We start from the raw sequence: 72,089 nt of genomic DNA, 5'->3' as shown, positions 1-72,089 counted from the left end.
GTGTCACTTCAACTACCATCGGGATTAGTGATGAACTTAAATCATTGTTATTTAGTGCCTGCGTTGAGCATGAACATTATATCTGGATCTTGTTTATTGCGAGACGGTTACTCTTTTAAGTCTGAGAATAATGGTTGTTCTATTTCTATGAGTAACATCTTTTATGGTCATGCACCGAATGTGAGAGGATTGTTCATATTGAATCTTCATAGCGATACGCATATACATAACATTGAGACCAAAAGAGTTAGAGTAAACAATGATAGCGCCATATTTTTGTGGCACTGCCGCTTGGGTCATATTGGTGTAAAGCGCATGAAGAAACTCCATGCTGATGGACTTTTGGAGTCACTTGACTTTGATTCACTTGACACGTGCGAACCATGCCTCATGGGCAAGATGACTAAGACTCCGTTCACCGGAACAATGGAGCGTGCAAGTGACTTGTTGGAAATCATACATACCGATGTGTGTGGTCCAATGAGCGTGGAGGCACGCGGCGGATATCGTTATTTTCTCACCTTCACTGACGATTTAAGTAGATATGGTTATGTCTACTTGATGAAGCACAAGTCTGAAACATTTGAAAAGTTCAAGCAATTTCAGAGTGAAGTGGAAAATCATCGTAACAAGAAGATCAAGTTCCTACGGTCTGATCGTGGGGGTGAATATCTGAGTTTAGAGTTTGGTACTCACTTAAGACAATGTGGAATTGTTTCGCAGTTAACACCGCCTGGAACACCACATCGTAATGGTGTGTCCGAACGTCGTAATCGTACTTTGTTAGAGATGGTGCGATCTATGATGTCTCTTACTAATTTGCCGTTATCATTTTGGGGTTATGCATTAGAAACAGCTGCATTCACTTTAAATAGGGCACCATCGAAATCCGTTGAGACGACACCATACGAACTATGGTATGGCAAAAGGCCAAAGTTGTCGTTTCTTAAAGTTTGGGGATGTGATGCTTATGTCAAAAAGCTTCAGCCTGAAAAGCTGGAACCCAAAGCGGAAAAGTGTGTCTTTATAGGTTACCCAAAAGAGACAGTTGGGTACACCTTCTATCTCAAATCCGAGGGCAAAGTGTTTGTTGCTAAGAACGGAACTTTTCTCGAGAAGGAGTTTCTCTCGAGAGAATTGAGTGGGAGGAAGATAGAACTTGACGAGGTTGTCGAACCTCTCATCCCTCTGGATGGTGGCGCAGGGCAAGGAGAAACCTCTGTCATTGCAACGCCGGTTGAGGAGGAAGTTAATGATGATGATCATGAAACTCCAGTTCAAGTTTCTGTTGAACCACGCAGGTCGACGAGATCACGCGCTGCTCCAGAGTGGTACGGTAATTCCGTCTTATCAATCATGTTGTTAGACAACAATGAACCTGCAAATTATGAAGAAGCAATGGTGGGCCCAGATTCCAACAAATGGCTAGAAGCCATGAAATCCGAGATAGGATCCATGTATGAGAACAAAGTGTGGACTTTGGAGATACTACCTGAGGGCCACAAGGCTATTCAGAACAAATGGATCTTTAAGAAGAAGACGGACGCTGACGGTAATGTGACCGTTTATAAAGCTCGACTTGTGGCAAAGGGTTTTTCACAAGTTCCAGGAATTGACTACGATGAGACTTTCTCTCCCGTAGCGATGCTTAAGTCCGTCAGAATCATGTTAGCAATAGCTGCATTTTTCGATTATGAAATCTGGCAGATGGATGTCAAAACGGCGTTCCTTAACGGTTTCCTTAAGGAAGAGTTGTATATGATGCAACCCGAAGGTTTTGTCGATCCTAAAAATGCTGACAAAGTGTGCAAGCTCTAGCGATCCATTTATGGACTGGTGCAAGCATCTCGGAGTTGGAACAAACGCTTTGATGAGGTGATCAAAGCATTTGGGTTTATACAAGTGGTTGGAGAATCTTGTATTTACAAGAAAGTGAGTGAGAGCTCTGTGGCGTTTCTAATATTATATGTGGATGACATATTACTGATTGGAAACAACGTAGAGCTTTTGGAGAGCATAAAAGGTTACTTGAATAAAAGTTTCTCTATGAAGGACCTAGGAGAAGCTGCTTACATTCTAGGCATTAAGATCTATAGGGATAGATCAAAACGCCTGATAGGACTTTCACAAAGCACATACCTTGATAAAGTTTTGAAGAGGTTCAAAATGGAACAGTCCAAGAAAGGGTTCTTGCCAGTGTTACAAGGTACGAGATTGAGTAAGACTCAGTGCCCAGCAACTGATGAAGATAGAGAGCATATGTGCTCCGTCCCCTATGCTTCAGCCATAGGTTCTATCATGTATGCGATGCTGTGCACTAGACCGGATGTTAGCCTGACCATAAGTATGGCAGGCAGGTTCCAGAGTAATCCAGGAGTGGATCACTGGACAGCGGTCAAGAATATCCTGAAGTACCTGAAAAGGACTAAGGAGATGTTTCTCGTGTATGGAGGTGACGAAGAGCTCGCCGTAAAGGGTTTCGTTGATGCAAGCTTTGACACAGATCCGGACGACTCTAAGTCGCAAACCGGATACGTATTTATTCTTAATGGGGATGCAGTAAGCTGGTGCAGTTCCAAGCAAAGCGTCGTAGCAGATTCTACATGTGAAGCGGAGTACATGGCTGCCTCGGAGGCGGCTAAGGAGGGTGTCTGGATGAAGCAGTTCATGACGGATCTTGGAGTGGTGCCAAGTGCACTGGATCCAATAACCTTGTTCTGTGACAACACTGGTGCCATTGCCCTGGCAAAGGAACCAAGGTTTCACAAGAAGGCCAGACACATCAAACGACGCTTCAACCTCATCCGCGACTACGTCGAGGAGGAGGACTTAAATATATGCAAGGTGCACACGGATCTGAATGTAGCAGACCCGCTGACTAAACCTCTTCCACGGCCAAAACATGATCGACACCAGAACTGTATGGGTGTTAGATTTATTACAATGTAATTCACATGGTGATGTGAGGGCTAGATTATTGACTCTAGTGCAAGTGGGAGACTGTTGGAATTATGCCCTAGAGGCAATAATAAATGTATAGTTATTATTATAATTCCTGTATCAAGATAATAGTTTATTATCCATGCTATAATTGTATTGAATGAAGACTCATTTACATGTGTGGATACATAGACAAAACACCGTCCCTAGCATGCCTCTAGTTGGCTAGCCAGTTGATCAATGATAGTCAGTGTCTTCTGATTATGAACAAGGTGTTGTTGCTTGATAACTGGATCACGTCATTGGGAGAATCACGTGATGGACTAGACCCAAACTAATAGACGTAGCATGTTGATCGTGTCATTTTGTTGCTACTGTTTTCTGCGTGTCAAGTATTTATTCCTATGACCATGAGATCATATAACTCACTGACACCGGAGGAATGCTTTGTGTGTATCAAACGTCGCAACGTAACTGGGTGACTATAAAGATGCTCTACAGGTATCTCCGAAGGTGTTAGTTGAGTTAGTATGGATCAAGACTGGGATTTGTCACTCCGTGTGACGGAGAGGTATCTCGGGGCCCACTCGGTAATACAACATCACACACAAGCCTTGCAAGCAATGTAACTTAGTGTAAGTTGCGGGATCTTGTATTACGGAACGAGTAAAGAGACTTGCCGGTAAACGAGATTGAAATAGGTATACGGACACTGACGATCGAATCTCGGGCAAGTAACATACTGAAGGACAAAGGGAATGACATACGGGATTATACGAATCCTTGGCACTGAGGTTCAAACGATAAGATCTTCGTAGAATATGTAGGATCCAATATGGGCATCCAGGTCCCGCTATTGGATATTGACCGAGGAGTCTCTCGGGTCATGTCTACATAGTTCTCGAACCCGCAGGGTCTGCACACTTAAGGTTCGACGTTGTTTTATGCGTATTTGAGTTATATGGTTGGTTACCGAATATTGTTCGGAGTCCCGGATGAGATCACGGACGTCACGAGGGTTTCCGGAATGGTCCGGAAACAAAGATTGATATATAGGATGACCTCATTTGATTACCGGAAGGTTTTTCGGAGTTACCGGGAATGTACCGGGAATGACGAATGGGTTCCGGGAGTTCACCGGGGGGGCAACCCACCCCGGGGAAGCCCATAGGCTTTGGGGAGACACACCAGCCCTTAGTGGGCTGGTGGGACAGCCCCAAGGGGGCCTATGCGCCAAGAGAAGGAAATCAAAGGAAAAGAAAAGAAAAGAGGGAGGAAGTGGGAAGGGAGGGGGACTCCTCCCACCAAACCAAGTCCAACTTGGTTTGGGGGGGGAGTCCTCCCCCCCTTGGCTCGGCCGACCCCTTGAGGGTCCCTTGGACCCCAAGGCAAGGTCCCCCTCCCTCCTCCTATATATATGGGGCTTTTAGGGTAGATTTGAGACGACTTTCTCACGGCTGCCCGACCACATACCTCCATAGTTTTTCCTCTAGATCGCGTTTCTGCGGAGCTCGGGCGGAGCCCTGCTGAGACGAGATCATCACCAACCTCCGGAGCGCCGTCACGCTGCCGGAGAACTCTTCTACCTCTCCGTCTCTCTTGCTGGATCAAGAAGGCTGAGATCATCGTCGAGCTGTACGTGTGCTGAACGCGGAGGTGCCGTCCGTTCGGTACTAGATCGTGGGACTGATCGCGGGATTGTTCGCGGGGCGGATCGAGGGACGTGAGGACGTTCCACTACATCAACCGCGTTCTCTAACGCTTCTGCTGTACGATCTACAAGGGTACGTAGATCACTCATCCCCTCTCGTAGATGGACATCACCATGATAGGTCTTCGTGCGCGTAGGAAAATTTTTGTTTCCCATGCGACGTTCCCCAACAGGCAGCTTCTAGAAAGTGTGGTATATGTTTTAGGTTTGTTGCACCGTTTGTTGTTTCGATACGTTATAGGGATGGATAGATGATGACAACGGTTTTTAATATGTAGAGTGAGAGCACTCAACATTATCATGTTTGTAGGTGTGAGTGATGGCTTCGGATGATTTAATGTATGATCTTGTCAGACCTTCATGAAATAATTAATAAAATAATTGTATGCATCCATTGATGCAGGGACCGAGGGTTGAACCTCCTTTTCTAAAAAAATGTATTATGCATGGTATAGGCACTACAAAATGCCAGCATGGCGACACTCTCCAGATTTGAAAGAGAAGCTACATAACCTAATCTTGAACTAACACTCGTATATATGGTTTGCATACAAAATACTCTACGGTAAGACTTTCTACGGATATTCTTGTGTGCTAGACTTTCTGTGGGGTAGACATGTGGCTCTGCATGGCATGGGTAGCGATCTTGGGCGGCGAGTTGCCCGCATTGGTGGCATTCCGGTGCTTCGTGGGTGGCGTGGTTTGCCATTGCTGTTGGCTTTTTGCATGATTATCCCTTTATCAATCATGTGGTTGGAGTTTTTGCACGATTGTCCCTTAATCAATCGTGTGGTCGGGATCTTTGTATGATTGTCTCTTAATCAATCATGCGGTAGGAGTGTGTGTGTCTGTATCGGGTTTTTGCCCGGTTATCTCTGGTTAACCAGACAATTCTCTTCTTCTTAATGAAATGCAGGAACCCCTGCCCTTCTTGAGGTGTTGTCAAAATATAAATGCCAAAAACTGGGATATGTATACTGCGCGATCAAAACACTAGCAGATGCTCTCCAAATTTAGCGACGGCATAGTAGAAGTAAGCCAATGTTCAACCAGCACTCACATCTATAGTTTGGCCTCGCATACCATACAACAAGAATTCCTACACATTCTTTGAAAGAAAACTGTATGGGAAACCCTTGCAGTATAAATAGGAACTCTGATCCACAAATCTTCAAATGTTGGTGGTTTTTGCAGTGCCTTATGCTTGGTACATGTTTCCTGATGTTATCGTAATATTATCAACCATAATGCACAAACAAGTTGATAGCTGATCACAACTGATCACAAACCAAAAGTATATGATCTGAATATTCCTGTCATATTGTAGAACACGTCGATCCGACTATAAACAAGTAATTAACATTATTGTAGAACATGTTGTTCCTACAAACCAAACAATCTCTAAAGAAATATTATAAAATTTCTATGAAATTCTTTTTAACCAAAAGGCCTACATATAACAAGACAAACATGTTATGCCGTTAACCACGAAAAGGTTGTTCCTCTAGCGCAAGGCTAGGGTTTTCTTTCCTCTCTGGCGGCGCCGTCGCCTCTGAGTATACCATCCCGATCGATCTCCCTCCCCGTGAGCGATCTCTCGATCGGCTAGTCCTCGCCCCGCCCTTCTCCTCGGGAGCGATGGATCCCCCCGCGGACGCCCTGTCGGGCACCAGCGCTGGCGGCGGCTCCTTCGGAACGCCGGATCTTGGAGACTTCATGGAACAACTCAACCTGGATGATGAAGAGTTTGATGATCTGGTGATAGACGAAGCTAATCCAGAGATCAATGAAAGTGTGAGATGGCTTGCTTTGGCGAGGGTCCATACTGATAAAACCTTCAGCCAAACGGCTTTTTACAAGGATATGCGGGCTGCTTGGAATCCCGCACAGCCGGTAAGGTTTCGCCCGGTTGGGCCGAAGCTCTTTGTGGTACAAGCATCTTGTTTGGGAGACTGGGAACGCATGATGTATCAAGGGCCTTGGATCTTCAGGAATTTACTTGTGTTGATGGTTCCATATGATGGTTTCACAAAGGCAGAGGAAGTGCCCATGGTGTTTATGCCAATTTGGCTACAGATTCACAAGATCCCAGAGGGTTTTTGCAGGAAGAATATTGTGGAAAATCTGCTGAAAAACTCGGGTGAGATTTTGGAGATGAGACTCAACGGAAATACTCCTGGTGACTACATTAGGGTTAGGGTTCGGCATGATGTTCGCCGGCCTCTCACCAAGTATGTCAGTATTGTAAGGGGGAAAGAACGTCAAGTCTATTTGGTGCGCTATGAGAAATTGGCGCGCTTCTGCAGTGTATGTGGGATCATTGGTCATGATTGCAAAGAGTGCGGATCTGGTGTGCATGAGGAGAAGGACAAGAAGTATGGCCCTTGGCTCTATGCTGATGGACTGAATAAACCGCCGCCTAATGATAGCTATGGCAGGGGGAGGACTCAGAAGCAACATACGCCTCAATCTCAACAACAGAAATCGCCGGGGAAGACAGTTGTCGACCCGGACATCCTAGATATGGCTACAAGCCCTACCAAGGAAGGACAAATTTCCAAGCAAGGTGATCCAACAGTGCGCAAGAGACTCTCCATGGATAATGTTGCACCGGAGGCCACTGCATTGGTAGGGCCGGGGGGTTTGCTCGCACTCACCCAGGGGCATGGTGAGGACGGGGCACATGCCTCGCCTACCAGCAGTGCAAGCAGTAAAAGGGCTCGTGTTGATTCAAGTGGTGTGTCAGGTGATCGATCGGCGGCCTCCCTCGAGGAGGACTGCCGGATGCAATGAATATCCTAGCTTGGAACTGCCGGGGGGGGGGGGGGGGGGGACCGCCGGACAGTTCATGAGGTGTTGGCCCTCTCTAAAGCCAATTCCCCGGGGCTTGTTTTTTCTTTCGGAAACAAGACAGGCCTCTTCGAAGATGGAGAAACTCAAGTGGCGGTTGCAGATGAAGGGTTTTGCTGGCGTGTCGAGTGACGGCCTCAGTGGAGGCCTCGCACTCTTTTGGGATGAGAAACTGCAAGTGACGGTGCTGGATTCTTGTGCACGGTACATTGACGTGCGGATTGTTGATGTGGCAAGTGATAAAAGCTGGAGAACGACGTTTGTCTATGGTGAACCTAGGGTTGAAAACCGTCATCTCATGTGGAGTTCGTTGTCCCAGCTTCGTGCGGTTTCGTCGGAGCCGTGGTTAGTGTGTGGGGACTTTAATGAGGCAATGTGGCAGCATGAGCACATGTCAAGAGTCCAGCGCTCCGAAAATCAGATGGGGTTATTCCGGGATTGTTTGTTGGCATGTGAGTTATGGGATCTTGGTTTCTCGGGGTTTCCCTTTACATATGATAATGGGAAGATTGGAGAAAGGAACGTGCGTGTGCGCCTTGACCGAGCATGTGCGGATGAGGGGTGGAGGGAGCTCTTCCCTGCCGCGCAAGTGGATCACTTGGCATCCTCATGTTCGGATCATAGTCCGATCGTGATTCGACTGGCTCTTATGGATCCGAGGAGAACTAGAGATTCTCCTCGGTATGAGATTATGTGGGAACGCCATCCGGCGTTGTCAGAGGTGGTGGCGAGTAGATGGCGGAAAAGCAAGCCGGCTGGTACCCTAGCGGCCGTGAGGGATGCCCTACATGAAATGATGAATGGCTTACGGGCGTGGAGTAAGGAAAATTTCGGCCATGTTGTTACTGAACTGGAGAAGCTACGGGCCGAACTGGCTGATTTACAGCTTAACGATGCGGACCGTTCGTTGATCCGCCATAAGATGTCTCAACTTGATGAGCTGCTTTACAGAGAAGAGATGATGTGGCTACAGAGATCACGCATTACGTGGCTGAAGGAAGGGGAGCGGAATACGGCATACTTGCATAGTCGTGCCGTATGGCGGGCGAGGAGGAACTACATTCAGAGACTCCGGCGGACTGATGGCTCATGGTGCTCCTCTCCGTCGGACATGGAACTCATGGCTACTTCCTACTTCAAGGAAGTCTATACCAAGGATCCGACTCTTACTCCGGAGGTCGTTCTCGAGGCTATAGATTCTAAGGTATCTGAACAGATGAACGCCATGTTATGCGCACCGTTTACAGAGGAGGAAGTGTCGAATGCCCTATTTCAAATAGGCCCACTTAAAGCTCCGGGCACGGATGGCTTTCCAGCAAGATTTTATCAACGGAATTGGGCAGCTCTAAAAACTGAGATCACAGCTGCTGTGATGGAGTTCTTTGCCTCTGGCTCCATGCCAGAAGGGGTTAATGATACGGCGATCGTCCTTATTCCGAAAGTCCCTCATCCCAAGGAGCTTAAGGAGTTCAGGCCGATCAGCCTATGCAACGTAATTTACAAGCTGGTTTCAAAGTGCTTGGTTAATCGACTCCGTCGTTGTCTATCGGAGCTGATTTCTGAGAACCAGAGTGCCTTTAGCCCGGGCCGGCTCATCTCGGACAACTCTATCATTGCCTTCGAGTGCATCCATCACATGCAATCTTTGAAGAGCAACAATCGGGTGGCCTGTGCGTACAAACTCGATCTCTCAAAGGCGTACGATCGGGTCGACTGGGATTTTCTGGAGAAGGCGCTGAGCCGATGGGGTTTTTCGGAGCAATGGATCGCTTGGATAATGACGTGTGTCAGATCTGTTCGGTATTCGGTTAAACTCAATGGGAAGCTTCTGGAGGCTTTTACACCATCGTGAGGCCTTCGCCAAGGTGACCCACTGTCTCCGTTTTTGTTTCTCTTTGTCGCTGATGCATTATCTGCTCTTCTATCTAAATCAGTGAACGATGGTAGATTGAACGGGGTGAGCATTTGTCGAGGTGCACCGGAGATATCTCACCTTTTCTTTGCCGATGATACCTTGCTATTTTTTGAAGCTTCAGGCCAACAGGCGAATGTTGTTAAAGGTTTGTTGAACACTTATTCCTCGGCGACGGGTCAACTTATAAACCCCGAGAAGTGTTCCATCCTTTTTTCTGACAATTGTGGTGGGTCAGTTGCGGATGATATCAAGAATACATTGGAGGTAACACAGCAGGTGTTTGAGCCAAAATACCTTGGACTGCCGGTCCCTGACGGACGAGTTCATAAAGGGCAATTCGAGACGTTGCAAGACAGATTGAGGAAAATTCTTATTGATTGGAGTGAACAATATGTCTCGGTTGGAAATAAAGAGATTCTTATCAAGGCCGTGGCTCAGGCGATACCCACCTATGTGATGAGTGTGTTCAAACTACCGGCCTCAGTGTGCGATGACCTAACCAAGATGATGAGGCAATATTGGTGGGGGGTGGAAAACGGCAAAAGGAAGATGGCCTGGCTGAGTTGGGAGAGGATGATGTTGCCCAAAGCAATGGGGGGCATGGGATTCCGAGACATGAGGGCTTTCAATCAAGCTCTGCTTGCCAAGCAAGCCTGGCGCCTATTGGATAGCCCAGATAGCCTTTGTGCGAGATTACTGAAGGCCAAATACTATCCAAGGGGAAATTTGCTAGACACGGTATTCTCGTCTAACAGTTCGGCGGTCTGGAAGGGTATTGTTCATGGTCTTGAGCTGGTGAAAAAGGGCATTATATGGCGAGTCCGCAACGGTCTTATGATTAAAACCTGGAGAGATGCTTGGATTCCTTGTGGCCACAATTTCAGGCCGATCACCCCTAAAGGGAACTGTCGGTACAATCGGGTGGCTGATTTTCTGAATGAGCATGGTGCATGGGATTTGGAACGGCTTAGGGAGCATGTTTGGGACATGGATGTTAGGGCGATCTTGATGATCCGCACATCTCCAAGGAACGGGCAGTATTTCATCGCTTGGGCTCCGGAGCGGTCTGGACAGTTCTCCGTTCGTAGCGCCTATCATCTAGCTACAGAAGCTCAATTCTCAATGCAGCTAAGCTCGTCAAGTAATAATGCTTCAGGTCGAAGGCCCATCTGGCAGCGAATTTGGAGCTCTCGAGTGCCTCTTAAGATGAGAATCATGGCGTGGAAGGTTGTCTCTGGGGCTCTCGCCACAAATGAGTGCAAGAAGTATAGACACATCTCGACTAGAGATAGCTATCGGGTGTGCGGACGAGAAAAGGAGACTAGCTTCCATGCTCTAGTGTCATGTGAGCATGCGCAGAGGATATGGAATCAGATGATAATAGTATGGCGTCTTCCGAGCCAAGAGCTTCTCCAGGATTCAGGGAAGGAGTGGCTATTAAATGTCCTGGCTAACTGCGATGATCACATGCGGGATTGCACGATCATGTTAATATGGAGGATCTGGTCGTTACGATCGGACCTTACGCATGGAAAGGATGATCCTCCCGTAACGGCAACGTCGGACTTCCTTCAGAGCTATATGAACTCCTTGAACCTGTGTGGTCGATTCTCTACAGATGATATCCTCAAAGGGAAAATGCCTGTCGTTCGGGATGCAATCGTCGAGGTTCCCGCTCCTCCAATGGGTCTGCACTGGCCACGACCGCCCTTGGGCTGGGCGGCGCTATCGGTGGACGGGGCATTCATGCAAGAGGACGGGTCGGCGGCAGCAGGTATGATACTTCGGGATCATGAAGGAAGTGTGATCTTCGCGGCGTATAGATGCATCTTTAACTGCAACGATGCGCTGGAAGCGGAGCTACATGCGATAATGCAGGGCATGGCCTTGGCCCTGCAGCACTCGGCCCTGCCAATTGTGGTTCAGTCAGACTCATCTACGGCACTAGGCGCAATGACCGGGGATAGCTTATCCAGGTCAGCTTATGGCCACTTGGTATTAGAGATCAAGCGTCATCTTCAGGATCGAGAGTTTGTTCCATCAAAACTAAAGCGTGAGCAAAATAGGGTAGCACATCGGTTGGCATTGTACAGTCGTACGGAGTCTACTACTGCCGTATGGCTGGGGAGGAGCCCACCTTGTATTGAGGAGTTGGTGCCTCTTGATTGTAACCCTATAATTATGGAATAAAACTCTCTTTCTGTCGCAAAAAAAAAAACAAGACAAACATGTTATTTTAGCTAGATATGTACCACTGATAACAAGACACACAGTTGTGCCACTGATAGATCCAGATAACCTCAACGCTACAATCTTATTGAACTTTGAACAAGACTGCATACTAACGAGAAAATTGGATATTTGCCACTTTGAACATCTGGCTTCGCAGAAATGCCACTCTGAAGATGGGCTTCACAAAAATGCCACCTGGCTCGCGGACACCTTGTTTACCTTGCCATTTTCCCTCTTTTATTGATTTTCCTTTTGCTTTTCCATTTACGTGCACCTGGAAGGACTAGACTGCCCCTGTTCGTGCCGAAGCCCCTTCTTGCCTGCTCGTCACTCTCACCTTCTCACCGCCGCAACTCGCCCTTGCATGCTCGCCGTCACAACACACCTCTGCTCCGCTCGCCCACACTTGCGCTCGCTGCTGCAGCTCGTCAGGTGACGTGCTGAAGTAGTGGCGGGGGCAGGCACGAACACAAGTGTCAGTGATGCAACAGCGGCAATAGCTGGACCCTGTTGTACGTTCTCGGAGGAAGGAGAACAATGTACGTACAGGTAGTGAAGATAGATTTTGACAGCGTCGAGGCGGTCGACGGCGACGACACCCGAGGAATCGGCAGCGCAACGGAGTTCAGGAATTTAACAGTGGCCACGTACAGGAGATCAGCGTCGGCGATGTCTAGGCGATCGGCGTTGGCGGCAATGTGTAGGCAATTAGCGACTGGATGGTGTTCTTTGTTGTTGTTGTGTTGTCTAGCTACGCGTGCGTCTGTACAGTTAGATCAGGTACGTGTACACATTCGGGGGCAGTGTGGTCTATTCAGGTGCATCTAAATGCAAAAGCATAAGGAAAATCAATAAAAAAGGGGAAATGGCATGGAAATCAAGGTGTCCACGAGCTGGGTGGCATTTTTGCAAAACCCATATTAAGAGTGGCATTTCTGCGAAGCCAGATGTTTAAAGTGGTAAATATCCAATTTTCTCGCGTACTAACTGAGTTGGTCAACGATGATTTTATTTAGATATGTAGAAGTATCAGGTCGCCAGGAAACACTGAGCGGCACCACTGATAGATCCAGATAACCTCCTAGAAAAATGAAGTAGCAATACGAGGGAAACAAGTTTACCCCTTCAGACCCAGAGAGCTTCACTGGATTGAACAAACCAGACTATAACTGCAGCTGCATTGATCGCATAAAAACAATTAAAAAACAGTATCGGTGCATCAGATTTTTCAATGCCCACTGCACAGAAGAAACACACACAAAAAGATACAGAGATCAGCCAAATTTGGAACTGAATATTCCTAGAAAAATGGTCAGGCAGCGGGCTTTTGTTTTTCTGGCATAGAAATGACGGACAAAACAAAATTTCGTAGAAATTAACCAAAATCACTCATATGAAGCTACTGTGAACACATTACCTCAGTTCCTTTCTCGTTAGCTGCTAGGTTCTGTTGGCAGAGCGAGATCCACGAGCCGGTGCCATAGTCGCCTTGCCAGGGCAACTCCAGCTTCGGGTGGTCTGGAAGCCGAGCTAAACGCCGAAGGGCACACTGCATGCAGATCCACGTTAGGCTTTGTTCGGTTGGTGGGCATCTAATCCGCTAGAGGAGTCAATCCACCCAGGGGTTGGGAGATCCCCACTCCCTCACCCATTCAATTAAATCTCTAGATTCCCCTCAATCCCTCTCCAAGTTTTATTCAGTTAACCCATCCCTCAGTTCATTTTCTAACTGGAAATTTCTGAATTAAAGACAAACTACTGAGCTACCAAGGCTCATGTCAAGAAATCATTTGTAACTACCTCTAATCAAAATCTAGCACTTGGCATTCAAATGTAAGTTTTTCATACAAGTGAAACAGATTATCTTGAAAGCAACAGCTAAGAACCCAAAGTTTTCTCATTCTTCGCATAAATAAAAAATTAAAGCGGATAAAAAATGACAACTACAATGGATTCATATATACATATATCTATATCGGACGGCCCAACAATAAAATGGAGACATACAAATTATAGAACCATCTCATTTCCTCCAAAAGATCTCTAAATAATTTTTGCACATGCGGAGAAACCGTGCCAACACAAAAACATTTCCCATTTGCATCAAATTACTGAACCATAATGAGGCATACACCGTTAACTTAGAGTAGTATACTTATTCGTGTCGGATCATGTGCTCTGTTGTGGGCTATATGGAATAGCATGAATGACTTAGTATTTAACAGATTACGTGATATTCATTTTCTGGAGGTTATCTTCAGGGCTACCGCACTGATCCGCACGTGGTCGTTACTCACTCCTGTGGCAGCCAGGGAGCCTATGGTTACTCGGTGTGTCCGTTGGGAGATGGTAGCACAGGGTATCTTCAACCGGTTTGGATGGCGGCATATTAATAGGATAGGTGTTTAGGCATCTAGATCTTTTGATCATCTCCGGTTTGGGCGCAAAGTTCGCCTTGTATCTTTTTCAGCGCTTTGTTGCTTTACTTTCCTTGTACTCTGCCATGATTTGTTTATACTTAATATATGGCTGCATGCATCACTCGATGCAGAGGCCGGGGCTGAGCCTCCTTTTCTAAAAAAAACACCCTACCTCCGAAAAACAATTGACACATGCAACCATGATTTGCCTCAGAAAGCTGCATCACTGACATTAGCATCTTGCACTGTCAGTTTCAAGGGAAAGCAAGTTGCTGTTTTAATCTGATTCACTCAATATATCCAATTCAGAAATAGATTTGCTGATCATTTCTCTTCCCATAATACCCTCTATGATAAAAAGAAAATCATGAACAGGAAGCAATTGCATATAAGAAGTTTCCTGTATAGATTTCACATACAGTGCCTTCAAAGTGGAACATAAATTTGACTGTCAATTCCATCATTGTTGGGTCAGCTAACCATGTCATGAAACCATTTGTAACTGTCTCTTAACTAAAATCTAGCAGTTGGCATTCAAATGTAAGTTTTTCATACATGTACAACAGATCATCACAAAAGTGCTGGCAAAAAACTAGCTGTCTCCTCAGTTTGATTTTGATGAAATGAAATTGGGAGGTCCGCCCCTTAATTTGAAGAAAAACTCAAAGTTTTATAATTCTTCACATAAGCCAGACATTAAAGTTAGAGGGGCCAACCAATAATTGGAGACATACATTTTATATAACCAATTCATTTCCTCCAAAAGATCTCTGAATAATAAAAGACACGGCACCCGCATCTCAGGAAAGTAACTAGATAGTACCAAACCCCGGCAGACATGCGAAATTTAGCAAGACTTAATTGCCTTGTCCAACCCAACATAAGACATTCGCCTCAAAAGATCTATCAGAACTAAAGGATAAGCAGCAGCTCATACCAGGTTGGCGTACTAAATTTTGCGGGACTTAACTGTCCTCTCAAACAACTCTACAAAGAGACCAGGAAAAGATCTCTTGAGGTGTGCATACCCTTGGCTTGCGATCACATCATCCATTCTATTCGAAGAGAGCATAAATTCAATGCAAGCATCTTTGAGGTTGCTGCAATGATGCTGGTCAGCTAGAGCCAATATGGTTGCCACGGTCTCAATGCCAAGACACTTACATAGCATCCCTTCACAAATCATCTTCATCCTTCCCATCGCATACTTGTCTGCAGCCACGAGCAAGTGCTTAACCATTTCTCTTCTGTCATCACCATCAAGATCGTCCATGGAAGGCATTGAATCCGTGTAGATGAAGTGAAGAAATGCCTTGAAAACAGCAGGCTCCATGTCATCAATAGTTATGTCGTGCGCCCCTTTGTCCGCCATCGGCCCGTAGAACTCCGCATCGAAGACCGCCGATCGCACCGCAAGCAAATTCTTATGAGCTGGAAAAACCTCCCCTTGCACCTTAAAAGTCACGTCGGCTCCTTTCTTCCCCTCTAGCAACGTTGCAAGATTATCCAAAAGGTCGGAGGGCGGCACATGGACCTCGATTGCTCCCTTGATGACACTGACTTCGCACTCGATCACCAGGCAATCGTTCTGCAGGTACAAGTACTCAGCAATCGTTCTGCAGGTCCTGCATCCTTCACCCCATCAGTCCATGTAGCCACGATTCAGGATGGCTTTCCTCACATCTATCTCATCTCCCTCGCCGCAGGCGCGCCCGCGGCGGCGCTCCCCATCGCCGGCGGCTCGGGCCGGCACGCAGGAGAGCGTGACCGTGGGAAGCATCCACGTACACCTGCGCGACCGTGTGCCGCAAGCCACGCACGAGTCGGGCATTCTCGGGCCTAGGCCCGTGTCGAGCGTTGGGCAAGGAGAGGCCCCGGCCCCGCTAGGAGAAGGCCCGCGTGCTACAGGAAGCGGTGGTAGGGTTTCGACGATATCCCCACCCGCCCCCGCAGCGTCGCCCATTCCAGATCTCTCCTCCCTCCTCGGCCACTTATGGGGAAAAGCTAGGGTTTCTCCACCTAGGGTTCCACCTTCATTCGGCTAGTGGGAGGGGAAGGTGGGAGGGGATAGCAGATCATTTGCTGAGGTGACAGCGTCGCCACCGCGGAATCCACCCATGGCAGGGCGAGAGATGGGTGGCCGTGGGTTCCGTGGAGATGGAGGAGGCGAAGGTCGATTCGGGCGCGGTGGAGGTGGTGGTCGGATCGGACCTGGAGGAGGTCGCGGCCGTGGCGGAGGCGGAGGCGGACGCAACATGGTGTGGATGCGCGAAGCCGAAGACGGCGGACAAAACTCCTCCAACATAGATCCACGACACGGCGGTTCTGACAAGGCCAGATGGGAGGCGGCGGCCATGGAGGTGCAAGGAGGAGCCCGCGGGGAGAAGTGGGGCGACAACAGCACCCAGGTCGCCGCGGGTCGATCTGCGGGAGGACGACTTCAGGAGACACGTCCGCAACAACTTCATCAACCTCCTGATCGTCGACATCCTACTCCCGGCAAGAGGAACGCCTCTCCACTAGTGGGAGGCGCTCAGGTTTGCGTCACTTGCAAGGATCCTGGGCACTTGCCTGTTTGCTGTCGGCGTGCTATTTGTGGTAGATGTGGGATTCATGGACATCTGGCCCCGATATGCAATATTGTTCTTCCATGGGAGTGTGTAGCACCCATGTGTGGGTTCCACGCAGAGGGAAAAGGCTTTTTCTATATCCATGATCATAGTACTCCTAGCCAGACTACTGATAGGAACAGGTTTATTGTGATTTCTGTGGTGGAGGGCCATGCATCTGGTAGACAGTTGGAGGAATTTTTAAATTCATACATCAATACTAGCTGGAGGTGCTCGGCCAGATCTATTGGCCCTAATACCTTTGTTATGAGATTTCCATCTCCTAGAGATGTGGATAAAGTTTGCTTTGCTGAGAGTATGAATGTTAAGAGTTGTGGTGCTGTTATTAATCTGAGAAAATGGTCTGAATCTGTGGGGGCTAAAGGGGTGCCGAATGTTGCTTGGGTTAATTTGAGTAACATTCCTCCAGATAAGAGACATGAGAAGAATATTGCTTATGTGGGATCCCTTGTGAGAGTAACCTTGGAGATTGATAAAGCAACTATAAATAAGCCTGAATCTGTTAGAATTAAGCTGGGTTGTAGAGATGCTGAGGATATCCCTGCTTCAGCAGAAGGGGTGTTGGGAGGACACTTTTATGATTTCTTCTTTTCTGTTGATAAAATCCTGATTAAAAATCCTCCAAGAGAGAGAATTGGAGTGCAGCAAGAAAATGAGGAAGGTAATGCTGCTAAAAAAGCTAGATTCACTACTGATATTCGTGGTGAGAGAAACATTGCATCCTCATCGAATATGGGGGAGTCTTCGGCTCCTCTAGGAACAGCTGGAGGTGGTTATGGGAAAAATGTGGTGATGAATCCTATGGAAGAAAATATGGAGGAGGAAAAGAAACAAAATTAGAGTGAGGACATATCGTCTGAGGAAGAAAGTGAGGAAGTGGGAAATGAACTGCTTATAGATACTATGGTGGAAGAGGCTGAAAAAAATCAAAACAATGAGGAAGGGGGGAATGTGGATTCTGGGATGGTATCCTATGATGAAATTATAGTGAATTCTATGCAGATTGTGCCAAGATCTATATCTATTTCTGGTAAAAAAAATTATTATCATATCTTGATGCTTGTATGGGTGAACCTGTGGTGACTGAGATGGACCCTAGTGACATCTCTGGTAACCAAAAAATACAGTCCTAACTGGTGCAGTCCCCTGATAATTCTGGTGAGAAAGTGGAAGTGATTCCTACTCCCCCTGTGAGGGAAAAATGCAAGTCAGATGTAGCAAGAGGAATGTGGGGGGCAATGTGGAACATATGGGTGTCAGAGCTAAGAGGCTGGCTCAAAAGAGAGACCTACAAGGTAATAGCATATCTCCTGGTAATTCTTTTGAAGTTTTATCAAATCTTGAGATCATTGTTGGAATTATGCCCTAGAGGCAATAATAAATATAGTTATTATTATAATTCCTGTATCAAGATAATCGTTTATTATTCATGCTATAATTGTATTGAATGAAGACTCATTTACATGTGTGGATACATAGACAATACACTGTCCCTAGCAAGCCTCTAGTTGGCTAGCCAGTTGATCAAAGATAGTCAGTGTCTTCTGATTATGAACAAGGTGTTGTTGCTTGATAACTGGATCACGTCATTAGGAGAATCACGTGATGGACTAGACCCAAACTAATAGATGTAGCATGTTGATCGTGTCATTTTGTTGCTACTGTTTTCTGTGTGTCAAGTATTTGTTCCTATGACCATGAGATCATATAACTCACTAACACCGGAGGAATACTTTGTGTGTATCAAACGTCGCAACGTAACTGGGTGATGCTCTACAGGTATCTCCGAAGGTGTTCGTTAAGTTAGTATGGATCAAGACTGGGATTTGTCATTCCGTGTGACGGAGAGGTATCTCGGGGCCCACTCGGTAATACAACATCACACATAAGCCTTGCAAGCAATGTGACTTAGTGTAAGTTGCGGGATCTTGTATTACGGAACGAGTAAAGAGACTTGCCGGTAAACGAGATTGAAATAGGTATGCGAATACTGACGATCGAATCTCGGGCAAGTAACATACCGAAGGACAAAGGGAATGACATACGGGATTATATGAATCCTTGGCACTGAGGTTCAAACGATAAGATCTTCGTAAAATATGTAGGATCCAATATGGGCATCCAGGTCCCGCTATTGGATATTGACCGAGGAGTCTCTCGGGTCATGTCTACATAGTTCTCGAACCCGCAGGGTCTGCACACTTAAGGTTCGACGTTGTTTTATGCGTATTTGAGTTATATGGTTGGTTACCGAATGTTGTTCGGAGTCCCGGATGAGATCACGGACATCAGGAGGGTTTCCGGAATGGTCCGGAAACGAAGATTGATATATAGGATGACCTCATTTGATTACCGGAAGGTTTTCGGAGTTACCGGGAATGTACCGGGAATGACGAATGGGTTCCGGGAGTTCACCGGGGGGGCAACCCACCCCGGGGAAGCCCATAGGCCTTGAGGGTGGCGCACGAGCCCTTAGTGGGCTAGTGGGACAGCCCAAAAGGGCCCTATGCGCATTGGAAGAAAAATCAAAGAGAAAAGAAAAAAAAGGAGGAGGTGGGAAAGGAAAGAGGGACTCCACCCACCAAACCAAGTAGGACTCGGTTTGGGGGGAGTCCTTCCCCCCTTTGGCTCGGCCGACCCCCTTGGGGCTCCTTGAGCCCCAAGGCAAGGTCCCCTCTCTCCCACCTATATATATGGAGGTTTTAGGGCTGATTTGAGACGACTTTTCCACGGCAACCCGACCACATACCTCCACGGTTTTTCCTCTAGATCGCGTTTCTGCGGAGCTCGGGCAGAGCCCTGCTGAGACGAGATCATCACCAACCTCCGGAGCGCCGTCACGCTGCCGGAGAACTCTTCTACCTCTCCGTCTCTCTTGTTGGATCAATAAGGCCGAGATGATTGTCGAGCTGTACGTGTGCTGAACGCGGAGGTGCCGTCCGTTCGGTACTAGATCGTGGGACTAATCGCGGGATTGTTCGCGGGGCGGATCGAGGGACGTGAGGACGTTCCACTACATCAACCGCGTTCACTAACGCTTCTGCTGTACGGTCTACAAGGGTATGTAGATCACTCATCCCCTCTCGGAGATGGACATCACCATGATAGGTCTTCATGCGCGTAGGAAAATTTTTGTTTCCCATGCGACGTTCCACAACAGTGGCATCATTAGCTAGGTTCATGCGTAGATGTCTTCTCGAGTAGAACACAAAAGTTTTTGTGGGCGGTGATGTGCGTTTTGCTGCCCTCCTTAGTCTTATAATTATATGAAAACTAATTCCCGAACACCAAACGAGGCATCACGTTAATCTCCCGAACACCTAAACCTTAAAACCCTAAAACCTAAAAATAAACAAAATCTGCAGAAACTCTTTAGTCCCGGTCCATGTTAAGACCCGGGACTAAAGGGCCTGCCCCTGAGGGCGCTCCGAGGCGCCCACATGGACTAAAGCCCCTTACGGGCCGGGGCGATAAGCCATGTCCCCATTAGTTAGAGGCATTTTCCGTTTTAAACCATTAACCCGTAATGAGCGTTCTTTTCTCGCAAAATGATAATTTGAGGCGTCATGAAGGATAGCTTAGCATACCATATAAAAAAACACTTTAGCATGGAAAGTATTCCGCAGTGTATTCCCAAATTGCCTTAATATAGGTATATTTTTAGGAAAACGTTACACATCACCCGATGGATAATCTCATTCACATCCGCTCCCTCTGTTGCTTGCCACGCTGTCTCCTATGAACCCACCCAGCACATTATTTGCAACAACCACGGCTCATCTTCATACCTTATCCTCATCTTCCAGATCTCCTTCTTCCGGAATCAGCACCACCCAGTGAGATAGTCGCCTTCTCTATGAGCATGCGCCTACTCGCCACTGGCCTGTGCTGGCAGCCGTCGTCACTAGCTACCGGTTGTCACTGCGGAGCGCCGTAGCAGTGAGCCTTGCACGGTCGTCGCCATTGTCGTCCGTCTCCACCATGACGATCGAGCGCTGGGCCGGTGGCTTCGCTCCTCGACGGTGAGGCGAGCTAGTCGGAGGTCTAGCGCTCGCCGGTGGCATCGCTCCTCTCTCATCCCTAATTTTCTGCAACGTGGTCGTTGTTTCTGCAACGCAGTCGTTATTTCAGGAATTCCGGTTGAATTTTTGGATCCCGTCTCCTACCTCTCCCTCTTCATCTATCCCTCTTTAGTTTTCTACGACGCGGTCGTTGTTTCTGCAACACAGCCGTTGTTTCAGGAGTTCCAGTTGGATTTTTGGATCCGGTCTCCTACCTCTCCCTCTTCATTTATTTCTTTTCGGTTTTTTGCAACGCGGTCGTTGTTTCTGCAACGCAGCCGTTGTTTCAGAGTTGCGTAATTTTTTTTGCAAAGTAATTGTTGTTTTAGGAATTATTTTTACAACATGGTCGTTGTTTGTGCAACGCGGCTGTTGTTTCTACAACTCGATCTTTGCTTCATGAATTATTGGGTGCAACTCTATCTTTGCTTCATGAATTATTGGGTGCAGGGAGGCGACCGAGCCACATAGATCGAACGGCTGCGCACGTACATCGGAAGGTCCTTGAGGTGACGGATGTTTACTAAACATCCGTCGGTGGACGCGTAGAAACCCCCATATTTTTATGAAAAAAACACAAAAATAATTATTTAAAGCAAATTCTCTAAAACGTTTCAAACATAATTTTAAGAAAATGGGGGCTGCTACGCATCCGTCGGGTGATGTTTAGAAAATATCATCCACCTTGATAGCCGTCCGATCCGCGCGCGACGCTTCGGATGGACACCCTGTAATTCCTGAAACAATGCCCCAGTTTCTGAAACAATCGCTTTGTTGCAGGTTTTTTTTCTTCGCGCGCGCTTCGTGGGCACCGAGTAATTCCTGGGACAACGCTCGAGTTTCTGAAACAATCGCTTTGTTGCAGAAACTCCATCTTCTTCCTTCAGACGAAAAACACAGGGATGTATGGAGTTGTGGAGGAAGCACAACCATGGCGACCATGCTTGATTCCCAAGCTCCATGGCTGGCGGAGGGATCGATCCAGATCCGGTCTGGCGCGGGGAGGCAGGGCCAACGCGGGTCGGCCGGTGGCAGGAACGCGACGGCGATGGCTGGGGGCTCCGGCGCCGGTGGCTGGGGCTCCGGTGGCGCCAGGATCGGCCGGCGGCGGCGCACCACGGCGGGGCATGCGGGACCGTGCTCGGGCAGCGCTCGAGAGGAGGAGGGAGCCGACGGCTCGCTCGGGCAGAGGCTCGGGAGGCTCCAGGCGGCGGGGAGGTGCAAGCGCGGTGGCCCTACTCCAGCGAGGCCAGCCGGTGCAGGCGATGGCAAGCGGCGGCGCGGTCTCAGTCAGGGACGTTCGGGAGGAGATGCACGAAACTGTTCCTGAAACAACAACATTGTTTCAGAAAAATGGTCACAGCTTACGCAGATCGGACGGTCGCCGAGCCGGCGGACGAGACAGCGCGATCGACCGGTTGAACACAATCTTTTCCCTAAGAAAATTTAAGAAATGCACTAAGAAAATGTATTCGATCATGGATGACATTTCGGTCATATGTTGCAGTGCGTTTCTTGGACGGAAGCTCTTCTAATGGTAGGCCCATTTCTAAAGCTTGGCACAGGCCACGTTCGTATCCTGTCGCGCAGCCTTGGCGAGAGCCGAGAAGTATGATGGATACGATTCTTGCCATGTACGGGCCTGCTTCAATGTCTATCCTCGATGATGAGCTTGAAGACGACGCCTCGCTGCCTCGCGATCGATCTGGAAACGGCCTACAGATGATGAACATACGATGGATGTTTGCTTGTCTTGCGTGTGGTTTTAACTGAGTAGATTTACCTCTACTAGGACTGTACCAGCTATCATGAATTCGATGCGGTTTACATGTGCGCGCGTACCTCCATTCTACCCAAAAAGGATTTCCCCGACTTTGTATACAAAGTAATCAATCGATACAGCCAACGATAGATACTGAGGCAAACAACACAATCATACCCAAAAGAAAGAAAGAAAAAATACAAGCAACACCGGATCAACGAAAGTTGTCGTGTCCCGCAACTGCTGCGTCCACCGAATAATTTCACCATACTTCAGTGCCATCGGGTTGCCGCGTGTCAATCAACACCTTCAAGAAGGACTGCGACGATGACGGTGCTGCTGCCCGGACAAGTTCTAAGATTTCTCCCGGCACACGAAGGGGAACGGGGGAGCGGTACATCCAACGCCCTTCAGGAAGGGAGGGGCACCTGCAGGCGTCACCACATCGGTGTCGGCCAAATCCGACATAGATTTTTCCCGACCCCTCGCATCCACCGTCCGGAACCAATTCTTAGCTCCACCATGCCAACCACCCACCAACATGCGCCACCAGGTCACGCGGACACCACCATCGTCTCACTACAACAAACACAGCGAGCCCAACTGGACTGAGAGACACAGTCACCATAGAGTGGGGCCGACAGTACCACAACGGCGTGGGAGGGGACAATCTCCATCGACACACGCGGTAGCAGACCGAACGCACGCGCAGGGGCATGCTGGACCCCCTGCCCAGCCGTGCCCAAATCAGGCACGTTAAGCCCCCGCCGCCGCGCTGCAGCACAGGAGCCACCGCCTGTATCGCGTCAGACCAGCCGAAGACAACCCGCCAGAGACCAAACCGGCCCATCAGTCCATGTAGCCACGATTCAGGATGGCTTTCCTCACATCTATCTCATCTCCCTCGCCGCAGGCGCGCCCGCGGCGGCGCTCCCCATCGCCGGCGGCTCGGGCCGGCACGCAGGAGAGCGTGACCGTGGGAAGCATCCACGTACACCTGCGCGACCGTGTGCCGCAAGCCATGCACGAGTCGGGCATTCTCGGGCCTAGGCCCGTGTCGAGCGTTGGGCAAGGAGAGGCCCCGGCCCCGCTAGGAGAAGGCCCGCGTGCTACAGGAAGCGGTGGTAGGGTTTCGACGATATCCCCACCCGCCCCCACAGCGTCGCCCATTCCAGATCTCTCCTCCCTCCTCGGCCACTTCTGGGGAAAAGCTAGGGTTTCGCCACCTAGGGTTCCACCTTCATTCGGCTGGTGGGAGGGGAAGGTGGGAGGGGATAGCAGATCATTTGCTGAGGTGACAGCGTCGCCACCGCGGAATCCACCCATGGCAGGGCGAGAGATGGGTGGCCGTGGGTTCCGTGGAGATGGAGGAGGCGAAGGTCGATTCGGGCACGGTGGAGGTGGTGGTCGGATCGGACCTGGAGGAGGTCGCGGCCGTGGCGGAGGCGGAGGCGGACGCAACATGGTGTGGATGCGCGAAGCCGAAGACGGCGGACAAACCTCCAACATAGATCCATGACACGGCGGTTCTGACAAGGCCAGATGGGAGGCGGCGGCCATGGAGGTGCAAGGAGGAGCCCGCGGGGAGAAGTGGGGCGACAACAGCACCCAGGTCGCCGCGGGTCGATCTGCGGGAGGACGACTTCAGGAGACACGTCCGCAACAACTTCATCAACCTCCTGATCGTCGACATCCTACTCCCGGCAAGAGGAACGCCTCTCCACTAGTGGGAGGCGCTCAGGTTTGCGTCACTTGCAAGGATCCTGGGCACTTGCCTATTTGTTGTCGGCGTGCTATTTGTGGTAGATGTGGGATTCATGGACATCTGGCCCCGATATGCAATATTGTTCTTCCATGGGAGTGTGTAGCACCCATGTGTGGGTTCCACGCAGAGGGAAAAGGCTTTTTCTATATCCATGATCATAGTACTCCTAGCCAGACTACTGATAGGAACAGGTTTATTGTGATTTCTGTGGTGGAGGGCCATGCATCTGGTAGACAGTTGGAGGAATTTTTAAATTCATACATCAATACTAGCTGGAGGTGCTCGGCCAGATCTATTGGCCCTAATACCTTTGTTATGAGATTTCCATCTCCTAGAGATGTGGATAAAGTTTGCTTTGCTGAGAGTATGAATGTTAAGAGTTGTGGTGCTGTTATTAATCTGAGAAAATGGTCTGAATCTGTGGGGGCTAAAGGGGTGCCGAATGTTGCTTGGGTTAATTTGAGTAACATTCCTCTAGATAAGAGACATGAGAAGAATATTGCTTATGTGGGATCCCTTGTGAGAGTAACCTTGGAGATTGATAAAGCAACTATAAATAAGCCTGAATCTGTTAGAATTAAGCTGGGTTGTAGAGATGCTGAGGATATCCCTGCTTCAGCAGAAGGGGTGTTGGGAGGACACTTTTATGATTTCTTCTTTTCTGTTGATAAAATCCTGATTAAAAATCCTCCAAGAGAGAGAATTGGAGTGCAACAAGAAAATGAGGAAGGTAATGCTGCTAAAAAAGCTAGATTCACTACTGATATTCGTGGTGAGAGAAACATTGCATCCTCATCGAATATGGGGGAGTCTTCGGCTCCTCTAGGAACAGCTGGAGGTGGTTATGGGAAAAATGTGGTGATGAATCCTATGGAAGAAAATATGGAGGAGGAAAAGAAACAAAATTAGAGTGAGGACATATCGTCTGAGGAAGAAAGTGAGGAAGTGGGAAATGAACTGCTTATAGATACTATGGTGGAAGAGGCTGAAAAAAATCAAAACAATGAGGAAGGGGGGAATGTGGATTCTGGGATGGTATCCTATGATGAAATTATAGTGAATTCTATGCAGATTGTGCCAAGATCTATATCTATTTCTGGTAAAAAAAATTATTATCATATCTTGATGCTTGTATGGGTGAACCTGTGGTGACTGAGATGGACCCTAGTGACATCTCTGGTAACCAAAAAATACAGTCCTAACTGGTGCAGTCCCCTGATAATTCTGGTGAGAAAGTGGAAGTGATTCCTACTCCCCCTGTGAGGGAGGAAATGCAAGTCAGATGTAGCAAGAGGAATGTGGGGGGCAATGTGGAACATATGGGTGTCAGAGCTAAGAGGCTGGCTCAAAAGAGAGACCTACAAGGTAATAGCATATCTCCTGGTAATTCTTTTGAAGTTTTATCAAATCTTGAGATCATTGTTGGAATTATGCCCTAGAGGCAATAATAAATATAGTTATTATTATAATTCATGTATCAAGATAATCGTTTATTATTCATGCTATAATTGTATTGAATGAAGACTCATTTACATGTGTGGATACATAGACAATACACTGTCCCTAGCAAGCCTCTAGTTGGCTAGCCAGTTGATCAAAGATAGTCAGTGTCTTCTGATTATGAACAAGGTGTTGTTTCTTGATAACTGGATCACGTCATTAGGAGAATCACGTGATGGACTAGACCCAAACTAATAGACGTAGCATGTTGATCGTGTCATTTTGTTGCTACTGTTTTCTGCGTGTCAAGTATTTGTTCCTATGACCATGAGATCATATAACTCACTAACACCGGAGGAATACTTTATGTGTATCAAACGTCGCAACGTAACTGGGTGACTATAAAGATGCTCTACAGGTATCTCCGAAGGTGTTCGTTAAGTTAGTATGGATCAAGACTGGGATTTGTTACTCCGTGTGACGGAGAGGTATCTCGGGGCCCACTCGGTAATACAACATCACACATAAGCCTTGCAAGCAATGTGACTTAGTGTAAGTTGCGGGATCTTGTATTACGGAACGAGTAAAGAGACTTGCCGGTAAACGAGATTGAAATAGGTATGCGGATACTGACGATCGAATCTCGGGCAAGTAACATACCGAAGGACAAAGGGAATGACATACGGGATTATATGAATCCTTGGCACTGAGGTTCAAACGATAAGATCTTCGTAGAATATGTAGGATCCAATATGGGCATCCAGGTCCCGCTATTGGATATTGACCGAGGAGTCTCTCGGGTCATGTCTACATAGTTCTCGAACCCGCAGGGTCTGCACACTTAAGGTTCGACGTTGTTTTATGCGTATTTGAGTTATATGGTTGGTTACTGAATGTTGTTCGGAGTCCCGGATGAGATCACGGACGTCACGAGGGTTTCCGGAATGGTCCGGAAACGAAGATTGATATATAGGATGACCTCATTTGATTACCGGAAGGTTTTCGGAGTTACCGGGAATGTACCGGGAATGACGAATGGGTTCCGGGAGTTCACCGGGGGGGCAACCCACCCCGGGGAAGCCCATAGGCCTTGAGGGTGGCGCACGAGCCCTTAGTGGGCTGGTGGGACAGCCCAAAAGGGCCCTATGCGCATTGGAAGAAAAATCAAAGAGAAAAGAAAAAAAAAGGAGGAGGTGGGAAAGGAAAGAGGGACTCCACCCACCAAACCAAGTAGGACTCGTTTTGGGGGGAGTCCTTCCCCCCTTTGGCTCGGCCGACCCCCTTGGGGCTCCTTGAGCCCCAAGGCAAGGTCCCCTCTCTCCCACCTATATATATGGAGGTTTTAGGGCTGATTTGATACGACTTTTCCACGGCAGCCCGACCACATACCTCCACGGTTTTTCCTCTAGATCGCGTTTCTGCGGAGCTCGGGCAGAGCCCTGCTGAGACGAGATCATCACCAACCTCCGGAGCGCCGTCACGCTGCCGGAGAACTCTTCTACCTCTCCGTCTCTCTTGCTGGATCAATAAGGCCGAGATGATTGTCGAGCTGTACGTGTGCTGAACGCGGAGGTGCCGTCCGTTCGGTACTAGATCGTGGGACTAATCGCGGGATTGTTCGCGGGGCGGATCGAGGGACGTGAGGACGTTCCACTACATCAACCGCGTTCACTAACGCTTCTGCTGTACGGTCTACAAGGGTATGTAGATCACTCATCCCCTCTCGGAGATGGACATCACCATGATAGGTCTTCATGCGCGTAGGAAAATTTTTGTTTCCCATGCGACGTTCCCCAACAGTGGCATCATGAGCTAGGTTCATGCGTAGATGTCTTCTCGAGTAGAACACAAAAGTTTTTGTGGGCGGTGATGTGCGTTTTGCTGCCCTCCTTAGTCTTTTCTTGATTCCGCGGTATTGTTGGATTGAAGCGGCTTGGACCGACATTACTCGTACGCTTACGAGAGACTGGTTTCATCGCTACGAGTAACCCCGTTGCTCAAAGATGACTGGAAAGTGTCGGTTTCTCCAACTTTAGTTGAATCGGATTTGACCGAGGAGGTCCTTGGATGAGTTTAAATAGCAACTCATATATCTCCGTTGTGGTGTTTGCGTAAGTAAGATGCGATCCTACTAGATACCCATGGTCACCACGTAAAACATGCAACAACAAAATTAGAGGACGTCTAACTTGTTTTTGCAGGGTATGCTTGTGATGTGATATGGCCAACGATGTGATGTGATATATTGGATGTATGAGATGATCATGTTGTAATAGATAATATCAACTTGCACGTCGATGGTACGGCAACCGGCAGGAGCCATAGGGTTGTCTTTATACTAATGTTTGTGCTTGCAGATGCGTTTACTATTTTGCTAGGATGTAGCTTTAGTAGTAATAGCATGAGTAGCACGACAACCCCGATGGCAACACGTTGATGGAGATCATGGTGTGGTGCCGGTGACAAGAAGATCGTGCCGGTGCTTTGGTGATGGAGATCAAGAAGCACGTGATGATGGTCATATCATGTCACTTATGAATTGCATGTGATGTTAATCCTTTTATGCACCTTATTTTGCTTAGAACGACGGTAGCATTATGAGGTGATCTCTCACTAAAATTTCAAGACGAAATTGTGTTCTCCCCAACTGTGCACCGTTGCTACAGTTCGTCGTTTCGAGACACCACGTGATGATCGGGTGTGATAAACTCAACGTTCACATACAACTGGTGCAAAACAGTTGCGCACGCGGAACACTCGGGTTAAGCTTGACGAGCCTAGCATGTGCAGACATGGCCTCGGAACACATGAGACCGAAAGGTCGATCATGAATCATATAGATGATATGATTAGCATAGGGATGCTTACCACTGAAACTATACTCAACTCACGTGATGATCGGACTTGAGCTAGTGTAAGTGGATCATGAACCACTCAAATGACTAGAGAGATGTACTTTTTGAGTGGGAGTTTAGCGTATAATTTTGATTAAGTTAAACTCTAATTATCTTGAACATAGTCTAAGTCCACTTTGAATATATTTGTGTTGTAGATCATGGCTCACGCGACAGTCACCCTGAATTTTAATACGTTCCTAGAGAAAGCTAAGTTGAAAGATGATGGAAGCAACTTTGTAGACTGGGCTCATAATCTTAAGCTAATCTTACAAGCTGGGAAGAAGGATTATGTCCTTAATGCTGCGCTAGGAGATGAACCACCCGCTACGGCTGATCAGGATGTTAAGAACGCTTGGTTAGCACGTAAGGAGGACTACTCAGTAGTTCAATGTGCAGTCTTGTATGGCTTAGAACCGGGACTTCAACGTCGCTTTGAGCGTCATGGAGCATTTGAGATGTGCCAGGAGTTGAAGTTTATCTTTCAGAAGAACGCCCGGATCGAGAGGTATGAGACCTCCGATAAATTCTATGCTTGCAAGATGGAGGAAAACTCGTCTGTCAGTGAACATGTGCTCAAAATGTGTGGGTACTCAAACCGTCTAGCTGAGCTGGGGATTGAACTCCCGCAAGAGGCTATCACTGACAGAATCCTTCAATCACTGCCTCCAAGCTATAAAGTCTTTGTGTTGAACTACAACATGCAAGGGATGAACAAGTCTCTCGGCGAGTTGTTTGCGATGCTGAAAGTCGCAGAGTCTGAACTCCGTAAAGAGCATCAAGTGTTGATGGTGAATAAGACCACTAGTTTCAAGAGAAATGGCAAAGGCAAGAAGGGTAATTCAAAGAAGAGCGGAAAGCCTGTTGCCAATCCGACGAAGAAACCCAAAGCTGGACCTAAGCCTGAAACAGAGTGTTACTATTGCAAGGGTATGGGTCACTGGAAGCGCAATTGCCCCAAGTATCTGGCAGATAAGAAGGCGGCCAAAGAAAAATCAGGTATATTTGATATACAAATTATTGATGTGTACTTAACCGGCTCTCGTAGTAGTGCCTGGGTATTCGATACCGGTTCTGTTGCTCATATTTGCAACTCGAAACAGGAACTGCGGAATAGACGAAGGCTGGCAAAAGATGAAGTGACGATGCGCGTAGGAAATGGTTCCAAGGTTGATGCAATCGCCGTCGGCACAGTTTCACTTCTGTTACCATCAGGATTAGTTATGAACTTAAATCATTGTTATTTAGTGTCTGCGTTGAGCATGAACATTATATCTGGATCTTGTTTATTGCGAGACGGTTAATCTTTTAAGTCAGAGAATAATGGTCGTTCTGTTTCTATGAGTAACATCTTTTATGGTCATGCACCCAATGTGAGAGGATTGTTCATATTGAATCTTGATAACGATACACACATACATAACATTGAGACCAAAAGAGTTAGAGTTAACAATGATAGCGCCATATTTTTGTGGCACTGCCGCTTAGGTCATATTGGTGTAAAGCGCATGAAGAAACTCCATGCTGATGGACTTTTGGAGTCACTTGACTTTGATTCACTTGACACGTGCAAACCATGCCTCATGGGCAAGATGACTAAGACTCCGTTCTCCGGAACAATGGAGCATGCAAGTGACTTGTTGGAAATCATACATACCGATGTGTGTGGTCCGATGAGCGTGGAGGCACGCGGCGGATATCGTTATTTTCTCACCATCACTGACGATTTGAGTAGATATGGTTATGTCTACTTGATGAAGCACAAGTCTGAAACATTTGAAAAGTTCAAGCAATTTCAGAGTGAAGTTGAAAATCATCGTAACAAGAAGATCAAGTTCCTACGGTCTGATCGTGGGGGTGAATATCTGAGTTTCGAGTTTGGTGCTCACTTAAGACAATGTGGAATTGTTTCACAGTTGACACCGCGTGGAACACCACAGCGTAATGGTGTGCCTGAACGTCGTAATCATACTTTATTAGAGATGGTGCGATCTATGATGTCTCTTACCGATTTGCCGTTATCGTTTTGGGGTTATGCATTAGAAACAGTTGCATTCACTTTAAATAGGGCACCATCAAAATCCGTTGAGACGACACCGTACGAACTGTGGTATGGCAAAAGGCCAAAGTTGTCGTTTCTTAAAGTTTGAGGATGTGATGCTTATGTCAAAAAGCTTCAGCCTGAAAAGCTGGAACCCAAAGCGGAAAAGTGCGTCTTCATAGGTTACCCAAAAGAGACAGTTGGGTACACCTTCTATCTCAAATCCGAGGGCAAAGTGTTTGTTGCTAAAAACGGAGCTTTTCTCGAGAAGGAGTTTCTCTCGAGAGAATTGAGTGGGAGGAAGATAGAACTTGACGAGGTTGTCGAACCTCTCATCCCTCTGGATGGTAGCGCAGGGCAAGGGGAAACCTCTGTCGTTGCGACGCCGGTTGAGGAGGAAGTTAATGATGATGATCATGAAACTCCGGTTCAAGTTTCTGTCAAACCACGCAGGTCGACGAGACCACGTGCTGCTCCAGAGTGGTACGGTAATCCCGTCTTGTCAATCATGTTGTTGGACAACAATGAACCTGCAAATTATCTCCGAAGGTGTTCGTTAAGTTAGTATGGATCAAGACTGGGATTTGTCACTCCGTGTGACGGAGAGGTATCTCGGGGCCCACTCGGTAATACAACATCACACATAAGCCTTGCAAGCAATATGACTTAGTGTAAGTTGCGGGATCTTGTATTACGGAACGAGTAAAGAGACTTGCCGGTAAACGAGATTGAAATAGGTACGCGGATACTGACGATCGAATCTCGGGCAAGTAACATACCGAAGGACAAAGGGAATGACATACGGGATTATATGAATCCTTGGCACTAAGGTTCAAACGATAGGATCTTCGTAGAATATGTAGGATCCAATATGGGCATCCAGGTCCCGCTATTGGATATTGACCGAGGAGTCTCTCGGGTCATGTCTACATAGTTCTCGAACCCGCAGGGTCTGCACACTTAAGGTTCGACGTTGTTTTATGCGTATTTGAGTTATATGGTTGGTTACTGAATGTTGTTCGGAGTCCCGGATGAGATCACGGACGTCACGAGGGTTTCCGGAATGGTCCGGAAACGAAGATTGATATATAGGATGACCTCATTTGATTACCGGAAGGTTTTCGGAGTTACCGGGAATGTACCGGGAATGACGAATGGGTTCCGGGAGTTCACCGGGGGGGGCAACCCACCCCGGGGAAGCCCATAGGCCTTGAGGGTGGCGCACCAGCCCTTAGTGGGCTGGTGGGACAGCCCAAAAGGGCCCTATGCGCATTGGAAGAAAAATCAAAGAGAAAAGAAAAAAAAAGGAGGAGGTGGGAAAGGAAAGAGGGACTCCACCCACCAAACCAAGTAGGACTCGGTTTGGGGGGGAGTCCTTCCCCCCTTTGGCTCGGCCGACCCCCTTGGGGCTCCTTGAGCCCCAAGGCAAGGTCCCCTCTCTCCCACCTATATATATGGAGGTTTTAGGGCTGATTTGAGACGACTTTTCCACGGCAGCCCGACCACATACCTCCACGGTTTTTCCTCTAGATCGCATTTCTGCGGAGCTCGGGCGGAGCCCTGCTGAGACGAGATCATCACCAACCTCCGGAGCGCCGTCACGCTGCCGGAGAACTCTTCTACCTCTCCATCTCTCTTGCTGGATCAAGAAGGCCGAGATCATCGTCGAGTTGTACGTGTGCTGAACGCGGAGGTGTCGTCCGTTTGGTACTAGATCGTGGGACTGATCGCGGGATTGTTCGCGGGGCGGATCGAGGGACGTGAGGACGTTCCACTACATCAACCGCGTTCACTAACGCTTCTGCTGTACGGTCTACAAGGGTACGTAGATCACTCATCCCCTCTCGTAGATGGACATCACCATGATAGGTCTTCGTGCGCGTAGGAAAATTTTTGTTTCCCATGCAACGTTCCCCAACAATCATATCTGCTGCTGTTAAAATGGGTGTTAATATTCCTGATGATGATTTTGAATCCATAGATATTATAAGAGAACTTGAGATTTCTAGAGCTAATATTGCTAAAAAAGTTGTTAAGAATGATAATCAACATGATAAAGCTTTGTTTATCACTAATGCTGCTGGAGAAGCATCTCCCTTAGATACTGAGTGGGGAGGAGATGAGGGTTTAGATGCTGATGACTTTACTCTGGTTAGATCCAGGAAAAAAGTTAATATTACTATATCTAAACCTGTGACTAGAAGTCAAAAAGAGAAAGTGGGAGATGGTGCAGGTAAGGCTATGGCTCCTCGCAAACCTAGCACCAAAAATCACAATCCAAGAAACAGAAAAAATGATTAGTCTCTTTTGGAATTGTAGGGGGATTGGGAAGAGAGGCATGGGGACATATATTTCTGACTTGGTTAGGAATTTTAAACTTGATTTTGTTGGGATTCAAGAAACTATGAAGAAATATTTTTCACCTAAATTCTTGAGAAAAATTGACCTGGAGAAGCTTTCAGTTGGAAGTGGATCCCTTCGGAAGGGAAGTCGGGTGGAATATTGGGAGGCTTTAGAAGTAATATATTTGATCTTGTTAGCTGTGTGGAGGGCAAATATCTTATGAAATTCGAATTATGGAACAAGATTCTTAAGATGAAATGTTGTATTCTGGTGGTGTATGGATCAGCACATGAAGAATTTAAAACTGATTTCCTGACGGAGCTGGCGGCTACTTGTAGTCACATTACTTGTCCCTACATTGTGGGAGGAGATTTTAATATCCTTAGATTTGTGGGGGAGAAAAATAAGAAGGTGAGGCTAGGACATTCCTCAGACCTTTTTAATTCCATTATTAATGCTCTTTCCTTATGGGAGGTGGATATGAGTGGTGGCATTTATACCTGGTCTAATAACCAGCAGAATCCCACTTTGGAGAAACTGGATAGAGTCTTCATGTCCAAATCCTGGGAACATCTGTTTCCTTTCACTTTTGTTAGGAAGATTGTTAGAGAGATTTCGGACCACTGTCCCCTGATTCTTAATACTGATGATAATGTTCCCATTAATTTTGGAAAGAGGGAGTTCAGATTTGATCTGAATTGGTTAAACAAACCTGATTTTCATACTTTGGTGGCTAAAATCTGGATGCAGCCTGTTTATTCTAGTAATCCTATTGATGTCATGAATATCAAATTAAAGAGGTTCAAAAAGTATTTTAAAGGGTGGGGCTCAAGTAATTTTGGTCATGCCAGGAAGAGAAGAAAGTGGTTGAGAGAGGAATTAGGGCATATTGAGGAGTTGCAAGAAAATGATGCTTTGAGTCCTGAGCTCTACTGCAAAAAAGTGGAAATGCTAGTAGAACTAAATAGCTTGTTGATGGAAGAGGAGGTAGCTTGGCTACAGAAATCACATGACAATTGGTTGCTAGAGGGTGATAGCAACACTGAATATTTTCATAGGATTGTGAATGGGAGGATAAGAAGAAATACTATCGTTTCTCTTAGCTGTGGGGATGTGATAATAGAAGGGAATAAGAACATGCTTAAACATGCCACTGATTTTTATAAAGAACTTTTCGGTCCTGCTCCTGGGAACATGTGTAAGATAGATGGGGATATGTGGGATGATAAAGAGAAATTGGGAGATATTGAGAATTTTCTCTTACTTAGACCTTTTTCGGATAGAGAAGTTAAAAATGCTTTGTTTTCAATGAAACATAACAAGGCCCCTCGACCTGATAATATTCCTATTGAGTTTTTTCAATCCTGCTGGGATATTGTTAAGGAAGATGTGATGTCACTTTTCCAATGGTTTCATGAAAATAAGCTCGATGTGGAGAGATTTAACTATGGTATAATAACGTTGTTACCTAAAGTAGCTGGAGCTGATAAAATGGAACAGTTCAGACCTATTTGCTTGCTTAGATGTATTTACAAGATGATTACTAAGGTGCTGACTATCAGATTAGAACCCCATGCAGACATCTTGTTTAGTCGACATCAGAATGCCTTTATCAAGAATAGAGATATTATGGATGGGATCATGTCACTGCATGAGATCCTGCATCATACTTATGCTCAGAAGAAAAAAGGGATTGTCCTTAAACTTGACTTTGAAAAAGCATATGATAAAGTTAACTAGGAATTCCTGTTGGATTGTCATAGCAAAAGAAATTTTGTCCCACGCTGGATTGATTGGATTAGGAGAATCCTAGTAGGTGGTACTATCAGCGTGAAGTTAAATGATGAGGTGGGAGAATATTTCGAGAGTGCTAAGGGAGTGAGACAGGGTGATCCCTTGTCCCCTTTCCTCTTTAATCTTGCTGCTGATTGTCTTACTAAGATGGTCCTGAAAGCACAGGAGAATGGCCTATTTACTGGGTTAGCAGCGGACTTAGTGGGAAATGGGGTAGCAATTCTTCACTACGCGGATGATACTATCTTATGCTTTGAAGAAAATGTTAATAACGCTTTGAATATTAAACTGCTGCTTTATCTTTTTGAGATTATGTCTGGTTTGAAAATCAATTTTGTGAAGAGTGAGATCTTCTCGGTTGGTGCGGATGATGACACTATGAGAAACTATGTTGATATGTTCAATTGTGAGATTGGGGCTTATCCTATTAAATACTTAGGTATGCCTGTCAGTTATGCTGGACTTAAGTGCAGTGATTGGCTTTTTGTTGATGACAAGTTTATTAGTCATGGGGAATCCTGGATTAGTGAGTCTTTGTCCAGTGGGGGTAGGCTTATTAAAGTTAATGCAGTGCTATCTCATATTCCCTCATATTATATGTCCATGGCCTTGATAAAAAAATCTACACTGGAAAAATGGGACAAACCGAGAAGAAAAGTCTTTTGGCACCGCAAAGGGAGAAAAGTATATCATATGGTGAAATGGACCCGTGTTTGTAGATCTAAAGCAAAGGGGGGGGTCTGGGGGTTAAAGATTTAAGGAAACAGAATATCAGCTTGCTAGCTAAATGGTGGTGGAAGTTGGAGAAGAAGAAGGGATTATGGCAAGATATTGTGAAAGCTAAGTACCTCAGAAGGACATCTGTAGCTAAGTTTAAGCAGAAAGCTTCTGATTCCCCTTGTTGGAAAAATATTTTGAAAGTTAAGGAACATTACATGGCTGGTAGAGGGGTGGTGCTTAATAAAGGTAACATTGCTAGCCTTTGGCTAGATGATTTGGGTGAGAATATCCTCTTTAAAGATAAATATCCTGATCTTTTTGAGATTTGTTTAGATAAGGAGTGTACTCTGGATAAACTGGAAAGTATGAATCATCTAACTTCTTTTAGGAGAAGGTTATCTCCAGCTATGCTTCAGAAATGGGATGATATGAAGCAATGTGTGTTGGATAAAATTTGTGCAGATAAAGAGGATGAGGTTTACTGGAGGTTAGATAACTCCAGAGAATATTCCACTAAATCCATGTATAGATGGTTGGAGAGAAACCTTGCGGGGATCACTATAAGTGGATTTGGGGGACTAAAATTCCTCTGAAGATCCAAATTTTCTTGTGGCAGCTATTCCAAAACTCTATTCTTACTAGAGATAATATGAGAAAAAGACAGTGGCAGGGAGATCCTAAATGTTCTTTTTGTGATGAACTTGAGTCGGCGCAGCATCTATTCTTTGGGTGCTCTGTGGCCAGGATTGTTTGGAGAACGGTTGGTGCTGTTTTTGGTACTAGTTATATTCCGAAAACAATCTGGCAGGTCTTTTCTTGGTTATATGCTTTTTTGCCAGGCTTATGCGAAATTTATACTGTTGGCTTAGCTGCAGTTTGCTGGTCTATTTGGTTGGCTCGGAATCGGGCTACTTTTGAGAAGAAATGTATTAAAACTCCTTTTGAAATTGCTTTCACAACGTGTGCGTTTATTGAATACTGGGCAGGTATGCAGAAACCGGCGATGGCGGAGAATGTCAAGAAGGGAGCTCAGTTGCTAAAAGAGAGCGCAGCTCAAATGTTGTGGTTGTGTGAACCGCCGAGGGCAGAAGCGAGCGAGCAGGCTGATGAAGAAGAAGTCTGGGATGAATGGTAAATGCAGAAAGGAGAACAGATTCCCTTTTGCTGGTTGCAGTGCTGATGGCTTGGTGTCCATGGTGGTGCTTTAGGCTTTATGTCCCATTTGGTGAAAACTTTTCGGTTTATTTCTGTGCTCTTTGGTGAGCCTGGTCTGGTGGTGGTTGTTGTGGGATGCCTGGTAGTGGTACTGACTCATGGTAGTGTAATACTTTTGGTCTCTGTTGCGTAGTTTTGGATGATATCAGGTTTTTGCCCTGCAGTTCATGTTCCTGACGACAGGCGTGAACGGTGGGTTTCCTGATATTGTCCCAAACTCGCTTTTTTCCCTTTCCCTCTTTTTGCTGGTCCTGGTCTCAAAACATTGTATTTCCGTTATGAAAGTAATGGAAAGGGGAGAAAGCCCGGTTCGAAAAAAAAGTACTCGGCAGTGGTCTTCATGAACTTTGGTATGCCCCAGGTAGACTTTTGACGGTGAAACAATTGTGGCTCTTTGCCCGAGTGCACCACAATCGACACCCCCTTATTCTGATCCACAACCTTCCATTTGCAGAGCGCCCTCGCCTCTGCGTTCTTGGTCGGGAGCTTGAGGAAGACAGAGATGTAACCTTCACTCTCCTCGTCGTTTCCGTCGGGGTAGTACCAGATGTACCATTCGTAGCCGCCGACGAAGAATGCCGGGGAACAGAGATATTTTCCTCTACCGAGGCCCTTGTGCAGGCTGTAACCGGCGATCTCGAACGCGACCATGGCCCGCGCCGTCTCTGCTGTGCACCTCGACGGCACCCTCGCTATTGAACTCTGCTGTTCTGCCATAGTGGGAGTCGGGAGGAGAACGGGGGTCGGCGCGGTTGGAACTCTCGATTAAGGCTGGCGGCGATTGAGGGAGCGGCGGCGCGACGGAAGAAACCCAGATTGGGGAAGGTTCGAGACGAGGGTTTGGACAAAGGGGAATTACTCTAGGGGCCTACCGCGCAAGTCAAATTCAGCCCAAAATTGAGAGTAGTATATGAAATTGTATGGGAAAGTCTTACCTTCCACTGGCTGATCCGCGCGATCCATCCGCCAGATGCTCGTCCGTTGGATCTCGCCTCGACCTAATAACCGTTTTCTGAAACTGGACCGTTGTTTCAGAAACTGGAATAGCGTCTAATCGCGAACCGTTTCCTGAAACTCGATCGTTGTTTCAGAAACTAGGCAGTTGTTTCAGAAACTGGAGCAGCGTGGTGACCAGCTTCCCAAAGGCCGGAAGGCGACGGAGGTCGGCGGGGGAGAGGTACTTGAGGAGGACGTGGTAGCGGAGCACGTCGGCGAGGTCGGCCCTGTGGCGGCCACGAACGCCGAGGGCGACTGCGGAAGGTCGGCGTTGGGCACAGCGAGCAGCGTCAGCAAGGACCGCCTGGACATCGACGGCAGCGGCCGGAGGCGGGAGGAGCGCCACCAGCAGCAGCCCCGGCAGCGCGAGGAGGGCGAGGCACCACGAGATCTGTCCCCACATCTATTGTTTTCGCAACACGGCTATTGTTTCTACAACTCGACCTCTGTTTCATGAACTATTGGGTGCGGGGGACGTAGATCGGACGGCTGCACCGATACATCCAACGGCCGTTGAGGTGGAAACATTCGCCAGTGGACACGTAGCAACTCCCAAATTGTATCTGAAAAGATTTTTGTTTTATCTATTATACCCTATGAAAACACGAACGAACAGATCCAACTAAGCATATTAGCCATTTGATTAGTAATATAATGATTATTAAGTGCATTAACAAAACGTTGTTAGCAAAAAGTTATTGCAACTAGCGATGTACGTCCCGAACCACGTCTCTCGCTGCACAAAAACCACCCACGCCCCCACTCACCCGTTCGTGGCCGCCCCTTGCTCGCACTCCACATAGGCCTGACCGTCGTCACACCCCATTTCATGGTCCAATACCGTCACCCCTAGCCCCGGCAACGCATCGCAGCTCACGCACACATGTCCCTCACTCCACCTTCCTCACTCCAGATCCCATATCTTCCAAGCAAAATCACCACCAGTGGTCGTGACGACGGGCAGTCGAGGACCAACAAGTCCTCTCCTTTGTCTATCGCCTTCTCCCCCGCCGCCTGCCACATGCCTCCCTACCCACGAATGCCCCCGTCACTTCGAGCGCCATCCTTCCCGCATTCCTAATTCGTTCCCGTCAGCGAATGATCCATGGGACGGCCGCCATTGCACCTTCAGGGGGACACCGTAGGCAAGGTCGTCAGAATTGCGACTCAAGTGTTAGAATCTTACGACCTTATGATCCAAACTAGCCCTTCCTATTCTATGATTTTGCTCATAGAATCTAAGTTTCTATGATCCTGGTAGTTATGATTCTACGACTCACGATCCTATCAACGAAGCTCCGATCTGATTTATAATCTCGATTCTAACAACTTTGATCGCAGGAGAGCTGGTGATTCGTGAGCCTCCGTCGGTGTCGTGTGGCCCGCGCTAATCGCCGCTTCCGACATTGCAGGAGAGCTGGTGATTCGTGAGCCTCCGTCGGTGTCGTGTGGCCCGCGCTAATCGCCGCTTCCGACATTGCAGGAGCCACCCATCTGACGAGCACCAGGGACGTCGCCACTTCTGCTACTTCTCGGGACGATTGTGATTTGCGACTCCACGGCACCCACTGCCGGATGCTATCATGTAGGGTGTATTCACAAGGAATAGCAAAGGACAAAGGTATATCCCTAGACGAATTTCTCTTATCCCTCAATATTAATCTAGAAGATGTTGTCCTATTTCTGCAAATACTTTTTCTCATGACAACTCAATAGATGTTGACTTATATGATTTTATTTCTGAATTGAAAGTCTTGAAGATGCCATTGTCAGATACACTCATGACTGTTGATCAAATATTTGAGTTTGTTAGAGCATCAGTTGAACGTGGTTTTCAAAATTGAAGCTAATGAAAAATTATTTGAGGTTAACTATGTAAGAAAGACTTCAATTCGTAAGTCAGAGGATCCAGATGACTTTTTATGTCGTATGCAATTGTGGTAGTATGCCTTTTACGAGTTTCCTGAAGTGCATCTTCTGAGTGTTGTACTGAGTGTTGGTAGTGTGGCTCTAATGAGTTTTGGAAAGAGCATCTTGTGAATGTTGTATCCAGTTTTAGATTTTAGTAGATAACACAAACATCCAATTTGATGAAGATTTTCACTTTGTAAAACCATTGGTCATGATCTGTTTGTACAGTTTATTTTTTTTACATATCATTTATAGCATTACCAAGATAGCATATAGTTCCATTTAATATTTGTAGTGACATATCCTTTTTGGTATAGATTTTCAAAATAGTGGGGTTGTGGATAGACATTTTGCAGAATTCTAAAACAGATGGTCCTATAAAGTCTTATGTTCATAGACCAGTGACGGTGCTTGTGGAGGTGGAGGTGGAGGTGGCTATGGCAGAGCTCACAGCTGGACATGGTGGCGAGCGTCGTCGTCGGTCGAAGGTTCAGGGTTTGGGGAAAAGTGAGTGAAGAGCATGTCCTCCCATAATAGCCCCCATTTGAAAAGATTTTGTAATTGGACATTTTGGTCTCCTGTATCAATATTTGGAGATCTTGATAGGTTCAGGGATATGTCCGGCCCAAGATAATCTTGATTTAATAATTGGAAATTTTTGGTCTCCTATGTCAATATTTGGAAATCTCTCGAAGATTGATAGTAGTTGTTTTTTTCTTCACTGCCTTAACCATCACTTGCATTACTGAGCAACAACTTTGCAGCTCTGCAACCCTCTTATTTGAGTTTGCATTATGCAATAATGGCATGGTTAATGGTCTGTTTAGAGAAGACGTCTTAATGACATGTTCACTACAGAGATGATAATCCAGGAAAAATGTAAAGCTGATACTAGCCATGAGTCCCAATCAAATCTACATGTTGCTTACATTTTGAGTTTTGGCCCCTCCTAGTGTTGAGTAAATAGGCAATTTTCCGAGCAGATTAATCCATGAAATAATTACTAACATGGCATTGACTAGGTTCATGACATACTGATCACGGAGTATACTAGCAAGTACTACGCATATAGCAGAAACATCTACGCATATAGGCAATACTACTAGTGCAGACAGAAACAGGAGAGAGACAAACACATCATACCCTCCGATCGGCCAGTTGGCCGTAGCAGCAGCGGCGGCAGTGTCCTCTGCCGCCTTCTTCTCGGATTCGGCCTTCTCGCGGAGACGGTCAGCTTCGCTTGGTGAAGACATGGCGATGACGAGGGCGACGCGGACGTAGACGAAGCAGACGGACGGAGGCGAGCAGTCGCGTGATCGCTCCCCAAAAACCTAATTGCCCCTCTCCCGTACAGGAACCGGAGAGGCGAGGTTTCGGAGGCCCGCTCTCCCGTCGACCGTGTACGCGGTAAACGGGACGGAGTCGCCGGCGGCAGCAGCAAAAGGAACGAACGTGTGAGGCAGATGTGATCTGATTCTCGTGTCGGCTAGGGTAGGCGATAGCCTCCTTATAAAGGCGGCTCGGTGGAGAGACGTGGGCCAAACCCACGTCCGAGTCGGATCGTGCCTTGTCCGTTACGTATTCTCCGTTCCCGCAACCCGCGGCGCGTCGTAGGTATGAGCTCGGCTCGGCTCGGCTCATTTCCGCAACCCGCGTCGCGTCGTGACGAGGCGAGGCGTGGCGAGGCGGGCGGTGGTGGAGGAGTGCGCGAGGGCACCTTCTCTTCTCACTCTCCAATAGCATGTGGAAGAGAGACCCTTATAAAGGGGTCCAACTTCTCCTCCACTAGCGGGGTGAGACTAAACTTCCCACCACCTTCTCATGCCACCACCTACATGTGTCCTTGGAGATTTTTCTGAAATTTGTCTTATAGGCCTAAGACCCATCTCTAATTTCAACACCTAGCCCACGTGCAGCTCCACCAGGGCAACACAGTCCACGTCTTAATGACATGTTCACTACAGAGATGATAATCCAGGAAAAATGCAAAGTTGATACTAGCAATGAGTCACTATCAAATATACATGTTGCTTACATTTTGAGTTTTGGCCCCTCCTAGCCCGCGTGCAGCTCCACCAGGGCAACACAGTCCACTCCGCCCCCGCGCCGTTCCCTTCCCCCGTCGATCGCACTCCGCGTCGACAGCGGTGGGTGCTAGTGTGTAACGCCCCGGACACATCCGTCGGCGGTCGTTACTCCTGGCGGGATCGTCCCTTCCCCCGTCGATCGCACTCCGCGTCGACAGCGATGGGTGCTAGTGTGTAACGCCCCGGACACATCCGTCGACGGTCGTTACTACTGGCGGGATCGAAACTGCCCCCACATATCAATACTAGTTTTTCTGCGCACTTTGTCCTCACTCATGCGCACCCGGGATCAACTTCCCGGTCGGAGGCTTCCGAAAAAGAGGGAATTCCTTATTGATATGAGTAGTCTATCATCCCTAATATGTCAGGCTATCACATAGTGTCTGCTCCGCCAGACCACACACGCACTTCGGAATTGGAGGCATGCGTCGCCCGTCGCGAGAGGCAGCGGGCAAGGGAGAGGGACACGACAGAGTAGTCCATGCGTTGGCACCGTGGGTTACCGATGGAGCCCGACGGCGATGATGGACGCTCGCTGCCTATGGCGAAAGAACGCGAAGGCCCTTCGACTTGCCATTGAGCAGTCGAAGCGCGAGGCAAAGGAGGCAACGGAGAAGGCGGCTAGGGTGGCCAAGTTGAAGCGGTAACAGGACAGAGACGTCGTCGGATGAAGGGGTTGATCGTCCTCTCTGACTCGTCGTCCGATTACAGTGACGACCACAGCTCCACCTCCTCCGACGACAACCAAGATCATCCACCATTCGTGGAAGCCTACAGTTGCGTTGGTGATAAGAAGGGCAAAGGCTTGGGGAGGAAGTGATGCGGACGCTCCTCATCCTATGTTTATTATGGTTTTTAGTTGTTGAAGTTAAGAACTTGCGCGATAATGAACTCCGATGATCTTTTGGATGATGTATAGTTGGTTTATGTGCATTTGGTTGATCTTTTGGATGATGTACAGTTGGTTTAAGTGCATTTGGTTGTTACTCATCCTATGTTTATTATGGTTTTTAGTTGTTGAAGTTAAGAACTTGCATTTGGTTGTTACTCATCCTATGTTTATTATGGTTTTTAGTTGTTGAAGTTAAGAACTTGCCCGATAATGAACTCCGATGATCTTTTGGATGATGTATAGTTGGTTTATGTGCATTTGGTTGATCTTTTGGATGATGTACAGTTGGTTTAAGTGCATTTGGTTGTTAGTTTGATGCCGATTCCGTGGTTTGTTGTTTGATCACATAAAGTAGCTCATCATGTTGCATGCATAGTATGGATATAGGATGCCGGAAAAGAGGTACGTGAATATGGAGTGCATTATTTAAGGCGCGACCGGTTAGGAATTTGTGAGGCCGGATTTGCCAAGTCCGGTTGGAGATGCTCTCACAGATTACATATCACCATATGGTGTAGTGCTCATCATCCAGTAGGAAAAAATCATGTGACAAAATTACTATTCGGGTTGTCCATATCTGAGTTGGTATAACCACCCATCAGGTCACTTAACCTACCGAGGACAAAACCAGTAATGTCATCTGTGATCTGTCAACAAGTCTTATAACGTGCCTCGCTGCTCCCTGCACAGCAATAGGCTACGTACATATATCTATGATGTACACAAAGAAAACAAAACTACAGAGAGAGAACACACAGGGTTAAATGCTAGTCTTGTTGATCGACTCCAGAGAGAAGGTGGCGCCGGGGCGGGTGTCCGGCACAGCGGGATGCGACGACAGTATGTACATGACCCATATGTGGAGGCACACCAGGTACACCGCGGCCCCGACCTGCGCCTTCGGATTCCTACGCAGGAAGATGTGACCGGCCGAGAAGATGGAGTCGAGCTGCCGTATCGCGTATCCCAGGTGCTGCTTCCCACTCCGTATCCTGTCACGCAGCCTTGGGGAAGAATATGGTGAATATGATTCTTGCCATGTACCGGCCTCGATGTCTATCCTCGACGACGAGCTTGAAGACGCCAGCGACGAGGCGTTGGTGTCGAGCAACCTCGAAACGGCCTGAAAAGGATCGACCGACGACGTCAGTTTTCTTGTGTGTGGTTTTAACTGAGTAGATTGACTAGGGAGTCTACAAACTATGATGAATTGACTAGGGAGTCTACAAACTATGATGAATTCAATACAGTGGGTGGGTTTACATGTGCGTACCTCCATTCTCAGTACCAAAGTTGACTTCTCTGAAGACAGGGACTCAACCTGAAAGAAAACGTTGTAATCTCAACATTACATATAGCGTACCAAAGCATACATCAACCAATGGTTTTAAGGAAGATTGACAGATCCACTATCTATAGAAAGATAATAACAGGTTGGATAATGACATGACATAAGCTAACAACTTTATAACCAAGCAAAATTAGTCAAGCATTATTTTCCTCTGCAAATAGCTATTCGAAATACAAAAGGGTGCTGAAGTCCCAAGACATGCTACAAAATATAATCGTTTCCTATCACAATTCAGGAATGACAACACATGCTATAAAATATAACCGGTTTCCAATCATAAGGCAGAAATCAAACACGGGGCCAGCACATACAAGGACCTAACCTGCATTTGTTTCTGAATCAACCGATCAGTGAGTTGATCAAGCCTCTTCTTGAGCTCAATTTCAACCTCTGTAGGTTGCACCATGTCCCTTCTTGTCAGCTCAATGTTTTCTTCAATCTTCCTTGCCTACAGAATTAAAGAAAGGAAATCCCGATGCAGACAATTGTTTAATTTTAACTTTCTGCACACAAAAAGTTAAAAAAAAAAAAACCTCACCAAATGACACTCGGCCTATAAGCACTGTATAGTACTAAGAATAGCATGCTCTAAGGTGCACATACAAAAATAATATTCTACAAAAAGTTAGATAGCTATGTGCTATTAAAGTGTGGTTATAATTTACCCGATGATGTAAAGCATAAAAGAAACGTGTTTACAGTAACAAAACAACATAAAGTTATTTTGACCTATGTGTCTCAAACCAGATGAATGGGATCTCAAAATATTTACCTAGTTGGCACTCCACTAGAACGAATCCTGAGCAGTATACTATGCTAAAGTACAGAACAATTATTGCATAAAGCAATATGTGTACAGAGTCTAAATCGACATACGAAGTAACATAAATGGACCATCGATTTTCAAGTTATAGCCCAGAGAACATACCTTGTCCTTCAAGCTGACAATTCTATCACAGGTCTGAGTGTATTCTGCATCAATAATTTCGTCTTCCAGCTTTAACCTTCTCAAGGATTCTATCTAGACAAAATCTCAACGGAGTTACAAATGGAAAAGATAAGCCTTTCCTAAGTTAATATTTTAAATCGAATAGGTTAACAAATATGATTTCTTTCATACGGAATAGAAAACAAATAACATCAAGTGTAATTCAATTGCATACTTCATCAACTAAAGGGGCACTTGTCTTCTGTATCTTCGCTATCTTTCTCTTGTACTCTGCTCATTGAAAAACAAAGAATTGTGTAGTGAATATGAAATACTAGTGCAATTTACTAATGAGAAACTTCCTAAAAAGAATGTGAAACTAATAATATCAAATTGGCCTAATGATCAGAAACAGAAGTGTCTAAAGCTCAAAAGGAACAGAAAGCCAAAGAATGGCTAACTTACTATCTTGGGCAAAAGTCTTCAAGTCAACTTCCTCTCGAAGATGAGCCACTTGATCAACCTACTCACAATAGAAAGAAAAACAAAATTTAAAACTCTGCTCAACATTGTTGTAGCATTCCGCCAGTCGTCCAACTCACCTCTACTACCAGGGTCTATGGCAACTATTTTCCACTAACCACTTAATCATTTTTGTGTACGAATACGTAGAGTATGCGCATTCTAGACAATCCCAATCCAAAGTACACCAATTACATCTTAATGGCAGCATTTTAGAAAACAATCAATCAAGAATTGGGACTTGAATTTTGCACGATACAGGCACTAGCAAATGCCAGCATTCACTAATTCAAATGTGAAGCATGAAATAAGCTAATCTTCAGCTGGCACCCATATATGTGGTTTGGCCCCAAGTAGCATACAATAAGACTTTCTACACACATTCTTCGTTCTTGCTAAATGCCAAAAACTGGGTCATGTGCTCTGCATGATATAGGCGCTAGCAAATACCTGTGCTCTCTAAATCTAAAACGGAAGAACAAAATAAGCTAATGTTCAACTAGCACTCATATATATGGTTTACCCCTGCATACCATACACAAGTTCAAATCCCTTTTTCTTCACAAATTAGGGGGGGGGGGGGCTATAGATAAATGGGGAAAACAAATCCACGAGTCTTATAATTTTGGCAGTTATTTGCTCTGCCCACGCTTGGTGCGTGTTTTAGAATATTATCGTAATGTTAGGAACTATAACGCATAGGTAAGTTGACAGCTAATTATAACTGATCCCCGAACTACATGTATATACTCTATGATATTCTTGTTATACAGTAGAACGTATCAATCCAATTTTAAACAAGTTAATAACATTATTGGACTACATGGTTCAATTAGTTCTGAAAATAGTTACAATGTAAGGCAAGTGGCTATACCTTTGTTTTAACAATGTAGAAATCACAACACCCCTCTGCTTAACTGAATTTTTCGGTCAACATAGAAAAATGTGGTCCACGGCAAAACTGTATGTAGTATATACAGAGGAAGTGTGCTTGTAGTTTTGCATACATACAAACTTTTGGTACTAAAAGAAATTGGAAATGAATAACAACATAGACAGTCAACTGACATAGAGAGACGAGGTGGAAGAGGAAAATAAAACATACTTGAACTTCAAGATTCCATTGCTCCCTGGCAAGTGACTTTGCAAGCTCTGCATTTGTAACCTGCATAGATATTTGGTAAGGACATTGTCGAGACTTGTAGTGATTATACGACCTAACATGCACAATTTATGATGTAAGTGGTAAGAGATATGGCCCTTATATACAGCAAGTATAAAGCCTAATACACACACTTTTAGGACACTGGGAGTAAAAAGGGGCACATTGTGTTGCTTATTGTAAAAACAGGGCAAGAAGAACAGATGCAGCATTCTAAACATGATGACACACACCTCAAGCTCAGCCAACCGCACGAGGGCTTCCATTCTAGTGCTGTTATGCCGTATTTTCTCTATCTCTGTAGCTTCCATGGTTTCAATCATACTAGTCTGCAACTCTGAAGCCTGAAATTAAACATGAAAATAGTTGGAAAAGAATGACGATAAAGAAATATCATTTTCTGGAAATCAAACTCTCGTGACAACTTATTATATGACATTGAGTTGCCAACCCAGCCTCGTAATTCACAATACACAGTGGTGGGAACAGAGCATGAGAAGACAATCAGCATTAGTCATGAAATAAGCGTTCAATTAGTCAATTGAGAGTTTGAGACCAGGCTCATAGCACCATCAACATGATTGGAATCTAGAAACAAGGATAAGCCCGTGGCGAGGTTGCTTGCTGCCATTGTTAAGATCAGCAAAAGTTGCATAGCCAGGGAAACGTCAAATTGTATTACTCGTGTTATAAATGCCTGCTTGTTAGTTTTTGTTTCTTAGTTATTGCTTCTTATAGTACAAAACACTGTCTGAACATCCTCATGTACTGATTCAAATGTTCCGTCAATGGCTAAAGTAGAGTGATCATCAATGCTAAGGCTTGCAACATTCTCTTTCAATCCGTTCTTCGTGTCTTAGGACATATAGTAGTAACCTTTCAGGCTACACAAGGAAACCTAAATTTGCCATGACGATTGGAGCAGACTCACCTCTTGCGCTTGCTCCTTCTCGCGCACGGCGAGCAGCTTCTCAAGGCTAGTCTTCTCCCCCTCGAGCCTGGCCACGGCCTCCTCCCTCTCCGCAATGGCTCGCGCGGCCATCGCCGCGAGCCGCTCGGCACGCCGCCGGCTCCGCTCTTCCTCCCTCCGCCTCTCCTCCTCCGAATCGTCGCTCCCGGACCCATCGGAATCGTCATCGCTCCCGCTCCCGCTCCCGCTCTCAGACGGGCCTCCCTTCTCGTCCTCCTCCCGATCCCTCCGATCCTCCTCCGCCTTCGCCTCGACCGCAACGGCAGGCTCGGCGCCGGGCCGATCCTGGGCCGAGAGATCCGCCGCGGCGGAGGCGGAGCGGCGGGGCGCGGAGGGGGGCGGAGGGGGAGGCTGGGAGCGGCGCCTGGCGGCGATGCGGAGGCCGAGGGAGGGAGGCGGGGTCGCCGGGGGCGGCCTGCGCGGGGCGGGGGCGTCGAGGAGCGAGGCCGACGAGGAGGGCTGCTGGAGGGCGGTGAGGTCGGAGGCCGAGGAGGACTTGCCGAGCGACTCCGCCGCCTGCTGGTCGATCTGTGGGAGAAGACGAGTGGACAGTTAGAACCGCTGGAGAGGGTGGTGAGGACGAGAGGGGGGGCGGCGCTTGCTTGGTGGAGGAGGGTTTCCGCGGCCTTGAGCTTGGAGGAGATCCAGCCGGCCATGGCGCCGGCGGCGGCGCGGGTTGGTGGATCGGCCCGCTGCGCAACCGCCGACCGAAGGGCGTTTGGCTGTGTACACTACTGACGGACTCACAGGCCAACGTTTGTTTGTAGGGAATTACATCGTGCAAACGGTTCCTACTTTCGCAAATTTGATCACACACATAGAGTAGTTTAGAAAAAAAAACTTGATTATACTCCTATGTATCTACCGCCGAATCGAGGCATGGACCTGCTCCTACCCCGCTTCAGATCCGGCTGCCCGTGACCCGGCACCGCCACCGTCCATATGGTGGGCATGTAGTGGACAGAGGAAGGAGGGAGTGTGCTCCCCAACGTCCCACCTGCAAGATCCATGGTGGAGGATGTCGACCAACACCACCACAAGCTTCCAATCCGCCTCCCGAGATGATGCTAACATCTTCTGCGACTCTCCTTCCCACCAACAAGCCACTGGACTTCAACTTCTTCTCCTACATACTACATGAAGAAAATGTCGCTTCAGCTTTTGGTGTACTCTTGTGTAGATTTTCCTAGAGCAATATTACTTAGATTCTCCTGTTGCAACGCACGAGCTCTTTTGCTAGTGTATCTAAATAACTATAGTTGGATATAGTTGGAGAAAATTAATAACCCAAAAGATAACGCTCAGAAGAATGGATGTTTTCAAACCGCCCACATGCATAAATTACCGTTCGTTTGATGTTATACGAATCTTGACAACTGATGTCTAAATTTCTTTACCATGTAAGACTGGGCTGATATGTGGACATTTAATAACTTCGCTCGCATCCCGTTTCTCTTTCAACGGGAGTCTTTTCTGGTTTTCGGCTTAAAAATGTTTTATCTCATAATTTAAAAACCCAAAAGATAACGTCCACATGTGTGGGCGTTTGCAAACCGCCCACCCGCATGGATTACAGTCTGTTTGCTGTTACACGAATCTTGACAAATGATATATGAATTTCTTTGCCACGTAGGACTGGGCTGGTGTGTGGACATTTAACCACTTCGTCTGCACGCCCGTTTCTCTCTCAGCGGAAAATTTTTTGGTTTTGCCTTAAAAATGTTTTATCTTCTAATTAAAAAATTCAGTTAAATTTTGTTTTCACCATTAAATCCGTCTCGATGAGATCTTCAAAACTAGATCTCATGTTGATATGTTTTGATAAAAAAAAATTGGGTAAAAGTTGTCACGATGTTACACTGTAGTTGCCATAGTATTTACATTACATTTGCCATGACATGTTCTATCTATTTTTTTCTTCTAGATTTAAAGTTATCATTATATTTTCAATTACTTTTTACGACATTTTTTATTAATTGATCATGATATTTTTTAGTAATTAACCACGTTAAATTTAATGCATGGATTATGGCAACTTTTAGTAATCCATCATGGCAAATTTAGTTTATAGATCATGGTAATTTTAGAATTTTGACCATGATCGATGAAATGTTTTTTACCAAAAGTTATCATGATGTTTACACTATAGTTGCCATGATGTTTACACTAAAGTTGACATGACATATTCTATCTATTTTTTTCTTCTAGATTTAAAGCTACCACTATATTTTCAACTACTTTTTACGGCAATTTTTATTAATTGACCATGGCAATTTTTTCACCATGGTAATTTACCATGACAATTTTAGTATATGGTTCATGGCAAGTCTAGTTTCTTAATTCCCTATTTTTTAATATGTTAAAATTTAGTTTTAAAGGTAGAAGAAAAAAATAGCTGAAACATACCATGACAACTTTAATGTAAACATCATGCCAATTCATGTGCAATAGACATGGCAACTTTTAATTAAAAAAAGTCATCGAAACATATTAATATTAATATGAGATCTAGTTTTAAAGATCTCGTCACGATGGATTTAATGGTGAAAACGGATCTTCAATCGAATTTTTCATTTACAAGATAAAACATTGTAAAAACTGGAAATCCAAAAAGATATTCACATGCATGCATGCGGTGACGTGACTGCAAAGTCCCAACCACCGGACGTGCGGGCTGCGATTTGAGACGCCCGAACATGCGCGTGCGGGCGGACCTGGATCGATGCCGCACAAGGCGTACGGCGGGTACCTCCCACCTGCCACACATACGACAGATACCATGACCCATTAGTAAATAAGAGCATCTACAACCGAACCCCTTATATCCGTCACAAACGCCCGGACAGCCCGTGCGATCAGTGCCCGGTCATTAAAAGGTGACCAAATGGACGCCCTAAACGGGCCTCAAACGCCCAGGCTGACCGGCACCCCTCATATCCAGCCCAAATATGGGGCGGATATGGAGGAGCCCAAGCGTCCGAGCACGCCCGCATGACAGGCCTGGCTCACCAATGACCCCACGGTTGTCCCACAAAAAGCCGCATCCGGCTCATCGCTCCGAAACCCTAGCTCACTCACTCTCCCCTCTGGCTCTGTCCTCTCCTCTCCCTGCACCTAATGCGATCAAATCCGATGAAATGTCGAGCTCCGGCAGCCGCTCTGACGACGACCAGGATCCGAAGTATGAGCTTGCCTTCCGCATCGTCTTGGAGCGGTCCAACGTGGAGACCGGGGGCAGCTCCGGATCCGCAGCCTCGCCGCTTCCCCTTCGGCGCAGCTTGCACGCCGGCACTGGCCACTCTCAGTCCATGCGTACCTCAGGCACGCGACCTACGCAATCTGCTCCTCCTCTGCGCCGTCCCCTGGCCCTGTCGGCTGCTGCTCCCCCACATGGGCAGTGGTAGGTGCTTGTGCCCGTCGCGCCGGCCCAGACACGCACGCCGGAATCAGAGGCGCGTGCCACCCGCCGCGAGCGGCAACGGCAAAGGAAGAGGTCGGAGGTGAAGCAATCCGTGCACCGCCATGGCGGGATGGAGGCGGAGCCCGACGAGGATGCGCGACTCCTCGAATGGGTCTACTGTCGGTCGCTTACGACCGTAGAGACGGCCGCGCGGTGGCTCCGGCGGAAGAACACGAAGGCGCTGCAAATTGCCATTGAGCAGTCCGAGCGCGAGGCGGCGGAGGCAGCAACGAAGGCGGCTCGGGTCGCCAAGCTCAAGTGGGAGCAGGACAGGAAGGTCCGGCGGCTAAAAGGGCTCGTCATCTTCTCGCCGACGATGATGATGACGACCTCGGCTCCTGGCCCAACGGCTCGATCGATTCCCCGCCAGCCGCCGACTCCTACAGCCGACGAGGAAGTGGTGAATGTCCCCGTCTCCGAAAAGGATATTTTACCTATGTTTTAGCTAGTTCGTAGTTAGGATTTGCCGATGAACTCCGATGAACTATGTTCCTTTTGTTTGGCCAATCCAATGAACTTCGACGTTCATCTATGTTTACGTACGTTGCATGGATTGTATGGTTTTGATATAAGGGATGTGAATGTGGGGATTTTTTCACGATTTTGACCCATGGGATGAAAGTGTTTCACGGAATGAACTCTGATTGAAACTATTTCACGATCTGACCTTTTTTGAAACGCCACAGCCCGTGGCGTTGCAGACGCACATAGAAACGCCTGTCTAATGTGGCGTTGCAGACGCACATAGAAACGACAGTCTAATGTGGCGTTGCAGACCCACTCAAAATGCCAGTCTAATGTGGCCTTGCAGGCCACGAGTGAACCGTCATGGTCCATGGCGTTTCAGCAGTACACATGTTGCTGGCAACATGCGGTGGGCTGGCTGGATGTCGTCGCTGCGTTCCATAGTGTGTCTACAACGCCAGCACTGTTGGCGTTTCACAATCGGCCTGCAACGCCACATTAGACTAGCATTGCAAGAAAGAAAAAACGCCACGGTAGACAGACGTGTCACTGTAGGGCAGCAACGCCAGCACTGTTGGCGTTTGACAGTGGGTTTGCAACGCCACTGTAGACTGGCGTTGCAAAAAAGAAAAAACGCCACGGTGGACAGGCGTATCACTGTAGGGCAGCAACGCCACGGTAGACAGGTGTTGCATAGTGGGGCAGCAACGCCACGGCTTGTGGCGTTTCTAAAAGGATCAGATCGTGAAATGGTTTGAAATCTGGTTCATTTTGTGCTCATGTTTAGAAAAAAGGTTAAAACAGTGAAAAAATCCTGAATGTGGAAGGTAAAAAATGAAGGGCATCCGAGCAGTGTCCGCGGATGTGTGAAAGGCAAAAAATGAAGAGCATCCGATCAGTTTTCCGCAGACGTGTGGAAGGCAAAAAATAAAGGACATCCGATCATTGTCCGCGAGTGTTTGAGGTGTGGATTTGTAAGTTTATGCTGTAAATGCTCTAATAGTACATAGTAAAACACACATGACACTATAAGAAAACTCATCATCACTTGACATACTCCATCAGTTCCCAAATATAACTCCTTTTAAAGATTTCAATATAAATTAAGTAAATATATACTTAAAAATATGTCCATATACGTATGTATCAATATCATTGTAACAACCTCCTTTTACGCACACGCGGATAACTCATCAGGCTTTCCTCGTACAACAACGGAACCGCAGACATAGTAATTAACCACGTCAAATTTAATGCATGGATTATGACAACTTTTAGTAATCCATCATGGCAAATTTAGTTTATAGATCATGGTAATTTTAGATTTTGACCATGATCGATGAAATGTTTTTTACCAAAAGTTGTCATGATGTTTACACTATAGTTGCCATGATGTTTACACTAAAGTTGACATGACATATTCTATCTATTTTTTTCTTCTAGATTTAAGGCTACCACTATATTTTCAACTACTTTTTACGGCAATTTTTATTAATTGACCATGGCAATTTTTTCACCATGGTAATTTACCATGACAGTTTTAGTTTATGGTTCATGGCAAGTCTAGTTTCTTAATTCCCTATTTTATAATATGTCAAAATTTAGTTTTAAAGGTAGAAGAAAAAATAGCTGAAACATATCATGACAACTTTAATGTAAACATCATGCCAATTCATGTGCAATAGACATGGCAACTTTTAATAAAAAAAAGTCATCGAAACATATTAATATTAATATGAGATCTAGTTTTGAAGATCTCGTCACGATGGAATTAATGGTGAAAACGGATCTTCAATCGAATTTTTCATTTACAAGATAAAACATTGTAAAAACTGGAAATCCAAAAAGATATTCACATGCATGCATGCGGTGACGTGACTGCAAAGTCCCAACCACCGGACGTGCGGGCTGCGATTTGAGACGCCCGAACATGCGCGTGCGGGCGGACCTGGATCGATGCCGCACAAGGCGTACGGCGGGTACCTCCCACCTGCCACACATACGACAGATATCACGACCCATTAGTAAATAAGAGCATCTACAACCGAACCCCTTATATCCGTCTCAAACGCCCGGACAGCCCGTGCGATCAGTGCCCGGTCATTAAAAGGTGACCAGATGGACGCCCTAAACGGGCCTCAAACACCCAGGCTGACCGGCACCCCTCATATCCAGCCCAAATATGGGGCGGATATGGAGGAGCCCAAGCGTCCGAGCACGCCCGCATGACAGGCCTGGCTCACCAATGACCCCACGGTTGTCCCACAAAAAGCCGCATCCGGCTCATCGCTCCGAAACCCTAGCTCACTCACTCTCCCCTCTGGCTCTGTCCTCTCCTCTCCCTGCACCTTATCCGATCAAATCCGATGAAATGTCGAGCTCCGGCAGCCGCTCCGACGACGACCAGGATCCGAAGTATGAGCTTGCCTTCCGCATCGTCTTGGAGCGGTCCAAGGTGGAGACCGGGGGCAGCTCCGGATCCGCAGCCTCGCCGCTTCCCCTTCGGCGCAGCTTGCACGCCGGCGCTGGCCACTCTCGGTCCGTGCGTACCTCAGGCACGCGACCTGCGCAATCTGCTCCTCCTCTGCGCCGTCCCCTGGCCCTGTCGGCTGCTGCTCCCCCACATGGGCAGTGGTAGGTGCTTGTGCCCGTCGCGCCGGCCCAGACACGCACGCCGGAATCAGAGGCGCGTGCCACCCGCCGCGAGCGGCAACGGCAAAGGAAGAGGTCGGAGGTGAAGCAATCCGTGCACCGCCACGGCGGGATGGAGGCGGAGCCCGACGAGGATGCGCGACTCCTCGAATGGGTCTACTGTCGGTCGCTTACGACCGCAGAGACGACCGCGCGGTGGCTCCGGCGGAAGAACACGAAGGCGCTGCGGATTGCCATTGAGCAGTTCGAGAGCGAGGCGGCGGAGGCAGCAACGAAGGCGGCTCGGGTCGCCAAGCTCAAGTGGGAGCAGGACAGGAAGGTCCGGCGGCTAAAAGGGCTCGTCATCTTCTCGCCGACGATGATGATGACGACCTCGGCTCCTGGCCCAACGGCTCGATCGATTCCCCGCCAGCCGCCGACTCCTACAGCCGACGAGGAAGTGGTGAATGTCCCCGTCTCCGAAAAGGATATTTTACCTATGTTTTAGCTAGTTCGTAGTTAGGATTTGCCGATGAACTCCGATGAACTATGTTCCTTTTGTTTGGCCAATCCAATGAACTTCGACGTTCATCTATGTTTACGTACGTTGCATGGATTGTATGATTTTGAGGGTTCAGATATAAGGGATGTGAATGTGGGGATTTTTTCACGATTATGACCCATGGGATGAAAGTGTTTCACGGAATGAACTCTGATTGAAACTATTTCACGATCTGACCTTTTTTGAAACGCCAGAGCCCGTGGCGTTGCAGACGCACATAGAAACGTCTGTCTAATGTGGCGTTGTAGACGCACATAGAAACGCCAGTCTAATGTGGCGTTGCAGACCCACTCAAACGCCAGTCTAATGTGGCGTTGCAGGCCACGAGTGAACCGCCATGGTCCATGGCGTTTCAGCAGTACACATGTTGCCGGCAGCATGCCGTGGGCTGGCTGGATGTCGTCGCTGCGTTCCATAGTGTGTCTGCAACACCAGCACTGTTGGCGTTTCACAATCGGCCTGCAACGCCACATTAGACTAGCATTGCAAGAAAGAAAAAACGCCACGGTAGACAGGCGTGTCACTGTAGGGCAGCAACGCCAGCACTGTTGGCGTTTGACAGTGGGTCTGCAACGCCACTGTAGACTGGTGTTGCAAAAAAGAAAAAAATGCCACGGTGGACAGGCGTATCACTGTAGGGCAGCAACGCCAGGGTAGACAGGTGTTGCATAGTGGGGCAGCAACGCCACGGCTTGTGGCGTTTCTAAAAGGGTCAGATCGTGAAATGGTTTCAAATCTGATTCATTATGTACCCATGTTTAGAAAAAAGGTTAAAACAGTGAAAAAATCCTGAATGTGGAAGGTAAAAAATGAAGGGCATCCGAGCAGTGTCCGCGGACGTGTGAAAGGCAAAAAATGAAGAGCATCCGATCAGTTTTCCGCGGACGTGTGAAAGGCAAAAAATAAAGGGCATCCGATCATTGTCCGCGAGTGTTTGAGGAGCCGGATTTGTAAGTTTGTGCTGTAAATGCTCTAATAGTACATAGTAAAACACACATGGCACTATAAGAAAACTCATCATCACTTGACATACTTCATCCGTTCCCAATATAAATTAAGTAAATATATACTTAAAAATATGTCCATATACGTATATATCAATATCATTGTAACAACCTCCTTTTACGCACACGCGGATAACTCATCAGGCTTTCCTCGTACGACAACGGAACCGCAAACATAGTAATTAACCACGTCAAATTGCAAACATAGTAATTAACCACGTTAAATTTAATGCATGGATTATGGCAATTTTAGTAATCCATCATGGCAAATTTAGTTTATAGATCATGGTAATTTTAGAATTTTGATCAAGATCGATGAAATGTTTTTTACCAAAAGTTGTCATGATGTTTACACTATAGTTGCCATGATGTTTACACTAAAGTTGACATGACATATTCTATCTATTTTTTTCTTCTAGACTTAAGGCTACCACTATATTTTCAACTACTTTTTACGGCAATTTTTATTAATTGACCATGGCAATTTTTTCACCATGGTAATTTATCATGACAATTTTAGTTTATGGTTCATGGCAAGTCTAGTTTCTTAATTCCCTATTTTATAATATGTCAAAATTTAGTTTTAAAGGTAAAAGAAAAAATAGCTGAAACATATCATGACAACTTTAATGTAAACATCATGCCAATTCATGTGCAATAGACATGACAACTTTTAATAAAAAAAAGTCATCGAAACATATTAATATTAATATGAGATCTAGTTTTGAAGATCTCGTCACGATGGATTTAATGGTGAAAACGGATCTTCAATCGAATTTTTCATTTACAAGATAAAACATTGTAAAACTAGAAATCCAAAAAGATTTTCACATGCATGCATGCGGTGACGTGACTCGCAAAGTCCGAACCACCGGACGTGCGGGCTGCGATTTGAGACGCCCGAACATGCGCGTGCGGGCGGACCTGGATCGATGCCGCACAAGGCGTACGGCAGGTACCTTCCACCTGCCACACATACGACAGATATCACGACCCATTAGTAAATAAGAGCATCTACAACCGAACCCCTTATATCCGTCTCAAACGTCCGGACAGCCCGTGCGACCAGTGCCCAGTCATTAAAAGGTGACCAGATGGACGCCCTAAACGGGCCTCAAACACCCAGGCTGACCGGCACCCCTCATATCCAGCCCAAATATGGGGCGGATATGGAGGAGCCCAAGCGTCCGAGCACGCCCGCATGACAGGCCTGGCTCACCAATGACCCCACGGTTGTCCCACAAAAAGCCGCATCCGGCTCATCGCTCCGAAACCCTAGCTCACTCACTCTCCCCTCTGGCTCTGTCCTCTCCTCTCCCTGCACCTAATCCGATCAAATCCGATGAAATGCCGAGCTCCGGCAGCCGCTCCGACGACGACCAGGATCCGAAGTATGAGCTTGCCTTCCGCATCGTCTTGGAGCGGTCCAAGGTGGAGACCGGGGGCAGCTCCGGATCCGCAGCCTCGCCGCTTCCCCTTCGGCGCAGCTTGCACGCCGGCGCTGGCCACTCTCGGTCCGTGCGTACCTCAGGCACGCGACCTGCACAATCTGCTCCTCCTCTGCGCCGTCCCCTGGCCCTGTCGGCTGCTGCTCCCCCACATGGGCAGTGGTAGGTGCTTGTGCCCGTCGCGCCGGCCCAGACACGCACGCCGGAATCAGAGGTGCGTGCCACCCGCCGCGAGCGGCAACGGCAAAGGAAGAGGTCGGAGCTGAAGCAATCCGTGCACCGCCACCGCGGGATGGAGGCGAAGCCCGATGAGGATGCGCGACTCCTCGAATGGGTCTACTGTCGGTCGCTTACGACCGCAGAGACGGCCGCGCGTCGGCTCCGTTGGAAGAACACGAAGGCGCTGCGGATTGCCATTGAGCAGTCCGAGCGCGAGGCGGCGGAGGCACCAACGAAGGCGGCTCGGGTCGCCAAGCTCAAGTGGGAGCAGGACAGGAAGGTCCGGCGGCTAAAAGGGCTCGTCATCTTCTTGCCGACGATGATGATGACGACCTCGGCTCCTGGCCCAACGGCTCGATCGATTCCCCGCCAGCCGCCGACTCCTACAGCCGACGAGGAAGTGGTGAATGTCCCCGTCTCCGAAAAGGATATTTTACCTATGTTTTAGCTAGTTCGTAGTTAGGATTTGCCGATGAACTCCGATGAACTATGTTCCTTTTGTTTGGCCAATCCAATGAACTTCGACGTTCATCTATGTTTACGCAGCGTTGCATGGATTGTATGGTTTTGAGGGTTCAGATATAAGGGATGTGAATGTGGAAGGTAAAAAATGAAGGGCATCCGAGCAATGTCCGCGGACATGTGAAAGGCAAAAAATGAAGAGCATCCGATCATTTTTCCGCGGACGTGTGGAAGGCAAAAAATAAAGGGCATCCAATCATTGTCCGCGAGTGTTTGAGGGGCCGGATTTGTAAGTTTCGACTGTAAATGCTCTAATAGTACATAGTAAAACACACATGGCACTATAAGAAAACTCATCGTCACTTGACATACTCCATCCGTTCTCAAATATAACTCCTTTTAAAGATTTCAATATAAATTAAGTAAATATATATTTAAAAATATGTCCATATACGTATGTATCAATATCATTGTAACAACCTCCTTTTACGCACGCGCGGATAACTCATCAGGCTTTCCTCGTACAACAACGGAACCGCAGACATAACCGCACCAGGGCTCGCTGCATTTAGCTTCCCCGTAGTTAAACTGTTGCTGCACTTATTCAAAGAGGAAGCATGCGGCATGCATTGTCCCGTTGTTGATTCCATGCATCCACCTATGTTGCTCCGCGAGCATGGCCTTTTGCTTGGACGCAATCCTTCTGAAGCCCTTGTAAGCCCCCTCCTTTTACCCGTGCAACGAGGCAGAGGCACCTCGTCTACTGCGCACAAACTCTCAACTGTTTTACCGATCGGGTCGTAGAGACCAACCTTCCTTCCGGTGCTCAACATTACCCTGCCATCGTCCTTGGAATCAATCGACAACGGAACCACGACATTGGACACAAGAGAGTAGTCGGGCCATGCTTTCAAACATATGGTGTATGCTCTCTCCCACTCATCATGCTCCTGCTTCCATATCTGTAATTCATCCTCCATCGAATCCGCAAGAACAACACATAACATTCCCTCAAGCTCCGTCACAAAGCCATGCCTATGGCTGTTGTCGCACCATCTCGCAATGTGTGGGGGGCAGGGGATGGTGTCATATTCGTTTCTGGCAATGTCAAATGCCACTATGACCTGCTCATTGCAAGGAGCCAACAAAGGATCGCTCATCCAGTAAAATACCCCATCCACATACGCCGGTGGCATGTCATTCACCGGGAGTGGCGGGTTGGAGATGCTGTGTAGGTACCAACTGCAGCGCTGCCATACCGAGCATGTCAAGCGATAACCACGAGATCCGAAGTCCTTCCGCTGGTAGAAAATGAATATAGCTATATGCTCCTGATTCAACGGATTGAAACCCAAGCCAATTTTTTTTTTTTGAAAGATCCAGCTTGAAATGCTGGCATATATTAGAACTTAGCAGGTAGGAGGGCGGTTACATAAAGGCGGGGGATACGGTCCTAGGACCAAGGATAAAAAAGGAGAGAACATAAAAGAGGGAAAAAACGAGAGAGCCGATCCCTCACGGAGGATCCCAGAACGGGGGCTCCAAGAAGGACGCTCCAGTGTTAGATAATCTTGTTTACGTTGCTATGTTTAGTTGTGTGTGATCAGCGTTGCCGTGGAAAGTTAGCAGTGTCCTAGTGTTAGGCTCTATCCGGTACGTGTAGTTTGAGTCCAAGTCGGTTCAGACTTTGTAGTAGGCAGGTTTTGGCTTAGAGGTACAGGACCAAGAGTACTAGTCGTTGTACGTATTAGGTTAGGTTAATTGATGACGTTTTTGGTAGACAAAATATTAGACGTCCGACTAGGTTTGGTACTAGTCTCATACGTGTTCTAGTAGTGCTTGTAATCAGATGTAGAAGTACTAGTAGGATACGTGTGTGGCTATTGCCTTGCATTGGCTGAGTTGGTGTCCGTGTAAGACTTGGTCTGATGCGTTGGTTGGTTTGGCTGTGTATATATATACACACGACCATGACCTTGAGTTGAGACAGAAGGAAGCAATAAAAGGGAAAATTAGGACACGACAAGGGCCCTTGGCTATAAGATTTTGTGTGCGCGTGTTTATCGTGATTTAATGTAATCGATCCTGAGGGTTGGGTTCCAACATCCAGCTTGTCTCCATAGCTCAACGGTTCTCGTGATTGCGCATTGAACGTCGTGTTTATGCGCCAGCTTGCCTGTGAAAGTGCAATCATTCCTATGTTTCCAGATCTCCCATAGGATCAGTATGATCATCGTCTTTGTAGCCTTTCGTTGACGTGGTTGGGCCGCCCCGATCATTGTGGTTATCTTCTCGGCTGATCCAGCCTTTGTCGCCCATAAGGGAGGGGACAAAGTGGCACAACCGGCCCTGGAGGCGGCGTATGTCCAAATCTGCAGCGTCATGGGGCATTCCCAGAACAGATGAACTGAAGTCTCCAGGTTCCGTAGGCATAGTTGACAGAAATAGCCGTTTGGCCATCCCCGACGTTGCAGTCGGTCATTGCACCATAATCTGTTGCGAAGAACTAGCCAGCCAAAAAACTTGAGCCTAGGTGGCGCCCATGTCCTCCATATCAATTTGTTGAAATCTGACGTTAGCCTTCCTTGGAACTGTGCTTTGTATGCCGACCTGGCCGAGTAAGTTTGCGAGGCCTCAAGGTTCCATGTAATAGTGTCGGCAGATTCCGTTTGGAGCTGCAAGTCTCTGTTTTGTAGCCATCTGTGTAGCCTAATCGCCTCCTCCCAAAGGTGTGAGTTGGTACCATGTGCTAGGTCTGCAACCCAGGTGTTGTTCCGCAGTGCGTCCCGCACTGATCTCTGCTTCCTCCTGGAATGCTTGAACAGGGATGGGAACAGTGTCTTAAGGGAACCTGAACCCGTCCACGAGCAATGCCAGAAGGATGCCTTTGCGCCGTCGCCTAAGGTGACAGTTGTTGATGCGGTGAAAAGCTCTCTGTCCACCTCGTCGCAAGGAAGATTCATGCCCTGCCAGGGTCTGTCATTGCTCGTCCATTGCAGCCACAGCCACCTAAGCCTGAGGGCCCGGCTGAAGCGGTGTAGGTCAAGGATGCCAAGTCCCCCATTCTCCAAGGGGGAGCAGACTGTTGGCCAATTCACTTTACTCTTGCCTCCACCTAGCTCATCGTCTTCTTGAGCCCACAGAAAGCGTCGTCTCGCTCTATCTATCTCCTCGAAAAATTTCCTGGGCGCCCTTAGTACAGATAGAGCGAAAGTGGGTAGGGCTGAGAGGACGTTACGCACTAAGACTCGCCTCCCGGCTATGTTAAGGAGCTTCCCCTTCCATCCTGCTAACCTAGCCCTGATCCTGTCTAAGATAAACTGGATGTGGACGAGCCTAAGCCTCGATAAAGTTATTGGTAGGCCCAGGTAGGTAAGCGGGAAGGCGACTACTTCCCCTCCGAAGGCGGCTAATATGTGGTGTAGATCAATGCCCTCACATCTGATCGGGGCAGCTGTTGATTTGGACGGGTTGATGAGTAGCCCCGAGGCTCGCCCAAAGTCACGTAGGATAGCCATGAGAGCTATGATCTCTTCTGCTGCTGGGTTGGCGAAGATGACTGCGTCGTCTGCATAGAGGCTAACTCTGAGGGGAATTCCCCTGCCTGGCAGCGGAGCAATTGCTTGTAATTCTGTGGCCTTCTCAAGTAGGCGATGGAGAGTGTCAATGGCGATGATGAATAGCAGCGGGGAGAGGGAATCCCCTTGTCGTAGTCCCCGTTGATGGGTGAGGTAGCAACCCGTAGCGCCGTTGAGCAAGACGGCCGACGAGGCCGTGCAGAGCAGCATGGACACCCAGTCCCGCCAGCGCGCCGGGAAACGCAGCTGTTGCATCACCTCTAGCAGGTATTCCCATGAGACGCTATCGAATGCTTTAGCAATGTCTATCTTAAGGAGGAGAGATGGTTGTTTCTTCCTATGCAGCGATCGCACTATATTTTGCACGTATAGGAAGCTATCTTGCGTCGATTTGGAGCGAAGGAATGCAGATTGCGCCGGCGAGATTATGGTGGTAATCACCTCGGAGAGACGCCTGGAGAGGACTTTGGAGATAAGCTTGGCCACCGAATGAATAAGACTAATCGGTCTATAGTCGTGTATCGTACTGGCACCGTCCTTCTTCGGTAGCAGAATTATCAGGGCTGTGTTCAACTTGGCGAAGTCTCCTCTAGACAGATTGTAGAAGCTAGCGAATGTTGCCATGATGTCTTCTTTGATAATGTGCCAGCAGGTTCTATAGAAGGACCCCGAGAAGCCATCTGGCCCTGGGGCCTTCTCTGCCGGTGATGCTTTGATCGCCTCCCAGACCTCCTCCTCAGAGAACGGGTTGTCTAAGCCCCTATTTTGGACGGATGGTAGGTTGAAAATCGACCAGTCCACTTGTAGAGATCGCTCTATCCTGCTACCCATGGAGAGTTTGAAATGATCGTGGATGGCCTCCTCCTTGTGCTCATGCTCTGTAAGAAGGTCGCCTCCTACTCGAAGGCAATGAATAAAATTCTTGCGCTTCCTACTAGTCGTCTTGGCGTGGAAGAACTTGGTTCCCGCGTCTCCCAACCGGAGCCATGTGAGCCGAGAGGCCTGTCTCCTGCGCGCACGCTCTAGTGCCGCGAGCCCCAGCAGTCGTAGTTTGAGTAGCTTACGGAGGGCCTGTTCTGCATCAAAGAGGCGGCGCCTCTCCTGTGCGACATCTAGCCGTAGCACTATCTCTACCGCCACATGGAATTGCAGCCTGGCCTGGCTAAAGAAACTCTTACTCCATTTCTTGAGCTCTCTTGCAGTTCTCGCCATCTTCGTGGCAAGGCGTTGGAATGGACATGATGACCGCTCCGTTCTCTTCCATGCCTGCTCGACCGTTGCATGGAAGCGAGGGAAGCTGGGCCAGAAGTTCTTGAATCTGAATAGGGCTATCCTGGGGGCGGTAGAAGTGTCAGCTAGAATCAGCGGGCAGTGGTCTGAAGTTGCTGTCGACGCTGCGATGAGAGCTACAGATGGGAAAATACATTCCCAGGAAGTGTTGCAGAAGAATTTGTCGATGCTCATTAAGGTTGGGTCGTTTCGCTCGTTGCTCCACTTGTATCTACGGTTCTTGCATTTGATCTCTTTCAGACCCTTAGCGTCGATGGCTGCTCGGAACCTACCCATCAACCTACGGTTGAGGTTTATGTTATTCTTATCCCGTGACTCATATATGAGGTTGAAATCACCGTTGATAAGCCAAGGATCGTTCGATGGAGGCGCCGAGAGCGAGAGTTCCCGAAGGAAGGCGTCCTTTCTCGCGTCATCCGCCGGACCGTAAACTGTCGAGAGCCAGAAGTCCTGCGCCTGCCCGAGGAAGGTCACTTTGGCAGTAATACCAAAGATCCCTGTGGCGTGTGATGAGATTGTCACCAGATCCTTGTCCCAAAGGATCGCCGCGCCTCCACTAGTTCCTATCGCCGGTAGCACGATACATCCAGTAAGCCTAGCGCCACCGATCTCGCGGACTAGCTCCGGTGACCAGGCCGCGATCTTCGTCTCTTGGATGCAAAGAATGGCTGTGCGCTGGGCGGCTGCCAACTCCCCGAGAGCCGCTCTCTTGGCTGGATTGTTCAAGCCCCGAACATTCCAGCACATGATGGGTTTAATCTTGTTAAACATCTAAAACACAAGGGGGACTCCGAAGGGTAGAACAGGACGGCCCATGGCCGCGACAACACACCACCATCCTACACGATTTGGGCCGGCGCCCACCAACAGCACCCAAGATGCGCCGGCACTCTAGCTTCCTACTACTCCCACTACGAACTGAAGAACAAACTAGATAGCTATGGTAGGGGATCGGTCGACATCGGTGGCTAATACTAGGTGTAACTAACATGATCACACTATGGCCTCATCGGCAGCTCCGTCGGGTCCATTCATACGAGCCATGACCCGTAGCGCCTCATCGTCGAGGTGTGTCAGCCTGGCGATGACCGAGATGTCGCCGTCGGATAGAGGTTCTTCAAACCGCTGGAATAGGGCCTTTGCTACATCTGCCGTGAGCCTATCCCCAGGGCCGAGCAGACCAAGCTCCTTTACGATGCGCATGGATGCGCGCTGTGCCACCGGAATTGAGGAGCCGATTGCAGCTTGTCGTGCACTGGAACGGGTCGGGGTTGAGGTGGCCCTCGTCTTGGAGGGCGCCGCGGAGCGGCGCGCGGGTGCAGGAGCAATGAGCGGCTGCTGCTTGGAGGTCCGGAAGAGACCTCGCGACTCCGGCCCGGCTCCTCTCCCGCCGAGCTCCAGCTCCCTGACGCGTCCGGTGACAGCCCCGAGCTGGACCTCGAGGGTGTTGGCTGCAGAAGGGGTGGCCTTGTGGAACTGTCCCAGATCGGATGCCGCGGCCGACAGCGTCGGGCTGAAGGCATCCAGCTCCACTGACTCCCCCGGGGCTTGGAGGAGGGTGGCGTCGACGAAGTCGAGCGGGGCTGCGACCGCCGCCTCCGTGGCGCTGTGAACGTCGGCTGCCAGGCCGTCAACGACGACGGAGGCCAGGGAGGGTTTCTTCGCGGTCTTGAAGAACTCTTCGACCGGGTCCTTACCGGCTACACTGGACCTGCGACCTGAATCTGGCTGGTTGCCTGCCGTAGCCTCGCCCGCGGGCTTGGCAGGCAGAGACGGAGCAGTAGAGACACTAGGACGCCCCGTCGGGCGCCTAGCCGGCGCCTTGCTCCTACCTGCCCTCGAGCGGCGGTCCGAAGACACCCCAGGACCGCGCCTCGCCGGCGGCGACCTGCTGCGATGGCGCCGGGAAGGCGAGCCGCGGGGGGCGCGCGAGGCACCGCGGCGCAGAAGGACGTCCTTCCAGGACCTGTGGCCCCCTGCGCCCGAGCCGTCGTCGCCGTCCCGGTCCTTCGGGCGACTATCTCTAGGGGCGCCCCGACACCCCACGCTGGCCACAGGTACGGGAGCCTGACGGCGCTCTCGATCCCCTCCTTGGCCATCTTCCACCCCCAGTGTCCAGGACGCAGGGGCCACGAGGGGGAAAGGAGAGCTCTCGTCGTCGGAGCCCGACGACGGCAGTCCGCTGTGGGCGGAGCGGGAGGAGCGCGGAGAGGGTTGCGTCCAGTCTTCGACCCTGTCAACGTGGATCAACATGGAGTACTCCGCCGAGGCCGGCGGCGGCGCGACTCTCCTGTCTGGCGGGGAGAATCCCTCCATCTCCTCCACCCTGCCGGCCCCGTGAGGGAGGACCCCCAGCTTGTGCGACGTAGGGATGTCCGCCACGTCTCTGGCCCATACCCAGCAGGCAAAGGTCTTGGTGTGCCCTCGCTCGAGGGTCCGGCTGTCGAGGCGGTCGACGCGCACCCGCCGGCCGAGGATCTCCTCCGCCCCCTCGACCGACCAGAGGTGCATGGGAACCTTCTCGATGACGACGCGGACGTGGAGCAGGAGGGAGTCGAACGTGGCGAGGTCATGCTCGTGCCACGGGCTGATGTTAAAACAGGCGCCGTCGATCCGGATGGAGCCCCGACGCACGGCGTTGACCTGATGAGCTGGCTGCGTGAAGGTGACGAAGAAGTGCTCGGGGTGGTGAGCCGTGACCCGCAGAGAGTGGACCGGCACCGAGAGCTACGCCTCCAGTGCCTTGCCCACCGCCATCGGCGAGGAGATGTTGACCCCGTCCGCTGCGGTGATGGTCACGGCGTGGCTACGGAGGAAGAAAACCGCTTGGTCCAGAGCTGGGGAGAGCACTGTCGTGGAGCGGCTCTCCCTGGGACGCCGAGAAGGGTCGAGGTGGCGGAGCATGAAGGCGGTCGCCGGGGCCATGGCCACAGGTGGAGGAGGGGGGAAGCGCAGGCGGTCGGACAGCTGAAGCACTCGAGGCGACGGACCCAGCCTATCCCTAATCGAGGCGCCTGCCTTTCGGTTGCGAGGGCACCGAGAGGCGATGTGCCCTGCTCTCCTACAGCTAAGGCAATGAACTGGATCGCGGCAGGACGACACCCGATGGCGCTTACTGAGACAGCGGAAACAACGTCCGGCGAACGGGCTTAAATGGGGCGGCGCGGCTCGCGGGTCAGCAGCAGAGTGAACAACGCGGCGGTCGGACCGGCGCGCACCTGGGAGAGACCGAGGGACCGAGGGGTCCGTCGGTGTCCGGCGCTTCCCCCGCCGAGCCACCTCGGTCCAGCTCGGATCCGGCCCCGAAATGGCAACCTCAGCTCCCGAGGCGTCGGCGATGATTGATTTGACGCGCCGGCCTTGAATGCGCCCGGGCTCCCCCGGGAAAGGTGATGGATCTCGCATCCGCGGATCCCGCGGTTCCCATCTCCTGTCCCCCATCGGCTCCGGGGAGGGGGCATGCGGCGGACCGTCGGGTGCCGCGTATGAGCATTCCCCTCGGAGCAGGATCCGCGGCGCAGGAGCCGGATCCGGCGGGGACCCCTGGGGCGGCGCGGGAGGAGCGGGCCGGGCTGGATCCGACGGCGACGCAGGACGGGCAGGCGACGGACCGCGGGGTGCTGCGACGGCGCGCTGACTGGAGCCTTGGGAGGCCGGGAGAGCCGGCGGACCGCCGGGGGAAGGCCCGCCCCGGCCGGTCATAAAGAGCTGGTTGGTGGCCGCCGCGGCCGGAGTGGCCTGCGGCGCGGGGGGGGGGGGAGGGGGGGGGGGTTGGTCATTGTGGCGTAGGGGGGGTTTGATCATCAACAGTCACATTAGTGAATGATGGACCTACTCCTCGCCTCTCTCTCTCCCCTACCCCTCACCCCATCGCCGCCGCCGCCACCGGCGACGGCGACCCCGATGAGCGAAACCCAAGCCAATTGAGAAGGCAGAGTTCTGTCTGCCAGCGTAACCATCACCGGGCCTTTCTTCCCATGGCGTACGCGCAAATGACTCCGGGTCTGAAGGGATCTTGTAGTAGTAACCTGTGCAAGGGTTGTAAAGATAGTCTTCTTCTTCGGTGCTTACAAGGTTCAAGCCATGGCAAGGCTTGGAGCAAATGTCATATTCGTTTCTGGCAATGTCAAATGCCACTATGACCTGCTCATTGCTCGGACCCAACAAAGGATCGCTCATCCAATAAAATACCCCATCCACAAACCGCTAATTTTTTTAATATTGTATTTTTTTTTGAAAAATAATGCATCGATTTGAATATTTTTAAAAGTAGGCCTGCCTCGGCCCTGGCGTGACCGACAGGAGGCTGTCGGCGTCGGCGTGGCCGACAGGAGGCTAGTCGGCCTAGGCCCGGCCGATTAGTGGCTCTCGGCCACGTGGCGGCCGACTAGTGGCCAGGCCACGTCAATAGCCCAGTCGGCTCTGCCTGTCGGCCCTGGCGTAGCCGATAAGGCTATCGGCCTGGGGGAGGCCGACTAGTGGCCACAGCCAGCCGAGGCAGCCCTTCCCCCTCTCTTCTTCCTTCATCCTTTCTTCCTCCTTCCTCTTTCTTCCTATTAACTGAGCAGAAGCTCGTACCACTAGTCACTCGTACTTCTAAGGTGGACTGGAGTATACATCCGCTGTGGGTTGGAAGGTAAAAATATTTTTATTATAAACTTTAATCATTGTATTAAATATGCATTGTAAGTAACATAAATTTTATGATTGGTGGATATGCAGACTCAAATGGGTCGGGCTTTTACCGTTCGCACGTCTAGTTGAGGCTACTGAGACTTCGCGGCACCTTAGCATTGACTCTTCTTTGCTCACTTGCTTAGTGGACCGATGGAGGCCTGAGACCCACACTTTTCACTTCAGATGGGGTGAGATGACTCCTACTCTGGAAGATGTCTCAATGTTGCTCGGACTTCCGTTGGCGGGAAATGCGATAGGACCGTTGGAGGACCTGCCAGATTGGCAACAAACTTTGGCAGCACGTTTCTTTAATATATATGATGGGGCTCCAATACTGGCGCCAGAGGCGCACGGACCTAAGTATGACTGGTTACAACATTTCAGGGTTAGTTCCTACCTAGCATATCTATTAAAGGTAAATGTTTCAAGTTGCAATATTTCCAGGTTATTCACAAGTCCCTTTGTCCTTACATGATTGCAGATCGAGAGATTCCCAGGTTATGCACAAGTTCCTTTGAGTGCTATACGGATTACTCGTAGCCTTGAGGCGTACCTATTGTGGCTTCTCGGGAAGGTGATGTTCACAGAGAACCATGTCACTACTTTGAGTGCGCGTTACATCCCCATTGCACTGGAAATCGCGACTGCTGAGTCAGCTGAACAGATCACACCGAGGAGTTGGGGATCTGCGGTATTAGCTGCTACCTACCGAGGTATGTGCAATGGTTGTCAGCTTTCCACGGCCAAGTCGGCCATTCTTGGTTGCCCGCTGTTTTTACAACTGTGGTCCCGGGAGAGGTTCTCTATTGGACGACCAAACATAGATGTGGACCACAGTTATCATGTGGGCAACATGCTTGACGGTGATGACATCGACTTGCCAACTTTCGGCCTGTGTTGGACGCGTCGCAAGGTATGTCCCCTGGTATAATGTTATCCACCTTCTTAGTTTACACTATTGTTGAAACTAACTTATGTCTTGCAGAGACGGTATGCTAGTGAACAGACTAGGCGAGCCTACACTGCACTAAATGAGCAGTTTGATACGTACACGGGAGTTATTTGGCAACCGTACACGGAAGCAACCAGAATTTCTAGATATCCCGATGGTATTTCTGTGCTATGCACGAGAGATCGGGGTTACTGGATGACGAAATCGAAGATTATCTTCGATGTCTTTGTTGAGGAGATGGTGCAGCAGCGCATTATGAGACAGTTCGGTCTTCGGCAGTTGGCTCCTCCGCCCAACACAGAGAAACTGCTATCAGTAGTAGTCCACGGGTATGTTATACTAACTATATATTACATTTTGTTTCTCTATGGCCTATGGTTAAACATCATCATAAATTACAGGATGACAATGAAGGGAACCAATAGGACACGGGCTCAGTGGCTACAAAGGCTTGAAGAGTACGTTTTAGAATGGGAAATTGCCACTGAACGTAGGTGGCATCAACAAGAAGCATTTGATCTCGCTGAATACAATGCATATTTGGAGGGGTACATGAGAGGAACACGATTAAGCATTGTTCAGCACTCCAATACAGATGAGATTCCGGACCCGCATACGTCTGATACGTACCCGACGTATGATACTTCTCGCTCCAGGCAGTATGTGGTAATATTTATTCTCTTTACGTCATTTAAGTTGTTGTTACTTGCTTCATCATGGGTACTTATTATTCTTAATGACAATTTCAGGGTGAGTTGGCATACAGTCTTCATAGTGACGTGATGAACTTTGATCGACAATTGTCATCCGCACCTCTTATGGTACCTCGGTCTCAGATTCAACCATGGCTCAAGAGGCTCGAGCAGAGGATAAGAGATATCTATAAAGCTATCACGTGCACGCGCACTTCGGATGTTGTGCATCATCAGCCGCAGCCTACGCCGGTGCCGCGTCCCTTCGTGCATTAACATCAGCCACGTCCACGTCTACAAGGAGTGGAACCGACCCCACATCCACCCCCACCTGACCAGCCTGGCAGTTCAGCGTGGCACCAGCCACAGCACCACGCTTCGTCATCGAGCTTCATGTTTCAGCCAACTCCGCAACATCACAATCCTACTCCTGGTTTCATGTTTCATCCACATCCAACAGGTATGGTCCCTCCTGCATATCATGATGTGTCGGCGTCCGGATCCGGGTTAGGGAGTTAACCAGATGAGCCACCATCGCAGCAAAACATGTGGTTGGACATGTTTTCGACTCGTCCACCGTGGCCCACACAGGATACACAGTATGACCAGGGTGGATCCGAGATTCCTCCTCGTAACATTAGGCTCCCCCACAGGTGGGGATGGAGTACACCCCCACACCCCCAGAGCGCCAATCGAGACGTCGTGAGTGAAGCAAACTCTTTGCCCTGCTATGTATCACTTCAGACATATGTCTATTTTATGTGTATTTTATGTATGAGACTTATGTGTATTTTATCTATGAGACTTATGTGTATTTTATCTATGAGACATATTATATCTATTTCTATGCTGAGTTGGTTCATCGTGGATAACACATATACTACCAATAACTTGAGATTACAAACAAAGTAAGATTCCGGAGATACATAAAATAAGATAAATTAAGATGTAGAGTTCATACAAGAACTACATAAAGTCGTCGTCATCCTTCGATGATGCAGAGCTCTGGCCCTTCGACGAAGCGGTACTCTTGGCACTCATTGATGCTGCCCTCTTGTCCTTGCTACTCGGCATGAAGATATCGTCTTCGTCCTCGCTATCGCCAATCCATAAAAAAGGATGTTTTACTCCACCTCCACCACGTATGTGTTGGCCTTTCTTCTTCCATCTTTCATTCAACCGCAGAAGTTCCCTCCGGATCTCCTCACATGTCCTTGCAGGCCACCCCTTCCTAGCTAATGCATGAGCAACCTCATTCAGTTGCGTGTCACTACTGATGAGTTCGTTCCATGAAACTATTCTATTATCTAATTTGAAATTGCTAGCCAAGCGTAGGAGACACTCCGACATACCACTGTGAAAACTACGATCGAAAGGATAATGAGACATTTTGAGCACACTCCTTACCAACCTTGCTGTGAGAGGGTTTTATAGGTGTTGAAGAGCGGGAAATAAATGGCGGGAAAGCGAGGCGGGAACAAAATGGCGGGAAAGCAAGGCGGGAACAAAATGGCGGGAAAGCAAGGCGGGAACAAAAATGCTCAGTTGGTTCTTCGTGGATAACACATATACTACAAATAACTTGAGATTACAGACAAACTAAGATAGACCTTGCCGGAATTAAAATACAACTTGCTGAAATTAAGATACAACGTGCTGACACAACTTGCTGAAATTAAGATACAACTTGCTGAAATTAAAATAAATCTACTGAGTCCAGCGTGGATATTTGCCTTTTCCATCACCGGCTTCTTCTGCTGCTTTGGCCGCACGAGCCCTTTCTCTCTTTCTCTTCCTCTCAGCTTCACGGGTCTGTTCCCGCTGTCTGTAAACCTCCTCCAACCGAAGTTTCTCTTCTTGGTTCTTCCTTATCATCTCATCAATAAAAGTCCTCTGCTCCACACAGTAATCTTCCCACACTCTTTCTTCTGCTCTGCTTTCTCCTCTGCTTCAGCCTTCGCGCGACGCTCTTCCAAGTCCAAGCTAGCCCATGCACGGCGACCTCTTTCACGAATCTCGGTCACCGCCCAGTCCGGCATTTCCGTGTCAATCCAACGATAGTACATGCAGAGAGGAGGAGGAGACTACAATATATATATATATATATATATATATATATATATATATATATATACCAAGTAAACAATAATATCAACAACATATTTACTCTGGATAACTTGAGCATACCGGAGGCCTGAGGTACGCAGAAATAGATTCGGGCGGATCATATTCATAATTGACGCACATGAAAAACTTCATGCCCAACCAATCTGAAAAATATGTCACCTCCTTCACCTTGCAGAGATCATCGCACCAACATCGAACTGCTTCCACACCCCGAGGCAAACTCGCACTCTGCATTTTCTTAGACCTGATGCTCTGATCCGAGCAAGGCAAACTCATATTCACTGGATGATGGAGGAAGGAAGGCAGTGCTAGTGTTCTCAAGTGAGGCTGGATGATGGAGGAAGGCAGTCCAATGCCTCCTTTTATAGACTTAGATGACCAGGAAGATGGCGGGAAAACGAGGAAGGAAATGAGGCGGGAAAGATTTGGCGGGAAATAAGAGGGTAAATAGTTGGCGGGAAAGGTGACGGGAAAAGAAATGGGAAAATTTTGGCGGGAAAGGTGGTGCGAAAAATTATGCGGGAATGAAGACGTGGAAATATTTGCGGCAACGGAGGAGGGAACAAAATGGCATGGCCGATTGGGGGAATATGGGCGGGAAATGACGCAAAATAGCTAACGTTCAAAATAGACATAAGTTTCTTACATAAAATATCATCGCGAGTGAGACGAATAGTTTGGATGGCCTCCTCCTTACACAACATAAAATATCATCGCGAGTGAGACGTTCAAAATACACATAAGTTTCTTACATAAACGTGGAAATGGAATATTTTTTGTGTGGGGGAAGAAAGAAGGAGAAGAAATAGACAAAGGAGATAAGGTAGAATGGGAGAAGGAGGGAGATAAGAAATAGAGAAAGGACAAGGAAGGAATAACAAAGAGAGGGGGGGAAGGGTAGGGCTGTGGCTGGCTCGTGGCCACTAGTCGGCCACGGCTAGGCCGAATGCCCTATCGGCTTCCCCAAGGC

General features: G+C 48.2%; 2 protein-coding genes across 2 annotated transcripts; both read right to left on the bottom strand.

Moving 5' to 3' along the window:
- Positions 1-15,017: 15,017 nt before the first annotated feature.
- Positions 15,018-37,450, bottom strand: LOC123431021 (BTB/POZ and MATH domain-containing protein 1-like). The gene is made up of 2 exons (XM_045114841.1): positions 37,080-37,450; positions 15,018-15,693 (listed from the first exon to the last, which is right to left on the bottom strand). The coding sequence occupies exons 1-2, from the start codon at positions 37,448-37,450 to the stop codon at positions 15,018-15,020; spliced, it is 1,047 nt and encodes a 348-aa protein (XP_044970776.1).
- Positions 37,451-43,151: 5,701 nt separating this feature from the next.
- LOC123428110 (golgin candidate 2) lies at positions 43,152-48,424 on the bottom strand. Its single transcript, XM_045112278.1, has 10 exons — positions 48,155-48,424; positions 47,514-48,080; positions 46,816-46,926; positions 46,526-46,585; positions 45,364-45,421; positions 45,134-45,189; positions 44,899-44,991; positions 44,293-44,418; positions 43,893-43,940; positions 43,152-43,742 (listed from the first exon to the last, which is right to left on the bottom strand). The coding sequence occupies exons 1-10, from the start codon at positions 48,206-48,208 to the stop codon at positions 43,380-43,382; spliced, it is 1,536 nt and encodes a 511-aa protein (XP_044968213.1). The 5' UTR covers positions 48,209-48,424; the 3' UTR covers positions 43,152-43,379.
- Between the last annotated feature and the right edge of the window lie 23,665 nt (positions 48,425-72,089).

The sequence above is a fragment of the Hordeum vulgare genome, chromosome 2H (assembly GCF_904849725.1).
Source record: "Hordeum vulgare subsp. vulgare chromosome 2H, MorexV3_pseudomolecules_assembly, whole genome shotgun sequence".
NCBI classification, from domain to species: Eukaryota; Viridiplantae; Streptophyta; class Magnoliopsida; order Poales; family Poaceae; genus Hordeum; species Hordeum vulgare.
This window is presented reverse-complemented; position numbering and strand designations above follow the sequence as displayed.

Bases quoted from the DNA above. Each gene is read 5' to 3' on its own strand.
- LOC123431021 (XM_045114841.1), bottom strand. From the start codon at position 37,450: ATGGCAGAACAGCAGAGTTCAATAGCGAGGGTGCCGTCGAGGTGCACA. The intron at 15,694-37,079 runs GTTCATGAAGAC...TGAAGGATGCAG, and splicing joins TCTACCTGGGGCATACCAAA to GACCTGCAGAACGATTGCTG.
- LOC123428110 (XM_045112278.1), bottom strand. From the start codon at position 48,208: ATGGCCGGCTGGATCTCCTCCAAGCTCAAGGCCGCGGAAACCCTCCTC. The intron at 45,190-45,363 runs GTAAGTTAGCCA...TTCAATGAGCAG, and splicing joins GAAGACTTTTGCCCAAGATA to AGTACAAGAGAAAGATAGCG. The intron at 43,941-44,292 runs GTTAGGTCCTTG...GTTTTCTTTCAG, and splicing joins TGATTCAGAAACAAATGCAG to GTTGAGTCCCTGTCTTCAGA.